This window comes from Poromitra crassiceps (genome assembly GCF_964638095.1).
Source record: "Poromitra crassiceps genome assembly, chromosome: 23".
Lineage (NCBI taxonomy): Eukaryota > Metazoa > Chordata > Actinopteri > Beryciformes > Melamphaidae > Poromitra > Poromitra crassiceps.
In genome coordinates this window covers 5,220,830-5,292,918 of record NC_139639.1, presented here as the reverse complement: position 1 = coordinate 5,292,918, position 72,089 = coordinate 5,220,830, and the positions used below count along the sequence as shown (strand labels likewise).

At 45.5% G+C, this 72,089-nt stretch overlaps 3 protein-coding genes and 1 pseudogene across 4 annotated transcripts in view; 2 read left to right on the top strand and 2 right to left on the bottom strand.

Moving 5' to 3' along the window:
- The window catches only part of LOC310797424 (tetratricopeptide repeat protein 39C-like), an 8,442-nt gene extending 2,231 nt beyond the window's left edge, over nucleotides 1-6,211 (top strand). The window contains exons 3-14 of the mRNA XM_083659793.1: nucleotides 1,023-1,151; nucleotides 1,762-1,876; nucleotides 2,100-2,499; nucleotides 3,284-3,452; nucleotides 3,545-3,638; nucleotides 3,721-3,828; nucleotides 3,926-4,035; nucleotides 4,648-4,771; nucleotides 4,925-5,022; nucleotides 5,149-5,253; nucleotides 5,343-5,381; nucleotides 5,511-6,211. Of these exons, the coding sequence (XP_083515919.1) occupies nucleotides 1,023-1,151; nucleotides 1,762-1,876; nucleotides 2,100-2,499; nucleotides 3,284-3,452; nucleotides 3,545-3,638; nucleotides 3,721-3,828; nucleotides 3,926-4,035; nucleotides 4,648-4,771; nucleotides 4,925-5,022; nucleotides 5,149-5,253; nucleotides 5,343-5,381; nucleotides 5,511-5,600 (1,581 nt within the window). The 3' untranslated portion in view covers nucleotides 5,601-6,211. The remainder of the gene's footprint in view (nucleotides 1-1,022; nucleotides 1,152-1,761; nucleotides 1,877-2,099; nucleotides 2,500-3,283; nucleotides 3,453-3,544; nucleotides 3,639-3,720; nucleotides 3,829-3,925; nucleotides 4,036-4,647; nucleotides 4,772-4,924; nucleotides 5,023-5,148; nucleotides 5,254-5,342; nucleotides 5,382-5,510) is intronic.
- A 13,379-nt stretch (nucleotides 6,212-19,590) lies between these two features.
- On the bottom strand, nucleotides 19,591-53,153 carry LOC310797389 (oxysterol-binding protein-related protein 1-like; the record flags this gene model as incomplete). The annotated part of the gene is made up of 27 exons (XM_083659757.1): nucleotides 19,591-19,693; nucleotides 20,233-20,323; nucleotides 21,379-21,502; nucleotides 22,282-22,398; nucleotides 22,511-22,637; nucleotides 23,700-23,789; nucleotides 25,530-25,637; nucleotides 25,746-25,928; nucleotides 26,445-26,542; nucleotides 26,962-27,096; nucleotides 28,040-28,115; nucleotides 32,901-33,093; nucleotides 34,686-34,854; nucleotides 46,140-46,246; nucleotides 46,853-46,931; nucleotides 47,086-47,211; nucleotides 47,321-47,422; nucleotides 49,823-49,886; nucleotides 50,446-50,519; nucleotides 50,623-50,667; nucleotides 50,793-50,860; nucleotides 51,071-51,215; nucleotides 51,980-52,065; nucleotides 52,174-52,285; nucleotides 52,689-52,763; nucleotides 52,865-52,950; nucleotides 53,027-53,153. The coding sequence occupies 27 exons, from the start codon at nucleotides 53,151-53,153 to the stop codon at nucleotides 19,591-19,593; spliced, it is 2,910 nt and encodes a 969-aa protein (XP_083515883.1).
- On the bottom strand, nucleotides 36,368-37,657 carry LOC310797316 (E3 ubiquitin-protein ligase TRIM21-like; the record flags this gene model as incomplete). The annotated part of the gene is made up of 1 exon (XM_083659686.1): nucleotides 36,368-37,657. The coding sequence occupies one exon, from the start codon at nucleotides 37,655-37,657 to the stop codon at nucleotides 36,368-36,370; it is 1,290 nt and encodes a 429-aa protein (XP_083515812.1).
- A 2,865-nt stretch (nucleotides 53,154-56,018) lies between the features above and the next one.
- Nucleotides 56,019-60,852, top strand: LOC310797388 (histamine H3 receptor pseudogene; annotated as a pseudogene). The gene is made up of 3 exons: nucleotides 56,019-56,022; nucleotides 60,290-60,486; nucleotides 60,533-60,852. The product of its transcript is annotated as a histamine H3 receptor pseudogene (transcript).
- Nucleotides 60,853-72,089: the final 11,237 nt, after the last annotated feature.

The window sequence follows — 72,089 nt, the reverse complement described above, 5'->3', positions numbered from 1 at the left end:
AAATCATCAAATCACATTACAACATGGTATCAGTGTACATCATCATCATGCATCATGGTGTGCATAATGTCTGCATTAAGGAGAGCCACCTGTTCAAAGGGCAGAGAAAAATAAAAGTGACAAAGAATAAGATGAAAAAGCTGGTAGGCAGCTTTCCTCGCAGCACCCGGATGCTGGTCAGGCCAATGTCTTCTTGCATGTTTTTCAGTGGGGGTTCATTGATTTTATATGGAGGAACCCCAGGTGATCATGAGGGAACCCCAGGTGACCATGGTGAGAGAACATGTAAATATGGAGGGAACCCCAGGTGACCATGAGGGAACCCCAGGTGACCATGGTGAGAGAACATGTAAATATGGAGGGAACCCCAGGTGACCATGAGGGAACCCCAGGTGACCATGGTGAGAGAACATGTAAATATGGAGGGAACCCCAGGTGACCATGAGGGAACCCCAGGTGATCATGGTGAGAGAACATGTAAATATGGAGGGAACCCCAGGTGACCATGGCGAGAGAACATGCAAACTCCATCCATAAAGAAAGGCCATTTTTCACGACATAGCCCACCTGGGCACTAGGCACCAGAAGGCACGGGGAGGCATTCCCCCAGTGCCAACAGCGTCCCAGGCGGGAATCGAACCCAGGACCTTCTTGCTGTGAGGGGACAGCGTTACCACTGCGCCACTGTGCCCCCAGGATGTATAGCTTGTGAGCAGGTGTTTTGCTCCACTTGTTTGTGTTGAACAGGTTTGTCTATCTGGCTGCCTTTTGCAGAATAGTTGAAGCCGTCGGTGTCGCGCACATCCAACAAAGTAATGCAGGTGCATCCAACAAAGTAATGCAGGTGCATCCAACAAAGTAATGCAGGTGCATCCAACAAAGTAATGCAGGTGCAGGGACCAAAAAAACAGTCTACAGGAAAAAATAAAGAATGTCCACACACTGAGCTCCCGTTTACCTTTTATTTAGCCATCCAGCTAATGCTAATGGCTTCTTTCTTTGTTCCAATATGCCTTTTGCAGAATGCCATGATGACGTTTGAAGAAGAGAAAATGCAGATGGCCTTCGAGGACCTGAAGGCCACAGAGAGACTGTGTGAGAGTGAGAACGCTGGAGTCATCGAGACAATCAAGAACAAGATCAAGAGGAGTGTGAGTTCGCATTAACCACTTCAAAACACACGGCATTATGGGTACTGTAGGCAAACATGACAAGACTTGACCCGTCTCCCTCTATCACACAACACACATTTACGCTGGTTAATGGATGAACATAAATTACCTGTAAAAACACTTGACACTGACAGTCTGCATGGAATGAATCAGTAGTAGTTTAGACCAGTGGTTTTCAAATGGGGGTCCGGGGACCCCCAGGGGTCCATGGCACTTTGCCAGGGGGTCCGCGAAAAGTTTTCACGAAAAAGAAAAGAAAAAAACTTTTTTTGTGTGCAAAAGCTTCATAGTTCAACGAAAATATGTTATGCTTTAAATCTAAAATGGTTCATGGATTACATTCTAATCTGACAAACCTATCAATTTATATGTCAAGCACGTTACCGTGGAAACAAGCTGAGCCCAAAATCACATATCAGAATGAGGGGGTCCCCGGTATATTTTCCTATCTTATAAGGGGTCCTTGGCTGAAAAGCATTTGAGAACCTCTGGTTTAGACTGTACAGAAATCCCCAGGTCTGCCATTTGTCAGATTGTCTTCCTGTCTGCCTGTCTGTCATCTTACTCTGTGGGGCCTTTGTGTGGGCAGATGGACTCGCAGAGGTCAGGGGTCGCTGCAGGTGACCGCCTGCAGAGGCAGATCCTCATTGCAGACTGCCAGGTTTACCTCGCAGTGCTGTCTTTCATCAAACAAGAGCTGTCAGGTAAGACTGCAGTCTGTGAGGGAAGTGAACCATTGACCACTTTTGACTTGATGTGGTGGAGTGAAATGAATGAGTTGTGCCAGTACGCTAATTTGAGTTCTAATATTAATAGATGTGTTTTTGTTCTTTATTTTATCGGAATACCAGCATGCCTTTGCAAAAGATACAGTAGTACCAGTTAGTAATTAATTAATTAAATGTCCAATCAATCCCTCTCTAACAGCGTACATCAAAGGAGGCTGGCTCCTCCGTAAAGCCTGGAAGATGTACAACAAGTGCCACAGTGATATCACGCAGCTGCAGGAGGGCAGCAAACGGAGGAGTTCTGAACAACCATCTCCATCTCTGTCGTCATCCTCTGACCAGTCCTCCAAGCACCACCACGCTGCTCCACCCGGTCCACGCCCCTCCCAGCGCCTGGACGGGATCAGCCCCGAGGCTCTGGACAGGCTGAAGGGTTCGGTCAGCTTCGGCTATGGCCTCTTCCACCTCTGTATCTCCATGGTGCCGCCGCACCTGTTGAAGATCGTCAACCTGCTGGGCTTCCCCGGCGACCGTCTCCAAGGCCTGTCCGCCCTCACCTGTGCCAGTGAAAGTAAGGACATGAAGGCCCCCTTAGCTACGTGAGTAGGTGTGCCACATGTTCCTGCAGAGGGCAGTCGGGGTATCATAACTTGCATCTTGTTGGTTCATCTATCTCGTTACTATTTGGGTTTGAACTGTGACTTTGGCTGTTATTGAAATATGATCTAACTCGTTCAGTTGTAAATGATGTCACAAAATAAGGGGAATATAAATGCTAAAGGATTCCCACAGGCCTTGGAAATCTGTGAAGGTTTGTGGATTTGAGAAAAATACAAGTACAGATCCTGTACAGGCCCGTGGCGCCTATACCAAGTTTGGTGTTGACAACATCAAAATCTAAAAAGTAGATGGCACATGAGTCATGACTGTTTCGGCTGTTACACTCACGAAAGTTGACAAAACTTCTTATTTTAACTAGTAGCCTACGGCCTCCCTAAACATGCGTACCAAATTTCATGCAATTTCATCATACAGTTTTTAGTCATTTGTAGCGCCCAGTATTTCTGGAGCTAGTGATGGTTACCAATCTGTCATTGGACTAAATTTGAGTCAAAGTCAATAGAAGAAACTTGGTCATATCAACTAAGTTTAGGGTTTGTTGGTTCATGATAACGCCATACAGTATATACATGGGGGGATGGGGGGATCTCAACCATACTAAAAAAAAAAATTAATATAGTGAAAAATATGCCAGGTAAAAGTGTTATCATTTGTCAGCCAAACACTTAAGATGTTTTGCACCAGCTGCTGTCATCTTTTTAAATGGTGGATATCTCATTTTGTGCATTCCCACTCATTCCGGTGTCGGTGCTTCCTATGCAGGCTGGCCCTCCTGTGGTACCACACGGTAGTGCAGCCCTTTTTTGCTCTGGACGGCGCAGACACACAGGCAGGGCTGATGGAGGCCAAGTCCATTCTTCAACAGAGGGAGGCTGTCTATCCCAACTCCTCCCTCTTCACCTTTTTTAAAGGCAGAGTACAGCGCCTAGAGGTGCGTACACGTTAAGAATATATCTTCAAATCTACTAAAAAGTACAATATTGTGTCAGTCTATACTTCACACCACAGAGTTCTCTTTTCCAGTGCCAGATCAGCAGTGCCTTGACGTCCTTCAATGATGCCTTAGAGCTGGCCACAGACCAGAGGGAGATTCAACATGTGTGTTTATATGAAATAGGTACCGTTTCCTCTCGGATTCCAAACCACCTGACTTGCACTCGTCTCTGCGCCGTAATAATCTCTGACGGCTGATCTTCTAGGTTGGTGCAGCATGATTGAGCTGAGCTTCAGAGATGCCTACAGGGCTTTTGAGCGACTGAAGACCGAGTCTCGCTGGTCCCAGTGCTACTACGCCTATTTAACTGGAGGTAGTAACTACATATGAAGAATGAAGTGTAGCTCTTGTGAGCCCGTCCTGTTTTGGTGCTAAAGCCTCCTTATATGTTGTGGTGCTGTGCTGTGCAGTGTGCCAAGGAGCCACAGGTGACCTGGAGGGAGCTGCAGCTGTCTTCAGGGACGTCCAGAGACTTTCCAAACGCAGGAATAATCAGATAGAGCTGTTCTCTATGCAGAGGGTGAGTATGTCCCCAGTTGATTCTCTACTGCAAATGTTTGCTGCAAAATAGAAGTGGGAGTCAATAGAATAGAATAGAATCTTTATAATCCCCATGGAGACATTTGGGTTGCAGTGTGGCACATGTGACTTGTTCACAGTAAGTATAAAAAACCTCCACAGAGATCATCCATCCATCCTGAACCACTTATCCGGGTTTGGGTCATGGAGGTCAGCGGTTCCAGCAGGGGACCCCAAACTTCCCTTTCCCTGGCCACATTAGCCAGCACTGACTGGGGGATAACCAAGGCGTTCCCAGGCCAGCGTGGAGATATAAATTCTCCACCTAGTCCTCGGTCTGCCCCGTGGTCTCCTCCCAGCTGGACGTGCCTGGAACACCTCCCTAGGGAGGCGACCAGGTGGCATCCTTACCTGATCAGACACACCTTTCTATGCAAAGGAGCAGCGGCTCTACACAAAGATGAACAATTAAAAAGTAGAATTATTATTGTTAATAATAATAAATAATAATAGTAGTAGCCCAACAAAACAAAATGAAAATGGACATTGTAAACATACAATACACTGCATTATGCAAGTATTATATTTTGCGTGTATATGCACATTTTGACAGGCTGAGAACCTACGGAGTCCCAGTCCGTCCAAGGAACTGTGCATCCTGGCTGTGATCGAGATTCTTTACCTGTGGAAAGCTCTGCCCAACTGCTCCACCTCCAAGCTGCAGACCATGACACAAGGTACTGCACTGTCAGATGTTACAAACACACCGGTGAAGGGTTATCGTTGCCGCCCCCGTCTGGCAGGCTCTCAAATCACTGCTTCAGAGTTTCTGTTGCCTTGTTTGGTCTTGTGTCCTTGGACGAGGCCACGGTCTTATGATCCTGTTTCAGTTCTGCAGGGAATTGAAGACGCCTCATGTGCCGGCCTGAAAAACCTGCTTCTCGGTGCCATAAACAAATGTCTTCAGAACGTCAAAGATGCCATTCAGGTGCACTCACGCCTCAGAACAACATGAACACATCACAACATCGTCACATCACAACATCGTCAATACTGTGGCGATTACGGTTGTTACTCGTTTTAAATCTAAGTGTCTGGTGATTGATTCTTACAGCATTTCCATCTGGCTGCAAGAGATGAGGTGGGCCGTCTGAGTAACTCCTACGTGCAGCCCTACTCCTGCTATGAACTGGGCTGTGTGTTACTGGACATCCCCGAGGTAAATCATCTGTGTGTGTGAGAAGCTGTCTGATCTGAGCTTTTTGGGGGAGGTCATGTGGTCTAAATGTTTCATTCTGTTGGTCTCAGTCTGCAGGGAAGGGTCAAATGCTACTGCTTCAGGCCAAGGTACAGTAGCTCTCTGTATTGGATTGCCTTTTTTGCATGCAGATTTCTAACCATTTATACATTATTGCAATTGCAATTCCATTTTGATTGAGAATTTGCATGATGATTTTCTTTTGATGGATTATCCAGGAGGACTATGCTGGCTATGACTTTGAGAACAGGCTCCATGTTCGTATCCATGCAGCTCTTGCCTCTGTGAGCGCCACAGCACAGCCTTGAGTGAGCTTCATAAAGACCAGGAAGACCAGGAAGAACATCTCTTTGGAAAAGCCACATCATCACAGCCTGGACCCGGCGATGTGTCACTGATGTTTTGCTTCAGTTGATTAGATTTTTTTTTTTTTTTTTTTACTTTTCAGAAAACCAAGCCAATGCATCATTTTAAAATGTGCACAGTGTATAGATGTTTTATGGAAGAACAGTTACAATAAGTGTTTTACAGTTGTGACTCATCGTCAAGCTTGGTCAGGTCGCCTATCAGGTTGTAACTGACAAAGCAATTAAATGACTCACACAGCCTATGACTTTGAGAGCCTGACAGTCTATCTCAGTGTTGATCAATGACTGAGATTTGTTAAGGCTTCACTAGTCTGTATGAGCAGCACGAGTAGTCTATCAACCACTGGAGGGTTTTTAACATGTTGAAGCCCTTGGTTTTCAAGCACATGTATTTATATAAGTGTAAATTCACCTTTCCACCAGGGATTTTTGAATAGATGTGGAAACATGTTGTCCTGTCACTTTTGAGTAGCCTACAGTAGTTGCACACAGTGCCAATTTGCTGTAAACTGGTTCTCCTTTTTTAAGATAATAAATATATTTAAACTGTGGAGCATTGCATTTTATCAGACACATTTGATTATGCACTGTCATGTACAGAGGTGCGATTTTGCATGATGTCCCACCAGAGTGGTGCTGTCTCCAGATTTACTGCAGTGTGACACTTGCTACTTCAATGTGCTTGACGGGTCCAGAGCAGATGTCTATGGTGGGGATTGTGTTCAGTTAACACAAAGACGTGTGGGGTCACAAACCAAGAAAACAATTATTGCAAGCCAAAACTAGACACATTGAGCAAAAACATGCAAGGTGAAGAAATCAGATCGATATCCAAAATCATAATCATTGCAATTTCTTTTTACTAATATCACCTTATCAATTGACCTGTTGTCTAACCTCCTTAACCAAACTGTATATTCCCACGAGTCAGTAGTGTTTATATATATATATATATATACACACACATTATTTATTTATATATTTATGTATATGTATATATTATGTTTTATATATAAAACATGATTTAGAGTGCAGTTTGCCATGGGTATTTATTCAATTTGTGTGACGTCACAATTTGTGTATTTTCTCGATTTTGAATGACGGCTGCCTTTTCTTTTGAAAAAGTCAGAAATTCCTGCTCACTTCACACTGGTGAGAGACCGCCTCCAACAGTCCATGATGCCTCCAATCCAACACGGACTGATAACATAAACATCATTTGAGCTTATTCAGGTAATAATGTAATGAACACGTGCCAACTTTGACGACGTGATGTTCAGTATTTTAAGAGAACAGCGTTTGTTTTTTCATTTCCTGAAAAGTTTTGGAGATAGGTGATTTTCATCGAATGTTTAGCTATGGTAGCCTACTGCTGGCGTGGAAAACAAGTCTGGAGAAAAGAGAGTTGTAGCTGCAAGGAGATTTATGGGTGTTGTAGGGGTTAAATGTCGGAGAAGTAGAGTTCAATGGGGAATGTGTAAATATATTTTTCTTTTCTTTTAATATTTTCTCGTGTCAATCTAACGTTCCACACTACAGTCCGGTAGGTGGCGGTAATGCACCTCTAAGATGGTTGCCAACCACCAATCAAATACATCGCACAGCTGGGGCTAGAGTGCTCAAAGCTGGCGCCATCGGGTCCCATTGCCGTTTCCCTCTGGAAACACGATTTGTTTATCAAAATGCTGCGCGGCTGATCCCTCGTATATCTTTGTTTATTCTGTTACTTTATATGAGTTGTGAGAGTTTACTGAGCTAGCCTACATATTATTTACCAGCCGTGTTGGGCAAGTTACTTTCAAAATGTAATATACTACATATTACTAGTTACTTTAATTTGAAAGTAATAACTTACTTTACAATATTACAGTCTGTGTAAGTTACTTATAACTACTTTTGCATTTCACCAAAATAACTGCAGTAGCAGAATGACATCGCCGCCCCGGAACCATCCCGAAAGATAATTTATACCATCTAACCCAGGGGTGGGCAACTATTTTTCATGGGGGGCCACATGAGAAATCCAGATTGTTGCCGGGGGCCGAACAAATATTGTCATGCCGTAATGGATGGGCAACTTTGATGATAGAGAGGGCCACAAAAAAAGTCCTCGCTACCAGATTTTGCTGAGGGCTGAACGGCGCCAGCGCGAAAAAATTGGGGCATTTGAAGCCAGGTTTAGAGGAATAACTAATTTTAAATTAACAGTTGTGATGTCATTATTCAGTCTTAACCACCAATATTTGATCATTTTCTCACTCACTCCTATGTCACCACACTCTCCCTGCAGGGCTTGAAATTAACTTTTTTCACCACCTGCCAATATGGCTGCTAGATTTTAAAGTTACCAGCCAATTAGAATTTCCACTATCCGAAATGTTTTTCTTGAAATAAACCAGAATACGAGTGGGTTAATTTAAGCATAAGTATCAGTAAGTGGCCGGGATTCTCAAAGCCTGTGTTGAGGGTCACACGAACATGCACTCTTGAAGCTAAATAAATCCAAAACCAACAAGTTAATTATTTAAATTTCTACCTCAATGTAGAACAGCCATTTCTTACACATGAGATTACTTTTGGCCTTTTAGTCATAAAGATTATTGAAAGATATTCCATATTCCAGACTGAAATGCTATAACAGAAGAATATTGGCCAGAATGACATGAACATTTGGACACTTATTCAGCGGGTATCTTGCATGTTGCGTTCAGGTGCACTGTAAAAAAATTAAAATAAAAACTTTTTTTGCAATTCCATCGCGGGCCACACAGGGGGCTGTATGTTGCCCATGTGTGCTTTATAGTAACGTTCAGTCAGAACTCATTTATAATTAAGCCCATAGTTAATGAACTAATCATGTACAAAACACACAGTCACATATTTTATATACTGTATATGTTGTAAGCCTAATTTTTGCCATCACAGCTGCTTTTTACATGTATGGGATAATACAGGCTAATATACAAGGTGTCCCAAGCTCTGAGTCATTATAAACTCAATTAGCTAATGTACAGAAGCTAATGTTCACATTCAGTCCTTGTATATTTCTCTCATGTGTTCATCATTCCTTTCCTCCTCTGTGTGTGTGTGATTGAGAAATGAGATGCAGGTGGTGTTCATCCTAATTGGCCTGGTCAGGTGTCAGATTGCTGCTGGCTGATTGGCTGGTGGAGAGCATTTAAGCCAGCTGATGCCATCCTGTCACCCCTTGCTCTCCTCATTCCCAACGATGATGGCTGCTGTGCTGACTGCTGTGTTCTGTCAGGTAGGAACTGTGTGTAGACCTACTTTAGTAGTTCTGCAGAACTTTATTAAGATGTGTCTTTATCTTGGTAGACCTGTGCAGTCTAAACTGTAAATAGTTACCTTCCAGATCTACACTTTTGTACACTGTAAATAACACTTACCCAAGTAGCAGAAAGTAGGGGGAGAAGCCCTTTAGTTTTTTTTAACATTTTCTCATGTTTATTTTGTAGGAGCTTATAGGTAAGAGCTGTGTCTCTTATTTAATCCATCATTTTCTTTTCTTAGGTAAAATTTAAGGTTGGGGATTAGTTTGATTGGTTAGTTGTGTTGGGGCCATGCTGTGCTCTGAAACTAAACCTGCTACTTGTGAACTTGTGATGGTGGTTTGGCTGATCATCCTTGGGAGTGGGAAGAGTGGGGGCACTTTTGTGTTGCGGTCCGGTTCCCCGAGGCCGGTTCCTAACATAATTGGGTGCTCGTCTGCTTTTCTCATTCGTCAGCACGTCGTCTGTGTGTGTGTATATATATATTTTATCTTTGTCTGGTGGGCAGTCTTTGTGCAGGTGGTAAATGGTGTTAGTCAAGGTGCCTTTGCATGGAGCTGAGGAAGCTCATGGTGGTAAAGCTGGTGGAGAGGTTTGTTGGAGGAGGAGCCGGTCAGAGGGGACCAGTAAGACTGAGGAGGGGCGTGACAAGGCAGGGCCGTCAGTAGCACCGTTTCTCCTCTTTCTGTGTAGACTGCTACCCTACAAGAGTCTCCGTACATAGACTTGCCTGTCACTCTGACTCCCAAGCCGTCTAAATCAGCGATACAGACGTATTTACAAGTGTCACAGAAACATTTCAAAGCCACATATTGAGAAGAAGAGTACATAGCTTCTCGACATTGGGGTTAGAAAGCTTGTCGCTGCTCATAAATGCCTCTTTTCATCTGAAGTCTGTGCTGGTGATATTTTTTACCGAGCTTTCGGCCAGAGTGGTGCTGTTGAGCACTCTGACGGCTGGGAGCTCTAACCTGGAAAAAATATCACCAGCACAGACTTTAGATGAAGAGGCAGAGCAGCGTCGAGCTTTCTAACCCCGACGTCGAGAAGCGATTAACCCTTCTCAATATGTGGCTTTGAAATGTTTCTGTGACACTTGTAAATACGTGTATCACTGATTTAGACGGCTTGGGAGTCAGAGTCACAGGCAAGTCTATGTACGGAGACGGGACTCTTGTAGGGTAGCATAGTCTACACAGAAAGAGGAGAAACTGTGCTACTGACGGCCCTGCCTTGTCACGCCCCTCCTCAGTCTTACTGGTCCCCTCTGACCGGCTCCTCCTCCAACAAACATCTCCACCAGCTTTACCACCATGAGCTTCCTCAGCTCCATGCACACCATTTACCACCTGCACAAAGACTGCCCACCAGACAAACATATAAAATATACTGTATATATACTCAGACGACGTGCTGACGAACGAGAAAAGCGGACGAGCCCCCAATTATGTTAGGAACCGGCCTCGGAACGGGACCGCAACACAAAAGTGCCCCCACTCTTCCCACTCCCAAGGATGATCAGCCAAACCACCATCACAAGTTCACAAGTAGCAGGTTTAGTTTCAGAGCACAGCATGGCCCCAACAACAAACTAATCCCCAACCTTAAACTTACATAAGAAAAGGATGGATTAAATAAAAGACAGCTCTCACCTATAAGCGCCTACAAAATAAACATGAGAAAATGTTACAAAAAACTAAAGGGCTTCTCCCTCCTACTTTCCTTGGGTAAGATGTTAGTGTACAAAAGTGTAGAGCTGGAAGTAGCTATTTACAGTTAAAACTGCACAGGTCCACCAATATAACACATCTTAAAGTTCTGAAGAGCTAAGTAGGCCTACACAGTTCCTACCTGACACAGCAAGGAGTCAACAGAGAGCCATCATAGTTGGGAGTACAATGAGTGGACTTATAGTTCAATTACACATTGAGCAAAGGAATGATGTGGACACAGACTCAAACGTTTGAATGCTATAGCAAATAAAGTTTTGAATGATAGCCCCAACTTCCTGTGTCTCCACTGTTAAATGGGTTTGGGGATGCCATCCCTTTCAGTCATTGCCACCGATGATGGCTGCTCTGCTGACTCTTTGTTCTGTCAGGTAGGCACTGTGTGTAGGCCTACTTTGGTAGTTCTTTAGAACTTAAAGATCTGTCCTTGTCGAGGTAGACTTGTGCAGTCCAAACTGTAAATAGCTACCTTCCAAATCTATACTTTTTTACACTAAATAACTCTTACCCAAGTAGTAGGAGGGAGAAGCCCTTTAGTTTTGTAACATTCTCATGTTTATTTTGTAGGAGCTTATAGGTGAGAGCTGTGTCTATTTATTTTTTAATCCATCCTTTTATTAGGTAAGTTTAAGGTTGGCGATTAGTTTGATTTGTTGATGTTGGGGCCATGCTGTGCTCTGAAACTAAACCTGCTACTTGTGAACTTGTGATGGTGGTTTGGCTGATCATCTTTGGGAGTGGGAAGAGTGGGGGCACTTTTGTGTTGCCGTCCCCTTCCCCGAGGCCGGTTCCTAACATAATTAGGGGGTCGCCCGCTTTTCTCGTTCCTCAGCACGTCGTCTGAGTATATATATATTTTATATATTTGTCTGGTGGGCAGTCTTTGTGCAGGTGGTAAATGGTGTTAGTCAAGGTGCCTTTGCATGGAGCTGAGGAAGCTCATGGTGGTAAAGCTGGTGGAGATGTTTGTTGGAGGAGGAGCCGGTCAGAGGGGACCAGTAAGACTGAGGAGGGGCGTGACAAGGCAGGGCCGTCAGTAGCACCGTTTCTCCTCTTTCTGTGTAGACTATGCTACCCTACAAGAGTCCCATCTCCGTACATAGACTTGCCTGTGACTCTGACTCCCAAGCCGTCTAAATCAGTGATACAGACGTATTTACAAGTGTCACAGAAACATTTCAAAGCCACATATTGAGAAGAAGGGTTCATCGCTTCTTGACGTCGGAGTTAGAAAGCTCGACGCTGCTCATAAATGCCTCTTTTCATCTGAAGTCTGTGCTGGTGATATTTTTTCCAGGTTAGAGCTCTCAGCCGTCACAGCGCCACTCTGGCCAAAGGCTCGGTAAAAAATATCACCAGCACAGACTTCAGATGAAAAGAGGCATTTATGAGCAGCGTCGAGCTTTCTAACCCCGACATCAAGAAGCTATGAACTCTTCTTCTCAATATGTGGCTTTGAAATGTTTCTGTGACACTTGTAAATACGTCTGTATCGCTGATTTAGACGGCTTGGGAGTCAGAGTGACAGGCAAGTCTATGTACGGAGACTCTTGTAGGGTAGCAGTCTACACAGAAAGAGGAGAAACGGTGCTACTGACGGCCCTGCCACGCCCCTCCTCAGTCTTACTGGTCCCCTCTGACCGGCTCCTCCTCCAACAAACATCTCCACCAGCTTTACCACCATGAGCTTCCTCAGCTCCATGCAAAGCCACCTTGACTAACACCATTTACCACCTGCACAAAGACTGCCCACCAGACAAACATAAAATATACACACACACTCACAGACGACGTGCTGACGAATGAGAAAAGCAGACGAGCACCCAATTATGTTAGGAACCGGCCTCGGGGAACGGGACCGCAACACAAAAGTGCCCCTACTCTTCCCACTCCCAAGGATGATCAGCCAAACCACCATCACAAGTTCACAAGTAGCAGGTTTAGTTTCAGAGCACAGCATGGCCCCAACACAACTAACCAATCAAACTAATCCCCAACCTTAAATTTACCTAAGAAAAGAAAATGATGGATTAAATAAGAGACACAGCTCTTACCTATAAGCTCCTACAAAATAAACATCAGAAAATGTTACAAAAAACTAAAGGGCTTCTCCCCCTACTTTCTGCTACTTGGGTAAGTGTTATTTACAGTGTACAAAAGTGTAGATCTGGAAGGTAACTATTTACAGTTTAGACTGCACAGGTCTACCAAGATAAAGACACATCTTAATAAAGTTCTGCAGAACTACTAAAGTAGGTCTACACACAGTTCCTACCTGACAGAACACAGCAGTCAGCACAGCAGCCATCATCGTTGGGAATGAGGAGAGCAAGGGGCGACAGGATGGCATCAGCTGGCTTAAATGCTCTCCACCAGCCAATCAGCCAGCAGCAATCTGACACCTGACCAGGCCAATTAGGATGAACACCACCTGCAATTCATTTCTCAATCACACAGAGAGGAGGAAAGGAATGATGAACACATGAGAGAAATATACAAGGACTGAATGTGAACATTAGCTTCTGTAGCTAATTGAGTTTATAATGACTCAGAGCTTGGGACACCTTGTATATTATAGCCTGTATTATCCCATACATGTAAAAAGCAGCTGTGATGGCAAAGATTAGGCTTACAACATATACAGTATATAGAATATGTGACTGTGTGTGTGTTTTGTACATGATTAGTTCATTAACTATGGGCTTAATTATAAATGAGTTCTGACTGAACGTTACTATAAAGCACACATGGGCAACATACCCTGTGTGGCGGGTATGTGTTAGAGGGTACACACAGGAAAATACTGTCACAGAGGACTAAGAGATGATTTACCATCTCTAACCCTAACCGTAAACCATCCAAAATTCTAAAATGTTATCCTTTTCCTTTGTTATTGTCATCTATAGTGGTTATTTGCATAAGAACACACAATGTGTTTAGGAAATGATTGTATCTTTATTTAAATATGTGCTTTGATTTAAAGAAAAGTAACTCAATTTGTAACTTGTGTTACTTGACAGAGTAACTGGTATAATATTACTGAAATCATATTGTAATGCGTTATATTACTGAGTTACTGCTAAAAGTAATATATTATGTAATTACTTTCGTAATGAGTTACCCCCAACACTGTTTACCAGTGAATGTTAACAGTAGAGTAGAGGGGAGTTATGTCTCAGGGAATACTGTGCATTGCTGCAAGTGTAAAGTGTATATATTTGATTCATTCCAGTAAATGCATGTGATGAGGAAACACACCACAGTATCACTGTGTCATCTAATCATTATCCCATTTTCAGGGACACAACCGACACGAACCAACATTAACCCATAAGCATGGCTCGAGGTTCTAGGAACGGACTGGACCTGTGGATAGAGAATATGATCCTGAGCTATGGCAGTGAGCAGGAGGGCAGCCCTGGCCCGCTGAGGGCTCATGTTATTGGGGTGGGTCAGATGTCTCAGGCCCAGGGCTCAGAGGGCCCCCCCGGCCTGCTCTTCCTGTCCGATGGGGTGGTCCAGATCCCTGCCGCCCTGACCGAATGCGCCTGGGAGCGTCTCCAACAGCAAGAGCACCGCGAGTGTTTCTCCAGCCTGGTCAACTCCACGGTGTGCATCCACGCCTACTGCCTGCAGTTCCACATGGCCCCGGAGGAGAACAGGTGCAGGTTCTACCTGTCGGTGAGCGAGCTGGCCACCATCTCAGCCGGGCCGCCCAACACCCCTTGCTGCACAACCCTCTCCTCCGTCCGCGCCAAGATGTCCAAAACCTGGAGGGCCCTGGTGGGTCGGGATCCGGCCGAGTCTCAGAAGAGCCAGTGCCGGTTCGACCCGTCGGAGATGCTGGGCGAGTGGCGTCCCAACGGCATGCAGGCCCTGCTGGATGACGTGCGGGACAGCCTGAGGATCAGGACGGTGAGAAGCCCGCAGTCCTCCGCCTCGGCTTGCGACCTGCCCCACGAAGACATGTGGACCTCCACAGGCTGGGATGTGGACAGGGTCAGGTATAAGGGAGCGGAGTGTTTCAGCGTCCCCGTTAGCCATCTTCTCATCCCGGAAGAAGCACTGTTGAATGAGGGAAGCGAGACCCTAAGCGGACTCCTTGTCACCTCTGAAGGCAGAAAGACAGATTCCCCACTCGCCCACCAAGACGCAGAGACTGTCGAGCCACCTGTGGACCACTTGGAATTGTCCTCAAGTCCTCAAACTCGCTCGCCTTTTCCCGAGCTGAGCATGGACCTGGTGGCAGGGATGATGGCCTGTGACCCCAGGCCTTTGTTTAACCCTTGGGACATTTTCCCTCCACCATGCGTGATGCTCAGCACCTCCTCGTGCTCCAATGCATCCATGACCCCAGACGTCCTGCCGCCGCCGCCACCGCCGCTACAGTCTCTGCTTGATCCCGTCCAATCCCTACTGCAGCCCGCCCCCATGGTAACCAGCACTCACGTCCCGGTGTGCGGGTCAGGCGATTCCCAAATGTCGGAGCAAAGCAAAGGCAAGCAGAGCTTCCTCCCTCCGTACTATAACCCACAACCCTTGGCCAGGCACGTCCCCGCCTCTGGTTCTTCGTCTTCTTCGTCGTGCATCGTGGAGAAGGACGTGGATATTCAGGAGGAGGTTGTTCAGAGGAAATGTAGGAAGAGGAAGAGGAAGAGGAGTGAGCTCATGCCAGATGCTTTAACCACCTTGGAGGAGGATTCTCAGACAGCCTGCAGCCCTCCATCTTGTCTCTCTGAAACTCAGGGGCTCTCCACGCTGGAAGTGGCGAGGATCTTCAAGAAGGACAAAGCGACAGAGAGCATCCCGAGGAATATCTCTACCCAACATAGCGACGGCTCCCAGTTTTCTTATTCATACAAAGCTTCCAGCCAAAACCTGCAGGACTTCAGCAGGTTTGAAGTTCCAGATGACTGGGTGCACTGGGCGGTGGCGTATCTCGCTCCAAAGCAGACAGACAGCCTTTAGTTCTTGGTGTGAATACGTAGATACTACTCCGTGGTAGCAGGGAATTTGAAGAGGGGGGGAAACGATTCCTCCTTTCCACTATAGCAAGCTGGAAACCCAGTCACTCGATGCTACAGGCTTCTAACGTTGGAACACAAAGGATTAAAGATGTCCTGTGAAAATCTGCTCTTAGACTTTAAAGTTCATAAGCTTCTTCATAAGCTTCGTTCATAACCCAGTAAACCCACACTGTTTACCTGCTGGTACTTTGAGTTGCATCGCCTCAAACGTCTGCAAGTTAAAAGCTTTAGGATTCTAGCCTAGAGGATTTTTTTTCAACAGATTCATCTTTCCCTTTCGTTTTGTTTTGGTCAGTTGCACAGCATCAGATGATAGTGCAGCCTCCCACAGGTACACAGCATCAGATGCAGCCTCCCACAGGTACAGTTACACAGCATCAGATGCTAGTGCAGCCTCCCACAGGTACACAGCATCAGATGATAGTGCAGCCTCCCACAGGTACACAGCATCAGATGCAGCCTCCCACAGGTATTCAGCAAAAAAGGAGTATATTCATGAGCAGAAAGGACCTGGTGAAGTTTGTTCGTTTGAAAATTTTCTTACAATGGAGGATTTTGGAATTCAGATAAAGAAAAAAATCCCATTTCATTTTTTACTCAAAATAGTTTTGTGTTCAGAGTTCTGTGTTTTGTTCAATTAAAACATTTAAGAATAGTAAAGAATTTAATCACCAAAAAAATTCCCGATATATTTTGTGCATGATCTTCAAACTTCAACTTTATTATGCCCCCGAAGGGCAATTAGTTTTGCAGTAAGAAACAATAGACTGTATGTCTATGTACGTACTAGTAGATTATAAAAAAAAGAAACGCATTATTACATTACTTTTGCATTACTTTCACCAAAATAACTGCAGTAGCAGAATGACATCCGGAGCCATGCCGAAAATTCAGTGGCGAAGGGTAGTCATGACGGGCCCCAGTGCAAGCAATTTTGACAGGGCCCCCTAGTAGGCTAGACTCGAGTTACGAACCACACACACACACACACACACAAAATTAGGCATAGGCATAGGCCAGTGATGCCCAACCAGTAGATCTATCGGGATCTACTGGTAGATCTCAGGGTCCTTACTGTGTTACTTACTGTTACTTGCTGTGTTACTGTACATGTCTGTATCGCAGTATCTCTATGTGAGACATAGGCTAACTTACTGTATTTTTGAAACTTTTAAAATGCAGTAAATAACTAAGCGAAATGATCGCTATAAACGGAGTCCACTGTAGAGCAAATGGCACCACTTTAGATCTAATGTGTGTTCTTATTTGAACACAGGTGCATTTCTGGGGTGGCAATTTGAGGCATTTGAAAGCAAGAGTACCTTGTTGGAGAGCATGTTCTCTCTACGGGCTCCTCTACCCCAGGGAACGCAGTGCAACCGCACTGCCTGCGCTGTATTTATTTTTGCCCCTGGTCAAATTGCATTAATTATGCTGGCAATTAACAGAGACTTATTCTCTAAAGGATAATCTCAAAGACTACATACACCCCCTTAATATTTGATTAATTAATTTACTTAAATTACATCAAATGACTAGGAGCTAGTTGCTACATATTGTCTAGAAATAGGCATACTTGTTCCATAGTTACCGTGTAGCGAGAGATGGGAAGTAACTAAGTACAAATACTTTGTTACTGTACATGAGTAGGATTTTCAGGTATCTGTACTTTACTGATATTTTTCTGACATCTTTTTACTTTTACTCCCTACAATTTAACACAAATATCTGTACTTCCTACTCCTTACATTTTCAAAACAGGCTAGTTACTTTTTACTTTTACTTGAGTAATTACGTTGAATCAGTACTTCTACTTTTCCCAGTCTTTTTTTTTTACACAATTCACTGTATTTCTACTTAAGTAAAGAAAGCGTGTACTTTTCCCATCTCTGGTTATAGCATAAAATACCTCAACTACACAAATTGAAGCCTGACCTGAGATTTCAGCAACAAGGACAGTCCCCATCAAAGGCGTAATTTGTTAAGAGGTGGTATTCATAATCAGAACTGGTCCAAATTGGAGTATCAGAATGTGTGCTGCTTCATCATCACTCGCAACAACTTAACTCAAATCTCTCAATAACGGCAATTAATGTCTGCAAAACTGTTTCGTTTTCATATGTGTGAGATGTGCAAAACAAATCAGTTCAGTTATGTTTATAGCCTCTTATCACAAGCATGTATCAAACAGCTTTACATAGCATCATCACAGTCATATGCTACAACCAATATCTACAGACATACATAAGTTACATACATCAGTTACATACATCATATACATACTAGAAATAAGCATTGTTTTTCAGTGAAGTGGCCCTTTAAGCAAACGAGTCAAGACAAAGTGTGTTGAATTAACAAGCTTTTATTTAGCAACAATAGAATTTGTCAATCTGAAATGACCAAGAGTGATAACAGATCAAACTGGACTTACAGCGGGCACTACTGCAGGTCATCATCATCACTCCAGTCATTTCAACAGAATCCACAGCAGCTACTCAAAGGGCGAGAAAGGAATGATTTCAATGTTTTGACTATACACTGAATAGAAGTTTCTTTTTCTCAAAAATACAGCTAATGCTTGCATAGTTAAAGTGATGCACATGCATTTGTTGCCACAGCTAGATTTCAATAGAATACATCAAATTAGAATATATCAAATTATTCCATATGGCAAAACCACAAAAATATATAGTGGTGTGACTGCTTCAGTCAAGCTATCCGAGGAACAAAGTGCTACTGCAGCTATTCAGTCAGGGTTTCTCTACACAGCGTAGGATTTAGAATGCTAAATTGTAGGGATGTCACAATATATCGTCCCACAATATATCGCGATATCAAAACGTGACAATATGTATCGTTGAGATGAAATCTCATATATCGCGAGAAAAAGAAGCTGAACACGGTGGCACTGATCTGCATCCGATTGCATGCTCGCTCTCCTTTTCATTGCTTTGTTTGAACAGACGAGGGACGTTACAGACACGGAGGATGAAAATGGTGAAATTACTCAAATTAGCGTGGAGGATGCCCCCTCAACTTACAAATCGATCGCAAAAAAATATTGTTAAAATATCGTATCGTAATCGTGAACCCAATATTGTGTATCGTGAACTGATCGTATTGTGACACCCCTACTAAATTGTATAGTGCCTCAGTTGAATAAATGTACAATGTACAAAACACAAGCGCCTGTCATGGTCATGGGTTTTAAAACACATTTGAGATGGAATGACGAGAGTGTTTCTCTACCATAACATGAGCTGTAGAACCAGGAGAGTTTTGTCATCCAGACAGGTGATGCTGTTGCTTCCCACGTTCAGTTAACCCATTGATACCTGATGCAGCATTTGTGTGTGTATCCCTTTAAGACCACGCACCATGTCACGCGGTTCGCGGTCTTAAAGGGATACACACACAAATGAGGGATATACACGCAAATGCTGCATCCGGTATCAATGGGTTAACAGCACAGGAAGAACTAGATTCACATTCAAGTCGAAGCACTCCATCTACCTAACGTGATCATTTTCAAATACAGCCTTTTTCAAAACACACCTACAAGCCACTGCCAACAAGCAAAATAGGCCTTTGTTTTTGTGCTTAAAGCGTTGACACAATCAGCTCTACAGTTAGAATTGAGGCCTTCACTGCCATTCAGCTACTTGGAGATGATGCCTTCAGTGCCGTTCAGCTACACAGAGATGCAGTTTAAAGCAGGTAAAAAATGTTTCCATATTAAGGCCCATTCTCTGCCTGTACCTCTACGTTGGAAAACCATGATATTGTTGCATTTCTTTCTGAAGCTTAAGTACAAACAGATACAGCAGAGAAAGTTTGAAAGATGTTCAAGTAGATATTTATATTTAGGGTATCGGTGTGCGTGTTAGTAGATGTCAGGCAGCTGCAGGTAGTTCCTGTCCCAGTAGCCTTTCGAGTAGAGCCAGTCCTGAGCTTTATTGTGGGGGTTGGCTCCCTGGTGAAACCACCTGTAACAATGAGAAGCTTCATTTAATATGAACGGAATGTTTGGCGATGATAAAAAAAAAATCACAATGAAATAAAATACATAAGAGGATAAAAAACTAAATCACAATGAAATAAAATACATAAAGAGGATAATTTTAGTTAAGCGATGCCACTGTGTACAAGCGGAACACAAAAAATGTCAGACATCAAATACCAATACCCGCATTAATCTGGAATTGTCCATATACCTGGTGTCAGGGTACTGGCAAACGCTTTATGAAATTATATTGCATACGATTGCAGTAATGCATTTTGTCCTGAGGAGGGTGGCGTAGTGCAGCACATAGGCCAGAGCAATGCAACAGCAACAAAGCACAGCACACCAGGATATTGAGAAGCAAGCAAACCTTGGGCCAAGTGCAGGGTTCCTTCTCAACGAGGGGATGGCATCGTGGACAACACAAGACAAATGGGCAGCCAATTAGCAAAGCAGAACTACAATCAGCAATGGCTGCAACACAGCTACAACAACGCAGTGCACGACTGTTCAACAACTAACCTGTTTTTCCATTCGTCGCTTGATTTGGTGCGATTTTTCCGAGCCATTCTTTGTTTTTCCTCCAGTCTCTTCTTTTCTGCACTTGCCGAATCTGTGAGGTGCAGACATCATTTAACACAGCTAGTGTGGCATCATGTACAGTCCGGTCCATATGTATTTGGACATTGGACACAGTCTTCATCATTTTGGCTCTGTACACACTGTACCACAATGGACTTGAAATGAAACAATCAATATGTGCTTTAACTGCAGACTTCCATCTTTAATTCGGGGATATTTACATCGAAATCAGGGGTGTAGGAATTACAATACATTTTAAGGGACCAAAATTACATTTTAATTAAGGGACCGAAATAGTTGGACAAACTAACATAATCATGCAATCGTCCAAATGGGCTTTGAAGCATTTGACTAAATATGAGAGATAATATTGTCCGAAACACATACGAATTTATTCTGCTGCTGTTGTCAGCAGTTGCATCATCAACAAATGTATTCTGCTGCTGTTGTCAGCAGTTGCATCATCAATAAATACAAGGGAACCAGTTTATACTGTATGGATATGTGTGTTGTATCTCTGTATTTTTTTATTTTTTTTATCTTATATCTGTTTGAGTAAGTCTTCTTTGTAGATCTTACTTTTTAGCTGGATGCTGATCCCAAACTCAGGTTTTAGTATTAGACTGTATATTCCTGTATATTTTGTACTTTGCACTTTGTACTTAGCTATGTAGAGCTCCAATCTCAGGTTCGCACTTTGCACTTTGCATTGTGTTTACATTTTAAATATGTTTTGTTGCACTAAGTTACTTTTCCCCCTATCAGGACTATTTCTCTGCATACTTGCACTTTGTATTGTGTTTACATTTTAAATATATTTTTGTTGCACTATGTTACTTTTTACCCCTATCAGGACTCTAAGCCTGTATCATCTGGCAGGGGGACTAACAATGGAAATCAGTCTTGTGACTGCAATTGTCGTGCATTTACATTTTTTTAAATGTTCATTAATGTACACCTGTCCCCTATCGAACAAATAAATTAATTGAATTGAAAGTTCCATTGACAGCTATACGTGCCCTGGAAATTTAACTCAGTCATTCATGTCCACACGTGGACTCAAAGGATCAGGGTCGTTCACTCTACCTATATCTCCATTCTCCATGGCGCGAATATCAGGCCTGAGCCGACAGTCCGTGGGGGGAAGGACTCCCTCCATGTCCTTGTCCACTTCATTCAGCTGCATGGCGAATGTGGAGAAGGCATAGAACTGCCACAGAGAGAAGATGGAGATGGCAAGGATGAGAGAGAGCGCAAAACACAAGTACAATCAGCTATAGAGAGGCAAAGTCACCGCCTACTTCCTGCTTCAGCACTGTACCAGAGATTTTTATCCGCCATTTATTTTCCCATAGACATTTCGTAAAATGCTTATAAAAATAGTTTTACTTGGTCAAACCAAACGGCTAGAATCGGGATAGACCATAGAACGTTTCACTCGGACCAAAAAAAATAAAAAAAAAATGTTATGTGGTCTCTCCTGTTTCTAAACATATCTGAACCGTTTGGTTTGACCAAGTAAAACTATTTTTATAAACATTTTACAAAATGTCTATGGGAAAATAAATGGCGGATATATATACGTCAATATATACGACATACGTATATATGTCAAATCATCTTATTTCCCACCTCCCCATACAACATGTGCAATACAATGCAATCCACGTGCAATACAATGCATATAACCTGTTAATATTCTGCTATTTCTCATTGTATATTGTGTATATTTTGTTAAATTTGTTAACTCTGGCCAACTTTGTACTTTTGCCAACTTTGTACCTGCCATTCTGCCACACTTGAGCTTACTGTTGTTGTTGTAAGTAACTTATGCAACGTGTGCACCAACCAGACCAAGTCCATCTCCTTGTTATGTGCAAACATACTTTGGCCGAATAAAAGAATTGTGATTTGGATGCGTTATCCTTGCGTTTGTTTTGAAACTCATCTCTCCTCCTCCTCCTTCTTACATCCTTCCTGTCCTCCTACCTTGGCCGAGTTGTCTGGTCGAGGCGCTATCCTCCAGATGAGCTCACTCCCTGGGATGACCTGGACCGTCTCAGCGTCAGGTGGAGGCATCTCTTCTGGCTCCTCATCCACAGTGCTCTGGAGCCACAGAGGTATAGACGCACGTGCACACACACATACTGTAAGTGCTAACTTTAAAGGGATGGAGACACGATACAAAACATTTGACAGCAATGACATAATATAATACCGGTTTGTTGGCTTTCTTTTCATCCGAGTTCTTCTTGTCAGCTTTTTTGTGGGCGTCGAAGGTAGCAGGGTCCACTGTGTATAAGCATTCGGTCCATTTGCCATAGATGGCACAAAGCTTCTTTTTGCTGAAAACACAACATGACAATAGACCTTATTCGATTGACGTCACTAACGTACTTGTCTCGGTTTCCAGACGTTTGGTGGCACGCCCACCGCCGCCATGTTCTCGACATAGCGCTGCAGCTCTTAAGTGACAGCCTATGTGAGAGCAGCGTTTATAGGGAGCTAGCCGCCGTTAGCGTGACCTGTATCGTTCCTGTTGTGTTCGGATGGTGACCTGCGTTACACACGGCTGTAGTAATGACAGCAATAAAGTCCCCTTGGTTTGTTTCTATCTCTACCGTCCACAGACGTGAAGGGAGCGAGACTGAGGATACGTCAGCACAGGAGAGGTGTGTGGATAGTTGGGAGAGACAGGTGAAACTTTCTGACAGCTCGTCACAGAAAAGTCTGTTCACCTCGTTTTTTCTTTTGTTTATTATTACAGGCATTAACGGCAGCATACAAACAACAACTCTGGGGTTTTTATTGCTGTCATCACTATCGCTATTTTGTAATGGAACAGAAACGACAATAAGGCCGTTACTATAGTTGTCAGCTGCAGGACGGTATGTCAACAATATGGCGCCGTCCGGGGTTAGCGAATAAGGTCTATAAAAGATATGATTCAAACTTGGCTATTTTCTTTTCTTGCACATTTTGAGCAGGGGGTTCTTATCTGGAGGAAACCTCGGGGAGCACGGGGAGAACATGCAAACTCCACACAGAAAGGCCCTTTTGATGAGATAGCCCACCTGGGCAGTGGGCACTGAGGACATGGGTAGGGGGACACAGCCACAGCGTCCCAGGCGGGAATCGAACCCAGGACCTTCTTACTGTCAGTGTGCAACACCGTGCCCCCGCAAAACTTCATCTCTAATATCTATATATGTATATACCATCACTGAGCATTATTGCTCTTATTCTAGGGATGCATAAACTCTGCCTATATATTTGCTGTGTTGTCACATTACGTGACATTTAGCTCTTTATACTCACAAGTACTTTATGACAAATCCACTTTTTAGCTTCAGACAATACAGAGTATCACAGATGAGGAACCACTGGTAATCAAAGGATAAACATACCTTTTATCTAGGATGTAGCCCTCCACTTTATGAAGCTCCTTGCCAAAGAGACCACAGGGCTTGAACGTCAGGCTGCATCTCTCCCCGGTCCTGTGACAGAATGACAGACTCACTTCACTATCCCCCAACTGTGACAGAATGACACACTGTCACTATCCCCCAGCTGTGACAGAATGACAGACTCTGTCACTATCCCCCAGCTGTGACAGAATGACACACTCTGTGTCACTATCCCCCAGCTGTGACAGAATGACACACTCTGTCACTATCCCCCAGCTGTGACAGAATGACACACTCTGTCACTATCCCCCAGCTGTGACAGAATGACACACTCTGTCACTATCCCCCAGCTGTGACAGAATGACAGACTCTCGGTCACTATCCCCCAGCTGTGACAGAATGACACACTCTCTGTCACTATCCCCCAGCTGTGACAGAATGACACACACTCTGTCACTATCCCCCAGCTGTGACAGAATTAATCTGTCACTATCCCCCAGCTGTGACAGAATGAATCTCTGTCACTATCCCCCAGCTGTGACAGAATGACACACTCTCTGTCACTATCCCCCAGCTGTGACAGAATGACACACACTCTGTCACTATCCCCCAGCTGTGACAATCTCTGTCACTATCCCCCAGCTGTGACATAATGACACACTCTGTCATTATCCCGCAGCTGTGACAGAATGACACTCTCTGTCACTATCCCCCAGCTGTGACAGAATGACACACACTCTGTCACTATCCCCCAGCTGTGAGACAAGGCTTTCAAACATGAACCCCCAACTGTCCCAGTTCTGTTCCCATGATCAATGAGAGTGCCTAAGTCACGCCCTCTTCCGGATTCGGCATGGGACCCAAGGGATTTAATTTCCCATTAATTTTTCCATACACGTTTCGTAAAATCCTTATAAAAGGAGGTTTCTTGGGCAAACCATTCACGATTCAGCTATATTCAGAATCACAAGAGACCATAGAACATTTCACCCCCTAAAAAAAAGAAGAAAAAAGCTTTATGTTGTTTTGGTCCAAGCTAAATGTTCTGTGGTCTCTTGTGATTCTGAGCTGAATCGCTTGGTTTGTCTGAGTAAAACTATTTTTATAAGCATTTCACCAAACATCAATGGAGACATTAATGGAGAATTGACGTCCTCAGGTCACATGGGCAGTGTTGCGATGGTGGGACTTGGCACTCTATCCACCTTATTTTTGAATGCCCCACTGTACAAATAATTGTGGGTACAAGTTCCGGTTTAACGTGACTTATTGTTGCAGCTTGCCATTTCCTTTGTTATACTCTGGCTGCAGAGCCGAATTATAAACCGGAAACTGGAGTACGTTATAAAAGTTATAGTCATGTTATAAACAACTAACCAATGCTGGGAGTCCGTATGGAAACAGTGTTACTCGAAATGGTTAAAAGTTAAATCAATTTGGTCATATAGTGGCGTTTTACTGGCATGTAACATAGCTAGCTAGCCGCTAAGATTAGCCACAGTAGGCTGCGCTTTTAAACGGATATTTATCGACGAGATTATTGCCAAGCTGGACCTGATTAGTGATTTGCTCCGTTCGCCCAGACGGGTGTCAAGCTGTCAGCAACAAGGCTGGGAGGATCACACCGGAAGAAAAACGCATAGGCATCATGGCCGCTAGAAATAAGGTGGACAAGCTAAATGTGAAAGTAGAACACATGACTGCAGAGTGCAGGTAGACAGACAAGACATCCATACACTCATGCGAGCCCCTGTGGTGCGTGTAAAGGCGTACAGTAGGTGTGCCACACACAGACATAAGAAACAGTACAAATATAATGGAGTTTGTTACTTGTGATTGATCACTTCCACGTTGCCGTACTGCTCAATCCAAAGCTGGCCAACGATGATGTTGTGGACACAACAGGTGGGGTTTGTCCAGGTGTACGCCTCATTGTGTCTGCAGAGACAGAGAAGAAGATGTCGAGACAGGAGTAAACGAGCACAGAGACGACATTACAGAACAGAACCAAAGCACAAAGCTGCCTGAGGAAGGACCTGCACTCACTTGGGCAGCTCCAGAGACATGACCCCTTTGGGCTCCGCTTCAACACTCTTCCCCCAAAACTTGAGTTTGGGGTAGATGGAGCCATGGAAGAGGAAGTCCTCCTTGAGGCCCTCAGCGTGGAAGGCACTGACTGGTGGGTGATGGCTCACTTGCTCCGACACCCACCTGAAACCCAAGTCGTCTCTGACGAAGAGTGACAAGGTTAGTATTGCAAACAATGCACTCAAAAATAATGCTGAATATTTTGTGTAAAATCAAATGTGTTTCATCAGTGTATACCCATACAGTTTTAACAAGCCCCCACTGAGTGTCTCACCTGATCAGCTCATAGGTCTCTCCCACTGAAGGTCTCACCTGATCAGCTCGTAGATCTCTCCCACTGAGTGTCTTACCTGATCAGCTCATACTGTAGGTCTCTCCCACTGATTGTCTCACCTGATCAGCTTGTAGGTCTCTCACTAAGGGTCTCACCTGATCAGCTCGTAGGTCTCTCCCACTGAGTGTCTCACCTGATCCGCTTGTAGGTCTCTCCCACTGATTGTCTCACCTGATCAGCTTGTAGGTCGCTCTCACTGATTGTCTCACCTGATCAGCTTGTAGGTCTCTCCCACCGATTGTCTCACCTGATCAGCTTGTAGGTCTCTCTCACTGAGTGTCTCACCTGATCAGCTCATAGGTCTCTCCCACTGATTGTCTCACCTGATCAGCTCGTAGGTCTCTCCCAGTAGTGGGTTGAAAGGCTTTCCAGTCCTCTCCCACTGTGATGCTACAGCTGACACGGCAAATGCTGCGACACACTACAGAACATTGACTTATGAGCAAATTATAATAATCATTGATTCACATAATAACTACTATGTTTCATAATAACATGCCACTGACATCATAACTTATGTCCCATAATAACATGCCACTGACATTCTAAAGAGACAACCACTATTTGGACACGCGTGAATTCGCAATAGCTGCGACAGCACATACACACACACGCCAAATTTCAACCTCCTAGGGCGAAAACTGTGGCCGCCAAACGGTGGGGATCGTTTTGTGGCGTGAACCGACAGAGCGACCTATAGAGCTGCTGGCACAGCTAAAAAGGAGCATGTACTGTCAAATAATGACAGCCCAAAATTATAACAAATGATGGTACTCTTGAAAAACAATTCTATGGATTTCAGCTAGTATTTTAAAAGCTAAACATGGGGACGTGTGCTACCTTCATCCTTTCCACAGAGTCTGTGGATGCGTTGGCCTGGTGGATGAGGTAGGTGTGTTCCATGTATTCTGTCAGCCGCTGCAGGAAACTCAGGGGCTCGTTAAAGATCACAGGCATGGCGATCTTTGACAACTCCTGAGAGAGCAGATGGAGAAGAAAGAAACTGTAAGGACAACCAGCACTGCACTGATTTTGAGCTTAATAATGCATTGCTCCTAATTTTATAGTTCATGGCAAGATGTGGCCTCTCATCTCTCTTATCGTAAGTCGAGCTGTTCATGTGCTTTGCCTAATTTTGTCCCGTGAAACTCCCGAGAATGACAAATGATTTTATTGGCACTGAACATTGTTTTGCGAGCGAAAAATAATAACGTCTGGGGGAGGGTCAATCATTTCTTCTCAATCACCTGGGGAGGGCCAAAGAAAAATAGATTTTGGTCAGAGGGAGGGCCACAGCTTATTTGTATTCTTATTATTTCTGAGCACTCTAAATCCCTCCAGTGACCCTCATTCTAAATAAGGAACAGTCCCTAAAGCAGGTGCCTACAAAAAATGCTTTAGTTTTACGATGGACGACATCCTGGATCATTTCCTGAACAGCTTCAGATCCTTCACAAAACTATAACGTGCAGGTCTGTGAGCACGCAGCTCGACTACAGCACTTCTATTCAGGTGTGATACAGTGCAGGTTTTATAGTCGACACAAAACGCTTGCCTGTAATGCACCCGTCTGCCCACTGAATCTGCTATATGTGAAACATTAGCCCCATTTAATTGGGGATTAGAAGATGAATGAGACGATAAAATGTAATTAAACCCAGGCAGGGGCTGGAGTGAGAATTGGGATCCTGCAGATCCCAGGAGACACTAATGACTGAATGCGTAACGCCACAACAGATTCATGAGGAAGTCTAAAACAAATTTATCATAATTATTACAAAACTTTGTACCCGAGTTTACTCATTATTCAACAAAACCAATGCAGCATTTTTCCCCCTCCAAACACAGCAAATACAATCATGACAAAAAAACTAATTGGGGATGTTGTATTGAGGTGGACTGTAAGGGCTGTTCTCACCATGCCAATGCATTTCTTCAGGATACTCCAGACACTGATGTCATTCCTGGAGAACATGGCCGCCGGTAGAGATGTTCTGTGGGATGGTAGTTTAGGCATTAGATAGATGGTAGTTTAGGCATTAGATAGAGACAAACATTGTCAACTCTATCAGAGAGGAATGTGTGTATTCATCTATGTACTCTACTGTAATAAAGGCAGGTGCGTCCGTCTGTCGGTATGTCTGTCCTTTGCGTATCTCGAGAACAGTTCGTCTGATCGACTTCAAACTTGGCGGGTGCGCTGCTGGGAACCCGAGAAAGTGCAGTGTCAAATTTCGTGCCATTTGACTTTGAACTGGGGAACGAGCACTGAACTAGTAACAAATTAATTCACGATCACGAATTCACGTGCGTTCAAAAATGCAATTTTTTTTAGCCTAACTACTGAAAGCTGGGGCCCACTATTAGTGTCATAATATCCATCAAGATTAAGTTAAAAGAAAAAACAAAGGGGAAAACATAGATTTTTCATTCTATGTGAAGTGTGCAGTTTCTAGCTGGCAAACTATCTGACTGCACTGAAGCATCTCGCCTCTCGATTTTCCTTTACTTCATGGATATAGCAGATACCCCCATTACCTGTGAACATTAGAGGAAGCCACACATAGAAAAATAACTGTGGGATCACCATCTAAAACTAGAGGAGGAGATACCACGGCTTGACCCTCACCATCTAAAACTACAGAGGAGATACCACGGCTTGACCCTCACCATCTAAAACTACAGAGGAGATACCACGACTTGACCCTCACCATCTAAAACTACAGAGGAGATACCACGACTTGACCCTCACCATCTAAAACTACAGAGGAGATACCACGGCTTGACCCTTCACCATCTAAAACTACAGAGGAGACACCACGGCTTGACCCTCACCATCTAAAACTACAGAGGACATACCACGGCTTGACCCTTCACCATCTAAAACTACAGAGGACATACCATGGCTTGACCCTTCACCATCTAAAACTACACAGGAGATACCACGGCTTGACCCTTCACCATCTAAAACTACAGAGGAGATACCAGGCTTGACCCTTCACCATCTAAAACTACAGAAGAGACACCACGGCTTGACCCTTCACCATCTAAAACTACAGAGGAGACACCAGGCTTGACCCTTCACCATCTAAAACTACAGAGGACATACCACGGCTTGCCCCTCACCATCTAAAACTACAGAGGAGATACCACGGCTTGACCCTCACCATCTAAATCTACAGAGGAGATACCACGGCTTGACCCTTCACCATCTAAAACTACAGAGGAGATACCACAGCTTGACCCTTCACCATCTAAAACTACAGAGGAGATACCACGGCTTGACCCTTCACCATCTAAACCTACAGAGGAGATACCACGGCTTGACCCTTCACCATCTAAACCTACAGAGGAGATACCAGGCTTGACCCTCACCATCTAAAACTACAGAGGAGGTACCACGGCTTGACCCTTCACCATCTAAAACTACAGAGGAGATACCACGGCTTGACCCTTCACCATCTAAAACTACAGAGGAGATACCACGGCTTGACCCTTCACCATCTAAAACTACAGAGGAGACACCAGGCTTGACCCTTCACCATCTAAAACTACAGAGGAGATACCATGGCTTGACCCTTCACCATCTAAAACTACAGAGGAGATACCACGGCTTGACCCTTCACCATCTAAAACTACAGAGGAGATACCACGACTTGACCCTCACCATCTAAAACTACAGAAGAGATACCACGGCTTGACCCTTCACCATCTAAAACTACAGAGGACATACCACGGCTTGACCCTTCACCATCTAAAACTACAGAGGACATACCACGGCTTGACCCTTCACCATCTAAACCTACAGAGGAGATACCACGGCTTGACCCTTCACCATCTAAAACTACAGAGGAGATACCACGGCTTGACCCTTCACCATCTAAAACTACAGAGGAGATACCACGGCTTGACCCTTCACCATCTAAAACTACAGAGGACATACCACGACTTGACCCTCACCATCTAAAACTACAGAAGAGACACCACGGCTTGACCCTTCACCATCTAAAACTACAGAGGAGATACCACGGCTTGACCCTTCACCATCTAAAACTACAGAGGAGATACCACGGCTTGACCCTTCACCATCTAAAACTACAGAGGAGATACCACGGCTTGACCCTTCACCATCTAAAACTACAGAGGAGATACCACGGCTTGACCCTCACCATCTAAAACTACAGAAGAGACACCACGGCTTGACCCTTCACCATCTAAAACTACAGAGGAGATACCACGGCTTGACCCTTCACCATCTAAAACTACAGAGGACATACCACGGCTTGACCCTTCACCATCTAAAACTACAGAGGAGATACCACGGCTTGACCCTTCACCATCTAAAACTACAGAGGAGATACCACGGCTTGACCCTTCACCATCTAAAACTACAGAGGAGATACCACGGCTTGACCCTCACCATCTAAAACTACAGAGGAGACACCACGACTTGACCCTCACCATCTAAAACTACAGAAGAGACACCACGGCTTGACCCTTCACCATCTAAAACTACAGAGGACATACCACGGCTTGACCCTCACCATCTAAAACTACAGAGGAGATACCACGGCTTGACCCTTCACCATCTAAAACTACAGAGGAGATACCACGGCTTGACCCTTCACCATCTAAAACTACAGAGGAGACACCACGGCTTGACCCTTCACCATCTAAAACTACAGAGGAGATACCAGGCTTGACCCTTCACCATCTAAAACTACAGAGGAGATACCACGGCTTGACCCTTCACCATCTAAAACTACAGAGGAGACACCACGGCTTGACCCTTCACCATCTAAAACTACAGAGGAGATACCACGGCTTGACCCGCCGTTTGGAAACAACGTTACCTGACACCTGTGTGCTAATGAGCTGCTATCCGCTACTCTGGTCATGCCTCATGCAATACCCATGAATGGATGGAAGACTGTATGTGTGTGTGTGTGTGTGTGTGTGTGTGTGTGTGTGTGTGTGTGTGTGTGTGTGTGTGTGTGGTAGTATTCAAGGCTGGTTACAAGATGCATGGCCTACTTTGCACTCTGTATATTAAATTATGATAATTTCGAGAGATTATATTTGCACGCCTTTTTCTTTTTTAATTGGTCTTAATTATGCACTCTGCTCTTGCTCTGATCTCCATCTCGACTGGGACTCGTACAGTACAACACCTCCTCCTCCATGCATTTGGGTCAGGGTTAAACAAACACAGAGAGATGTATGGACGAGGCGCTAAATCTGAGCCTATCTACAGTTAGGCCTATCTACATTTAGGCCTATCTACTAGGGGTGTCACGATATACTAATTTCACGATACGATACACGATATTGGGTTTCACGATAACGATACGATACGATATTTTAACAATATTTTTTTTAACAAAAGTAAATAATTTTTATGTATGCATTAATTTATCATTTATTTAACCATGTGAGTCCCGTTGAAATCGAAACCTCTTTTCAAGGGAGCCCTGGGAAAATACTGGAAAAATAGTCTTTCATTTGAAATACACAAAATACAAAACAAATGCTGTTTTTGGAAATTGTTATTATAATAACTAGAAAACAACATGGAAGATAATGCTTCTCTTGCAATAGAATGTGTCACACTGTCACAAACTAAATGTTTGTTGCATGGTGAAAGAAAAATAAAGTATACAATCTATTTCTTAAATAACTCATGCTCAATGGTCCCTAAACTTATGTAATCTTATGTACCCCTTGAGCTGTTTTGCCATACCATTTTACGATATTTTTTTCTGACGATATCGATATCGTGACGTTTCAATATCGCGATATATCGTGCGACGAAATATCGTGACACCCCTACTATCTACAGTTAGGCCTATCTACAGTTAGGCCTATCGAGGCAAGCAGGGCCAGACGTCCTTCTGAATGACAGGAGTAATACCATATAAACAGACACCTCATTCATCTTTAACGCACACCACAGACACTCTCAACACACACACGCACACAGACACAGACGGCCCTAAACACGCACGCACAGAGCGAGTCAGCCGGCCACTCCCCTTTCCTCGCTCCTCGCTCTCGGAGCCAGCGCACGCTAGTCTCCTCGCTCCTCGCTGTCGGAGCCAGCACACGCTCAATTATTCATGGATCACTTGTTGGATTAAGGGAGAGAGAGGGGCGAGCCAGAATCAGCGTCCCGCGGACATGAAAGAGATTCTGTCCAATTTTCAAAAACGACAACAACAACGCAGCAGACACAACAAGGCCACTGCTAGCTCGGCTCGGAGAGTTCCATTAGAGGCAAACAGAACGAGAGATGCTAGCTCAAACAAAAACCGATGAATACAAAAACACACAGGAGTGGAGAGGTGGTGTCCCATTACATCCACTGTGCCGTTTATATACAGGTAGCTACTATCCACGCTCCTGCTGACAGAGAGGTCTGTAGCCGGTCATCAGATAACGTCTACAAAGTGGACTGTCATCTGCATGATAATTATGCAAGGAAGTCAGAAATATCATATAAGTCAGCAATATCATATAATAATAATAATATATAATAGCTATGATCGCCAAAAGTCACGTATACTGTAGTGCAGAATCCCACTCGTTGGTGACAAATATCTTAAAGAAAGGCCCTGTGTGCATCGTCGACAATACTGAACAGGCTGTGTGTGCAGAGAGCACTCAATCAGACTCTCTAAATGGATGCCAAAAAGGATGGGGAGGGGTAAGCTGGTATGGGGAGGGGTGGGGAGGGGTAAGCTGGTAAACACGCATGACTTCATAACTGGAACACGTCCCACCTGTACTGCTTGACTCCATTGCATTGGGCTGGTGGGTTGCCATGGTTACCCTCCCCAGACATTCCGGCAGGCCCCCTGAGGGTGGTGATGCTGGGCTGGCGGAGGCTGCTGCTGAAAAGGGGGGCGTCGGCTCTCCCCTCGTCCTCGCTGGCCACGGAAAGGAAGTCGCTCACAGAGAGGTCCGACTCAGACTCTGTGTGAGATGAGAGGAGAGGAGAGCAGGAGGAGCCAGGTCACCACGGCCAGACACAAACACTCACCCAAACAAAAGCGCACGTAGCGTACTACAAGCGTGCGGCCCGCTCCCAAACCTGCCGGCGAAAATACGCACGACTACTGCTCGTATATCCCGTCTCCAACCTGCCCCCTCCCTGCCCTGCCCTGCTGCCAGCCAGCCAGCCAGCCCAGCCCCACCTGAGGATTGTGTTCCAATGAGAGGCCACACACAGGCTTCATTTCCTAACAACGTTGTGTTTGCTCTGGGCTGGATGCTGCTGCTCCCCCTCGACAGCACTGCTGCTCCCCCTCGACAGCACGCTGTCAGGCACAAGACAGGTAGTGCCACATACAAAAAGAGGGGAGGGCAGGTGTGTGTGGCATGCTGTACGATGGAAGACCAGACATGCGACTCTCTCAAGTTATCAGTACTTAATTTCAGCAGAGAAATTACAATTGAAGACATGACACTGGTATGCATCAGAGCAATTTAGAGAGAGAGTGTGTGGTGTCAGCGGAGGACCAAAATGCGTCGTCGACTCATTAGCCAATGAACAGCCAGGAAGGGGTCTCGCGCTACTTTTGAATGCTAAAATAAAGCTGATCATGTACAATTTGATTCTTTAAAAAAAAAATCAAAAAGTACAACACAAACTGTCCATTTTGCTGCAACTCCACAGTGCTGCTTAATCCAGGACCTTACTTCCTGGAACTCTCGAGAGTAAAAAACTGGTCCATTGGAGTGAATGGAGATGTCGTGACTCTTCTATATACACGGCTCTGGTATGTATAGGATGGTAGCACAAGCAGACCTGATAAACACCGCTTCATACACGTGAGGCACAAACTTGCCAGTGGGTTTTACGCACTTCCTCAAACATATTACGCTGAGAGGAAGTTAAGAGTCACATTGACAGTGTGTCTGTGATCAGTGGAGAACTCTGCTCTATGAATAATGCAATGATCCCTGAGAACCACAGAGCGCTCCATAATGCATACATCTACTGGACATTCCAACCGCTCAGGCCAGACTTGTGGTGAAACAGACAAAGCAAATTAAGGGTAGGATCCATTTGAGCACAAATACATTCGTGGTAAAAAATACTGTCAAATTCCATTTGAATTTCTCTTTAATATCATAATGAAAACAAGTGATTTTTGTCAGGCTAAGGAATCATCACTATTGTAGCTCGTTAACCTTGGATATAATTGAAGGGGACATTTGAAAAGTCTCTCTCAGCAACGTAGCAGCTGATGATCGGGGGAATCAGCCATGTCAGAAAAAATAATAAGCATCTTTAAGTAATGTGAGGATACATAGAAACTAATGCTTGAGAAGGGCGGGGGGGGGGGGGGGGGGGGGATTCAGTACTGATTTTAACTGATTTGAAGGCCTGGCCAAAGGGCCTGTGCTATATAAAAATCACGTTTCCTTGACAACAATACAGACCATCAAAACAGTACAATAGAAAGCAAGGCATTTGAACTGATGCACTGGTCTCATGTCACCGCGGTGAGAGATTTGCTTCCGGAGAACTTGACTCTCGGTGTAGGCAGGAGGGGGCTGACCTGACACAGCGTCATAGAAGTCATCTTCAGTGAGGGTGCAGAGGGTTGGGGACCTCCTGCCTTTCCACAGGGCCTGCTTGAGCTCGTGGTGGTCGCTCGCCAACGTCTGCAGGGCCTCCGCTAGAGCCTTGTTCTTCTCAACCTCCTGCTCCAACTTCTGGCTCCACACCTGGACAGACACACACACAGCTAACCCTCTTGAGACAGAGTACAGTCTATGAGGGGAAGAATATGCTCCCACCACAGTCATTCAGGAGGTCTGGTTAATGTGGGCAAACGAATAAGTGGTTGACTAATGGGTAGTTTTCTATGTGAGCCTGAGGTACTGATCTGTCTCGGTAGCTATCGCAGTGTGTGTGGGAGCGCCTGTTGTGGAGGCCGGGGTTCTGATGGCAGGTCACGGTTCTAATCCTGCATGCCCACAGATCCAGTTTCCTCCGGTCGGAACCAAACACCCCAGTCTCCGAGAGCTGCATAGCCCGGGATTGAGTGTCCGTTCAGGGCAACCTGAGCCGGGCTGCTGTGGGACAGACCGGATCAATGTTTCCCATTGTCTGACACTGATGAGGTGGGTCCCTTACCAACCCCATTAGACAGGCAACGGACCTGCCACAAAAGACACTGAATGCAGGACAATGGAATCATTTTTCTTGATACGAGACTGGTGGCGTGGCCCGTTCACCTGGCCCCTTTGGTCCCTATAGACACCCACCAAGTGTTAAGTAGATTGGACGAACGAGTTTGAGATATGCGAAAGGCACACATGCAAGCAGACACACACACACAGGCAGGCCGTTCAAAATGCGCCTGTTCTGAACGGACTGATTGCTTGGCCCGTATATGGCTTAAATCCCGATAGCAACTTCACCAGTGAGACTAATAAACAGCTTGAACTGCAGTTTACAGCCTTCCATTGGTTGATTCTGGTGCCAATCAAACGTGTCTGCACTGCTATTGGGCTAGTTTTACTGCCTCTGCCTCCGCCTCTCTTTTGTGTGCTCGTTCTTCGCTCTCAGACAATTTTAACTGAGCAGGGCGCATGTCTTTGTCCCTCTCAGCCAGTCAGAGCCCTCGAGCCCCGCCCCGCTGTGATGTGTCGGTGTTCATATCAAACAGCCCCGCTGCACTCTGACAGAGCTGATTGGCTCGCTAGTACTCCTAACCCTTATAGGCATTTTCAATACAAAACTGATAGCCTGGCTTGGCACGACATGGCGCGGCAGCCCAGGATGGACTGGATGTGTTTCCATACAACAGGGCTACCAGCTTGAAGGTGTGTCCTTAACATGATGACAGTTGTTCAACTGTGATGTCACTCTGGCAGTTGTGATGTCATGAGTGATGTCATTCGAGCACTTCTTGAATACTATAATTGTCGCAACTGTGATGTCAATTGAAGGGCTCGCGCAGTTGCTCATGGCGCACATTTACCCAACTGTGATGTCACTCGAGCAGTTGTGATGTCATCAGTGATGTCACTCGAGCAACTGTGATTGGAATGGCGCCCATTTGCTCAACTGTGATGTCACAGGCACTCTCCAGAGTATCCACCTTAGAAATTGAGACAGAAGAAACTCTGCAAAATCATTTGGTCCCAAACAAAATGTGCGACCCACTTGCGGGTCCTGACTCCGTCTTTGGCTGCGACCCACCTGCGGGTCCTGACTCAGTCTTTGGCTGCTTTAATGTGTGTGATTGACACGAGAGATTATTATTGGGATGATGATGAGTCCCAATGATGAGTTTTCATCATTGGGACCAAGGTATGGGTAGAGTTCCCCAGTGAAGTTGCAGCCAGTAAAGGAGTAGATAAGAGCTGCAGCATCTACGTCATAAAAGGAGACCAGACCCTCCTCATAATCCACAAACACGCCCACCTTCTGAGGCTTCGTCTTCAGAGAGAGGAGGACATTAGGGTGAGCAAGAGCTTCGTACTCATTTCCATTCATCATTATAGTCCAGAAGCCGTCCTCTGGGCTCAGTGAGATGTCTCCCTTCCTGTTGATCGACCCTCTGGCCACTCCTAAATCCCACTCAGTATTGCCTTTAACCTGCACCTGGTAGTAAAACCTTCCTGAAGAGAAGCTCTGCCTTCCTAAGACACAGGTACAATGATCAAATCTCTTTGGGTTGTCTGGGAGATCCATCCATACATTACCACCATCTTTTACTTGTTTCCCATCATCAGACAAGATGAGACCAAGATGTGCTGTATCATGATCCAGAGTCACATCCACTGCATACTGCTGGACCCTCTTCAGCGCAACATCAGCACACAGCTTCTCCATACTTCTACTGAGCTTCTCCACAGCTCTCCTCACAGTCCCATATGATGAGCGGACGACACTGACCTCTGTCCAGTGCTTGGTGTGTGGAGGAGTCTTCAGGGATGGGAACATTTGGAGGAGGTGGAGGTGGTCTTCAGTGCGTGAGAGCTGCTCCACCTCAGCGCTTAGCTTCATCAGCTCAGAGATCTCCTGTTCCAGCTCTTTGATGAAGCCGTCGGCCTCTTTCTCGGTCGTTTTCTGCTTCTCTTCGATCATCTCAACGAGCTCAGCCTGGCCTCTCTCCACAGACTGCCTCAGAGCGGTGAAGACCCGCACACTGTCTGCTATCTCTCGGTCTGCATCTTCCTTGCTGAACTCTACCGAGTGTTGGATCTCCTGAATCTTCAATTGTCTCTCCTGGATCATCTGCCGAATTTCAGCCTCTGTCTTACGCCTACTACTCACTGCTTTCCTGAACTGAGCAGCCATCTCAGATATGAAAGTATTGACCAGCAGCTTAGGTCTTCTGTCAAAACACCCATTACACATGGGACAACGGCATGGGGCATTGACATCCCAGTGATGTGCGATACAGGTTTTGCAGAAGTTGTGTCCACATGGTGTGGAGACCGGATCGGTGAACACATTCAGACAGATGGGACATCGGAACTGCTCTTCAGATATGAGCCAGCTGGCAGCAGACATATCTATACACAGAACAAGGTGTTTGAGATGTGTTTGGATTCTTACGAGTGGCAACGATCAATTCAGGGAAGAGTCCAGGAGTTCAGGAGCACAGGGTACTTCGACTGTCTGGAAGTTGACTCTTAGGTCATGGGATGACTTAGCTATGGAGAGATATGAGTGAACCAGTGCTTCTGGTTTATACTACTACTTCTGTGATTTGTAGCAAGGGAAGAGCTCTGGTTCCTACCATCTACTGGTCCTATTTATACCACCAGCTGTGTGATGTCACTGATGTTACTATTTGATTTATGACATCACCGATGATGACTACTATTAATAGTGCGGTGTTCCGCCAGCGAAAATCTCAGGAGAGACCATAACATTTCACTCAAACCAAAAAAATTGTTTTGCTTTTAAAGTTTTGGAATTATTATATTATTAGTAGAAATCGATTCCTAGGCTCACCCGCTGTGCGGGCAGGCTGCTGCAGCTCAATGTGAACACCAGACATGAACACCAATGTAATTAGATGTAATTACTGTGCAATTACATTACATTGGTGTTCATGTCTAATTACAAATAGTTCATACATTGTTAGGAACCTGTAAAATAAAGGGTTACCTTTTCCCCCCCATGGTTCTCAGATGAGACAAGGCCCAAAATGATCACTGTAAGCGGAGTATCGATTACTATAAACACATTATCTAAACAGCATGTGTATTGGAAATTCGGGACCAAGCTTTTTGATCAACATAAGCGGTTGATCACTATAACCGTGATCACTATAAGCGGATTCCACTGTATATATCATCTTGTCAGAAACAACATATATATAATCTTGTCAGAAACAACATCTCAACAGCACAGTTTATGCTTCAGCATGAACCTAGTCTAAAATGGTTTGTGCTGCCGTGACTACTGTCGCTGCCAATTTGGCTAAATATAACCTGTGCAATGCGCTTCCCATGGAGAGCAGCAGAAACACTTAAGACATTGGCCAATATTCATTCAACCATTCAATCAACTTGAAATGCACGTCCATAAAACGATTGTCCTCGCGAGGCCCCACTCAAACGGAGCCTCTCGTTTACGTGACTGTACTGCGTCAAGTCAATGAGCCTGCGTCAACACTCCCTATCCTGGGCACTTCAGAGCCCATCCAGGAATGGAACGCTTTGTTGTGTGACTCTCTTCCTCCCTCTCTGTCTCACTGCATCCTCTCGCTTGAGCACAAACGCAGCTATTTTAAGCCCTGCTGAGGCTGTGTGAGCTATAGTCTGAAGCCTGAGAGAGATGCTGAGGCTGTGTGTGAGCTATAGTCTGAAGCCTGAGAGAGATGCTGAGGCTGTGTGTGTGCTATAGTCTGAAGCCTGAGAGAGATGCTGAGGCTGTGTGTGAGCTATAGTCTGAAGCCTGAGAGAGATGCTGAGGCTGTGTGTGAGCTATAGTCTGAAGCCTGAGAGAGATGCTGAGGCTGTGTGTGAGCTATAGTCTGAAGCCTGAGAGAGATGCTGAGGCTGTGTGTGTGCTATAGTCTGAAGCCTGAGAGAGATGCTGAGGCTGTGTGTGTGCTATAGTCTGAAGCCTGAGAGAGATGCTGAGGCTGTGTGTGCTATAGTCTGAAGCCTGAGAGAGATGCTGAGGCTGTGTGTGAGCTATAGTCTGAAGCCTGAGAGAGATGCTGAGGCTGTGTGAGCTATAGTCTGAAGCCTGAGAGAGATGCTGAGGCTGTGTGTGCTATAGTCTGAAGCCTGAGAGAGATGCTGAGGCTGTGTGAGCTATAGTCTGAAGCCTGAGAGAGATGCTGAGGCTGTGTGTGTGCTATAGTCTGAAGCCTGAGAGAGATGCTGAGGCTGTGTGTGCTATAGTCTGAAGCCTGAGAGAGATGCTGAGGCTGTGTGTGTGCTATAGTCTGAAGCCTGAGAGAGATGCTGAGGCTGTGTGTGCTATAGTCTGAAGCCTGAGAGAGATGCTGAGGCTGTGTGTGCTATAGTCTGAAGCCTGAGAGAGATGCTGAGGCTGTGTGTGAGCTATAGTCTGAAGCCTGAGAGAGATGCTGAGGCTGTGTGTGTGCTATAGTCTGAAGCCTGAGAGAGATACTGAGGCTGTGTGTGCTATAGTCTGAAGCCTGAGAGAGATGCTGAGGCTGTGTGTGCTATAGTCTGAAGCCTGAGAGAGATGCTGAGGCTGTGTGTGTGCTATAGTCTGAAGCCTGAGAGAGATGCTGAGGCTGTGTAAGCTATAGTCTGAAGCCTGAGAGAGATGCTGAGGCTGTGTGTGCTATAGTCTGAAGCCTGAGAGAGATGCTGAGGCTGTGTGTGCTATAGTCTGAAGCCTGAGAGAGATGCTGAGGCTGTGTGTGTGCTATAGTCTGAAGCCTGAGAGAGATGCTGAGGCTGTGTGTGAGCTATAGTCTGAAGCCTGAGAGAGATCCTGAGGCTGTGTGTGTGCTATAGTCTGAAGCCTGAGAGAGATGCTGAGGCTGTGTGAGCTATAGTCTGAAGCCTGAGAGAGATGCTGAGGCTGTGTGTGTGCTATAGTCTGAAGCCTGAGAGAGATGCTGAGGCTGTGTGTGTGCTATAGTCTGAAGCCTGAGAGAGATGCTGAGGCTGTGTGTGTGCTATAGTCTGAAGCCTGAGAGAGATGCTGAGGCTGTGTGTGTGCTATAGTCTGAAGCCTGAGAGAGATGCTGAGGCTGTGTGTGCTATAGTCTGAAGCCTGAGAGAGATGCTGAGGCTGTGTGTGAGCTATAGTCTGAAGCCTGAGAGAGATGCTGAGGCTGTGTGAGCTATAGTCTGAAGCCTGAGAGAGATGCTGAGGCTGTGTGTGAGCTATAGTCTGAAGCCTGAGAGAGATGCTGAGGCTGTGTGTGAGCTATAGTCTGAAGCCTGAGAGAGATGCTGAGGCTGTGTGAGCTATAGTCTGAAGCCTGAGAGAGATGCTGAGGCTGTGTGTGAGCTATAGTCTGAAGCCTGAGAGAGATGCTGAGGCTGTGTGAGCTATAGTCTGAAGCCTGAGAGAGATGCTGAGGCTGTGTGTGCTATAGTCTGAAGCCTGAGAGAGATGCTGAGGCTGTGTGTGAGCTATAGTCTGAAGCCTGAGAGAGATGCTGAGGCTGTGTGTGCTATAGTCTGAAGCCTGAGAGATGCTGAGGCTGTGTGAGCTATAGTCTGAAGCCTGAGAGAGATGCTGAGGCTGTGTGTGCTATAGTCTGAAGCCTGAGAAAGATGCTGAGGCTGTGTGAGCTATAGTCTGAAGCCTGATAGAGATGCTGAGGCTGTGTGAGCTATAGTCTGAAGCCTGAGAGAGATGCTGAGGCTGTGTGAGCTATAGTCTGAAGCCTGAGAGAGATGCTGAGGCTGTGTGTGTGCTATAGTCTGAAGCCTGAGAGAGATGCTGAGGCTGTGTGAGCTATAGTCTGAAGCCTGAGAGAGATGCTGAGGCTGTGTGTGTGCTATAGTCTGAAGCCTGAGAGAGATGCTGAGGCTGTGTGAGCTATAGTCTGAAGCCTGAGAGAGATGCTGAGGCTGTGTGTGCGCTATAGTCTGAAGCCTGAGAGAGATGCTGAGGCTGTGTGTGTGCTATAGTCTGAAGCCTGAGAGAGATGCTGAGGCTGTGTGTGAGCTATAGTCTGAAGCCTGAGAGAGATGCTGAGGCTGTGTGTGCTATAGTCTGAAGCCTGAGAGAGATGCTGAGGCTGTGTGTGCTATAGTCTGAAGCCTGAGAGAGATGCTGAGGCTGTGTGTGCTATAGTCTGAAGCCTGAGAGAGATGCTGAGGCTGTGTGTGTGCTATAGTCTGAAGCCTGAGAGAGATGCTGAGGCTGTGTGTGTGCTATAGTCTGAAGCCTGAGAGAGATGCTGAGGCTGTGTGTGTGCTATAGTCTGAAGCCTGAGAGAGATGCTGAGGCTGTGTGTGTGCTATAGTCTGAAGCCTGAGAGAGATGCTGAGGCTGTGTGTGTGCTATAGTCTGAAGCCTGAGAGAGATGCTGAGGCTGTGTGTGTGCTATAGTCTGAAGCCTGAGAGAGATGCTGAGGCTGTGTGAGCTATAGTCTGAAGCCTGAGAGAGATGCTGAGGCTGTGTGTGCTATAGTCTGAAGCCTGAGAGAGATGCTGAGGCTGTGTGAGCTATAGTCTGAAGCCTGAGAGAGATGCTGCTCCTTGGCCCAGACCCCAAAGGGCTTAGCTTTTGACTCTTTTACTTCACCATTTGTTTCCCCTGCTGAATGGGAAGTTCATCTTGGAGGCAAACATGCTAGCTGACTATACAAAGCATTAAGCATTATACAACCTTTTCAAAGGACAACTGGTGTCTTTCTTTTGGTCCATAGTAAGAAGAACACACCCTTTGGGCATGTCGCCTCACAGCAAGAAGGTCCCGGGTTCGATTCCCGCCTGGGGAGATCTGGGGGCGTGTCCCCATTCCCATGTCCTCAGTGGTGCCTACAGCCCAGGTGGGCTTGTCAAAAAGCGCCTTTCTGTGTGGAGCTTGCATGTTCTCCCCGTGCTCCCCTGAGGTTTCCTCCACATAGGAACCCCCCGCAAAAAAAAAACATGCAAAAGAACACAGCCTTGGCTAAAAGGTCAGAATCCCCAAATATGGGGTAGAATGGGCCCTTCCTCAGGTCTCTGGCACAGAGTTGACCCCATAAGAGAAGGGGGGTCAGCGGGCGCCTGGGGGGGTGCAGCAGTCCATTCCCTCACCTACTGTACCAACATGAGGGCCACAGGTTTGCGCCCCCGTTGGTCGGGTGTCCCTACAGACACAATTGGCCGGCATGTGTGCGGGTGGGAAGCCGGACAAGGGTATAGGTTGTCTCGTCATAGACAGTCCGCATGTCTGGGAACGCCCATATATCTCAATGGGCTGACTCACCAAAAGACGGTGCTGTGGCTCTAAACTACAGGTTTGGGGCTTCTAGAGCAGAACACAAGACGTCTGCTCAGATGTGCGTTTACTGCGGTGGTTAAATCCCCGATCGTGTCTGCCTGGGCTGGGCTATCAGCTAAATTCTAACTTTGCTGAATGGATAGAACGGGGGAATTTACCCCACCCTGACCCCGCCCCCAGGCTAACCCAGTGTCTATTGTGGGCGTTCCTAGAGCCTGTATGGGCGTTCCCAGACATGCGGACTGTCTCTATGGGGTCTCTATGGGGTCCTCTTCTGTTCAGGGGGAGGGGAACTGGGGGGAATAACATGTTCTTCCGCACACGCTACGCAAGAACGCTGAAAAGAAGTGGCTGGCGACTCCACATGGAGGCATGCGAGAGGGTCCAAACCCTCCCCCCAAATCGGCAGAGGGGGTGGAGCAACGACAGGGGGGGGGGCTGCTTAGGCAGGGGACATTGGCTAAGTACATTTGGGGACTGGGAGAATGCAATGCAATGCAAAGTGACAGATCTGCTTAGCTGTATGTCACCACTTAAGTGCTTGCTCGCATGGTCTAAGCCTCCATCTCTTTTCTCGACAGGTGTGGGCCTACCTGATGAGAAACACCAAGAAGGTCAGAAGAACTGTCACACCCCCAACGAGGTTTCTGCCCAACATGGCCTATTTGCAGACGGACATCTCCACGTCAAAGACTTAGACAATGCAGTCAACAAGCAATCACACTCTCCTCGCATGCACAGTGTAGCCATGCAAAACCCTCCCCTGCTATGAGTCATGCTTCCCAATAGACCCTTCCCACGGAGGCCATTTTGTGTCGAAAAGGCAGGGTAAACACAGGTGCAAGCAAAACACTAATGAGGGTTTGCCAACTTCCATGATTCGAATTTGGAAACCCTCATTAGTGTGTTGCTTGCACCTGTGTTTATCCTGCCTTTTTGACACAAAATGGCCCCCGTGAAAAGGGTCTATTACGCACCGGCCCCAGCCAGTCATAGCACAATGCCATCACACGTAAACTGTGTAGAAAACGCACGTTGAAGCAGCAGAAACAGAGCAGTTAGCATCTGTGCTGTGCCAACTATCTGCCAGGACAGTGGGAAGGTGGGATTAGGCTAATACTGTCTATGGAGCAAATCTCAGCACTGTAGAGAATATAATCCAGTTAGTCAAGTGTGGTGTCTCCAGACTGCTATCATGCTTATCAAAGACATCTCCTCCTTATCATATAACCTGCTGCACCAGGCAGCAGCACCCTTAGGTGATCCTCATCTTAGGTGGTGTCAGCATTAGGATGTTCCTCATGACAGGACAGCAGCTGTTGCTAATCTATACTTGGTTATTGTGGTTTGAAGCAATGCACGCATCCATGTGTAAACGGGCTAAGGGGACATTGTTGGGCATAATAAGTTCATATGACTTTCAAAAACATGGTTAATCTGTATCAAATGTATTCTGAATTCAGTGTATTTTGTGTAGTAAGCACGGCCACGAGTTGTTTTTACCTTGACAAATTTTAGTTGCATCATAAAACGACATAATAATCCTAATCCCTGCCTTAATCAAAGTATAGTTTTCAATCTGATGGCTCTGGCTTCATAACAAGCAATCACTGGGCAGAATGTCAGCAATTGACAGACTTTCACTTTAAAAATACATTTGTAATGAGACAAAAATATGTATGAGTGACCATTCTGTTGTAGAAAGGTTAAACACAAACATTCCGTGTTACAACTCATGATACATTTTCTTAACTTCAATTATCACCATCTCAAAACATGTAGTATAATCTAATTACAGTGTACAGTATCGAGTGCCCGGCTGACAAAATCCATGACAGTAAAAGCGATATAAAATGATACATTAAGGAAAGGTTCAGTATCACTTCATGCATGCTGCTCAATTTCACACTGAAAATCAAGATTGTTAAAACTATAGGAATGACTTCAGCATATTGATGAATAGCTCATGCTAACAGACAACAACAAAATAAACAATACTGGAGCAAATCCACTCTAGTCTCAAGTGCAAAAAACCTTAAGCAACGCCTTCAGGGACAACCAGTCCGTTACAAACCCGGCCAGTTGTTCAAAATGACAATGAAAAAGCGATGAGAAGAGAGCAGAGAGCAGAGAATAGAATAGCAGATGAGAACAGCTGCTTGATTTTGTACCTGTGCAGATGCTGGCTGAGGACCTTCTCTCCTGTGCTCGGATGCTCTGCTGGCCCGTGGAACTCTGTGCCTTTGAGTGTGTGTATTTTTAACGTGTGAGACTCAACACATGCGTCGCTCCAGCTGAGCCTGTGAATATGCACGCGCTTCAGTTGCCTTGCTCAATGCACAGCCTTCCCCTAGAGCAGGAGAGAGTGTGTGTGTGTGTGTGTGTGTGTGTGTGTCTGCGCTGATCTGCAAGCTGAGTGCAGACCTAAGCATAAAAGCGGATCTTGCCTGTGTCCTTCCTACAGACATGCCAGTGATGACCACACTAGTCTACTCCGCCCCCAAGGGCACAGCACAGCCACTATAGGACAGGTGGAGAGTGGTGGAGGGGGGATACACACACACACACACACACACACACACAATCCCATCTGCTTCTCCACACAGCCGGTGTACGGTAAGAAGGGGCTATCGTAAGGGGGAGGGACTAGAGGATTTTTATAAACCATTCAATATAAATGAATTGGCCAATAGGAAAGCAGCACGTGGGTGGGGGCGTGTATGAATGAAGATGTATTTATTTATACAGTACATGCTCACTCATGCATGTCTGTAAAATGACTTGTTTATTAAGCACAGCGGGGTAGGAAAGGTTCTATGTTATGAGTGTAATGTATATATCAGACAAAAGCGTCACAAAGGCTCCTTGGCTCTTAAGCTGCGTTCACACCGACCTATTAAAGTTTTTCGCTGGCATCGAGTTTACATACAAAGTCAATGCAAACGAGTGATTGAGCGTATATTCGCCCGGGAGAAAAATCGCTGGGCGTCCGAGCGACAGAGACAGAGCGATAGGGCGAAAATACGCTCGTCGCCCGAGATGAAATATCCCAACTCGAGCGAAATTACGCTGGCATCAGTCGCTCGCTGTTCAACGCTGATTGGCTGCCGTGTGAGAGTGAGTCAAGGATCACACTGGCTTGGAACAAACCGCTGGTTTATTGTGTGGCAACAAACCGCATTGACAGGAGCACGCTGATAGGCTTAGCTTGTAAACAACTACGGTGGCTTGTAGTGGACAAACATCATGACATTGCGTAACGTTATAGCCCCCATATGTCCGTCAATTCGTGTGCCTGTTGACGAGCGATTTAAACAGCGACAGAGCGATTCCAAAGGGTTGAATCGAGCGACAGAGCGAAAAATAAATATCTTGGTGTGAACACAGCTTTACAGTATGTGTGCAGAATGCTATGAAGATCCGGTGGGTGGATTAGTGGACTGAGGAACCTCACATGTAATCGCAAGGTCCTTAATTGGAATCCGGCCGAAGACCTTTGTCACATGTGATTGGTCTCTCTCCCGATTGTTCCCGTCTCTCTTTGCTTACATGATCTAATAAAAGAGACACCAAAAAGCAACAACAACAAGTGTGAAGATGTGACTCTACCTCCTCTTGTTTGGACAGCAGTCCCAGGCACAGCTGGAGACCAGCACATGTTTCACCGGAGAGCTCACTGGTCTCCTTAGCTTTCAGGAGAAGAGGGGCAGCCAACGCTAAGAAAGACAACAACAACAGAAATCTGTCATCAGGGCAGATATACACTACCACAAAATTCCAACTGACAAGATTTGCAATAGTTCTGAAAGAATGGAAGTCCCCCTCTTCACCTTCTCTCCAACTGTGGTTGACGGACATGATCTCTGTTGTAAGGATGGAGAGGCTCAGATCGTTGAGAACCAACTCACTTAAGAAAGTCGAGAACTATTTGGGACCCGTTTCTAGCCTACCTCCACGAGGTTAGGGGCGGTGGGTGACTTCTGTTGGACGCCGTGGGACCCCATGCGCGACATCTCTTACAAGTATGAGCACCTTATATGGATGGTAGTGCTATACATTATGATAACTGTTGATATATATACATGTATTTTTTTTGTTTTTTGTTTTCCATTACCATGTCTGAGCTTGTTCATTTTTGTTGATATATATTGTTAAAATTGAAAATAAAATATTAAAAAAAAAAAGATTTGCAATAGTAAAAAAGAAGCCACCCAAAAAAGGTCAAACAAAAAACTCTGGGACATTGTGAATTAGCGACAGTAGGACGGGGATGATATGACTTTCATCAAGTGAAAAGATGGTTGATAAAGTCCAAGACTCACCATAATTCTCCTCATTCTTCACCATGGAGAGAAATATACACACTTCACCCTCCAATTTCTGCTGACAGGCATCAGCTTCCTGGAAGAGTAAAGGCAGACATTCAGTGCAAAGCAGCTCAACAGACCACAGAAATGACTTCTATAAAATAGAAAAAAGGCACAACTGACATGCGAGATGTGAATGTGACTCCATTGCACTATGCTTTTTCCTAAGCTCTGGAGCTCAGGTTTACCTGGAGAGCTTGTGTCAGGTTCCCCATCGCCATAGTCCCATCGCCCTCTTCATGATCCATCATCTGCTCCTGGGTACAGTGGCGGGTGCTATAGGCTGAATGCTCTTCCAAAGCATCCAGCCATCTCTAAATGGACAGACACCACTCACGTCAACATCAGTGTGTCCCACCCACCCAGAGACACCCACACAAATCAGTCAACTTATACGGGGGTATGAGGTGAATCTCAACTCACTTTTCTTGTTGCCACTGAATTCGTCTTTGAGGAGACCTTAAAATACTGGACAGTGTCATCAAAGCACCTGAGCGTGAAGAAGCAATTATCCCATGGTTTGACCTGGAAGTACACAGACAAAATGACTTATAGACCGTCGTTATGGCTACAGCACTAGATGTCAAAAACTATTTAAGCAATATCACACGAGAGGGAGTGCATTGTTGGCTAATATTGGCACTGCTGTGATTCGGTCGCAGGCACGAGGCCGCAGGCCGAGTGCCGTAGATAATCACAGCAGTGCCAATATTAGACAACAATGCACGACCTCGAGTGTGATATTGCTTTTATACAACAGTTCTATTAACACATTGAGTGCCAGCGACGCCATATGGCGTCATTAGAAATTTACCGTAGAGTGCCAGCGACGCCAAATGGCGTCAATAACTCGAAATTGTTTTTTTGACAGGGGGGGGTCGATCTCAGCTTCTTACATCGCCTCTTACAATATGAGAGCTATTGAATGTGTCTAACCTATTTTACAGAACCCTTAGGTGGCGACAGCGCACTCCAGATGAGAGAAAGTATAGTTAAACACACAGAAGAAGTCGTTGTGGAAAAGGAAATCGCATCGCATCCGTCCGTATGCAGCTGCTTCATTGAAGCATAACGTAGCTGTGCCCCTGCAGCAGCCAATCTGCTGTCACAATTGAGCACCTCGTGTCCGCTGCAACAGCCCATTCGCATGATCAGCCGTGGAGTTCTCAACTGGAAGCTGGTGACATACACGCGGCTGTAAAAAAGCTGCATCTAGCGGACTTTTCACTGCTGAGCACACGCAGAGCAAACGCACTCACAGCAGAGCAGAGCAGAGCAGAGAGCTACTCCTCCCACAACGGGGGGGGGGGGGGGGGGGGGGGGGGGGGGAGGTGGGGCACGCAGGACACTACAGCATACAACAGACCCAGGCAGCTGCAGCATTACATCAGAAAATATTAGCAATAAGTCAATGATGTGCTTGAAATGCTTCCTTTCACAAAAGGGTCATTATCTCAGCTCGTAGAAAAAAAGGGCTGTTTTTGGTCTAATCAAGCTATCTTCTCCGGCTCATAACTAAAGAACGGAAAATGGGATCAATAAACTTTTTTTTGCAGGTGATAGAAGAGAGTCTCATCGTTATTTGTGCGTGTTCAGTGTTTACATAGTAATTATTAAAGAAATTATATGACTGTTTTAAAATGCATTTGCGTTATATGTGGCACAGTACAGCACCTTTTGCCCAAGGGCCGTGGCACTCAAAGTGTTAAACAAAGCTGATTAAAAAAATGACAAAAAGCTGAGAAAATAGATGATTTCTGTATTTATTCCTCCGCCAACAAAAATAGTCCCCCCAGCTTTCCCTTTGCAGAAAATGTAGCCTAATCAGCCTAATTAACTGCAGGCTGTCTACTTTACTACTGTCTACTCTACAGCTGTGAAGCATTTTGTTGATTAGAGCAGCTGTGAAGCGGAGTGATCTACACACAGTGAAGCGCCAGTGCATTATCATGAAATATAGGCACTCGTAGGATCCCTCTTGTCCAATCAAATTGCTCGGCCGGAACTACCTGTTGTATAAGTAAGGGATAATGTATACTGAGCCGGTGATTACTGTGGAAATAATGACCGACAGGTGAATGATTTAGCCCGACGCGCAGCGGAGGGCTTAATATTCACCTGAAGGTCATTATTTCCAGTAATCACCGGCTCAGTATACATTATCCCGCTTAGAACACGGCCTACAACTAAATCATTCAATAATCTGACAAAAATAATTATTCAAATAGATTTTTTAATAGCGTTTTCAACACAAAGCGGTTTCATTCGTAATTGGCACACAAGACACCACAGCTGCAACTGGTTGGCCTAATTAGTAGCGTCTGCGGACAAAATGCTCTTATCAACTGATTAATCCAGGTGTGGCAGAGCAGCGGTCGGTTGTCGAGAAATAATGACCGGTGAATATTGTTGATTGACCAATCAGAATCGAGTATTCGAGAGAGCCGTGTTCTAACGTGTTATAGAGAGGCAAAGTGAACGTCACTTCCTGCTTCAGCACTGTACCAGAGATTTTCTTCTGCAATTCATTTTCCCATAGACATTTCGTAAAATGCTTATAAAAATAGGTTTACTTGGTCAAACCAAACGGTTCAGCTATGTTTAGAATCGGGAGAGACCATAGAACATTTCACTCAGACCAAAACTTAAATATTTTCTTTAAACCGGCATTTTTTTTTAACATTTTGGTCCGAGTGAAATGTTACGCGATCTCTCCCGTTTCTAAATATATCTGTACCGTTTGGTTTGAACAAGTAAAACTATTTTTATAAGCATTTTACGAAATGTCTATGGGAAAATAAATGGCGGATGAAAATCTCTGAAGCAGGAAGTGACGTTCCCCTTTGGCTCTCTATAGAATGTGATCACGACTCCCAGCGTTTGAAGACCGGACATCCTTGTAGGGTAGTTCAAAGGTCAACGTACCAAACAGTAGGCTTGTGTGAGAGTCTTGCTGCCCTGCTTTCTGACACCTGCCAGCGCATCAGCTCTGGAAAAACAGATGAAAAAGCACTAAAACAGGCATACAGACATATTTTAACGTAACACCAGAGCCCAGATACATCCTGTACAAAACAAGGCACTAGTGCAGTCATCTACCCGCGGAGGTAGCCATTGTTCAAGTTCCACTTTTGTTATCTCTCGCTTGTCGAACTGTGGCTGCACTGTGGCTCTATCTCTATGGCTGCACTGTGGCTCTATCTCTGTGGCTCTATCTCTGTGGCTGCACTGTGGCTCTATCTCTGTGGCTGCACTGTGGCTCTATCTCTATGGCTGCACTGTGGCTCTATCTCTATGGCTGCACTGTGGCTCTATCTCCGAGAAGAATTGTTTGGAGAAACCGAGAGTTGTTGAAGGTTACAGGGAATAGTCTGGAAGTTCCTTTGATGAGAGAACAAGTTACTACTTAAAGAAAGAGCTATGCACAGCAAGAACGCAGGGGATACACAAATAACTTCTACATCGACTTCCACTTTGCATATGTACAGTATGCTCATACTAAGCATTTATTTGGTTTACTTTAAGTAAGTTTAGTAAAGATATCTCACTGTCTGTGGTACCAGGATATATTTCCATCCTCGATGACCACCCAGTGGGACCGCCATCCAAGAAAGCGTGAGCTCTGTCAGAGGAAGATGGAGTCAACAACACATATTTGTAAAAAAGAAGAAGCTGTCAGTTGAATATATTGTAACCAGTGTAGTACATTAATATATCACATGTACCTTCCAAAGAAGGCCTTCAAACCTCTGCACCCCATTGCTCAAATCCTTTTGGGAAAAACACCATAGTTGTCAGACTTCTCCAACACTTCTCACACAGTCCCCCCTCCATGATTTGACAATGTGTGATTTAGCACCCCCGTCCCTCAAAGATGGAACAACCCGCCCCTCACCTTGTCACGATAGGCTGCCAGAATCTGTCTCAGCTCATCACTACGGGCGAGGTCAAACGCCGTCTGGTCTGCAACAGAACCAGCCGCACAATAACTCATCATCCGCTAACCAGACAAATAAGATAACATAACAGAGGATGTGTACTGTACCACGTGCAGGTTCACATAACTGCTTTGAAAACAATGATCCTACACATGAGCTGCACTAATGTAGACAAAGCATCATCAGGCGTAATAATCAAGAGGTGGATGACATCTGATAAAAGCTGGAAAGTTACCGTTCATGTTCTTGATGCTGGGACTGGCTCCAGACTTGAGCAGCTTCAGCACGCACCGCTTCTGCCCCCTGTAGGCTGCACAGTGTAAGGGCGTATTCCCCACCAAATCCCTGCAGTGGATATCTGGAGGCTCGGTTTTGCTGAGCTGAATAATTGAAAATCAGAGTCGACAAGTTAGCGAGGCAGAAGAGCTCGACATTTACTGATGTTTCACATCTACAGATGGACCTGGAGAACATATCGATATTAAATTGATATTGTGACATGAGACTAGATATCACCTTACATTTTTATTGTAATATGGCATAAGTGCTGTCTTTTCCTGGTTTTAAAGGCATTTTCTGAACTTACCAGGATGTTCTAGCTGTTCTATTATTTGCCTTTACCCACTTAGTCATTATATCCACATGACTGATTTGAGTATTTATCAGAAATGTCATTGTGTAAATATTTTGTGAAAGCACCAAGTCAGGAAGGAAACCCTGTCTTTACATTTTATTTTATTAAAACAAAGTCTTGTTTTAATAATAAAAAAAAAAAGTGCTTGGAGGGGAAATTGGGTACAGCTGAACATTTAGCCCACTTTGTAGAAAACACCAATATCGTGTATCGCCATTCAGACTAAAAATAGTGAGATATGATTTTTGGTCCATATTGCCCAGCCATATTTACAGGAAACACATCTGGCAAACATCCAAACTGACACCATTTAGAAGATTGAGAGCGTGTCCTCAGATGCCTGGAACTACTAGGTGACATCTTCAGCAAGCAGGGGAAACAGGAGAAAGTGTTGATGTGAGGTTCTGCTGTACTGTACAGTATGTGCTCAATGGAGAATATTCCCATCTTAATGAAAGGCAGCGTCTATATTTTACCACCAAGCGGTTGAACAGAGGGTCAGATGCTCACCAGCTTAGACAGGATGGACAAGTCTCCCTCTCTGGCTGCTTCCAGAAGCTTCTCCTCACGCCTCCGCTCCTCTCTTCTCTCTGCAGCTGCACAAACCAAGCAGTGTTTTAAGAACCAGGCCAGCTCACCTACGGTAATGAGAGACCATCAGTCATTGCTTTTTTTAGCCCCCCTTCATCATCATCATTTCATACCCTCCAGCATGGTGATGATTTCGTCATCCTCCGTGACGTCTTTGGGGATTTGGGCCGTTCCGTTGATGATGTTGGCACAGGCATCGTACCGCAGCAGCAGCAGAACCACCTCCTATAGAGTCCAATGTCAATAAGTTGATTGTTTACTGAAAAGGACGAGAAGCTGTCCATCACACCTCCGCCAGAGTGATTCTCAAACTTTTTTCACATCAAAATGACAAGTTAAAACCAAGGACCCGCATTTGATAAGATCTTGTCCCAAGGTCCCCCGTGCGGTGAGATTGCTTTAGATGTTTTATTACAGAAGGTGTATAAAGCCCATGAGCAAAAGAGTCATACAACATTATAGTGAATAGCCCCCATAGACCCCCCTGGGGGTCCTTGGGGGCCCCACTTTTGAGAACCTCCGACTTGTTCATTTTTGGCATCTCTCAAAAGCCTCAATAGGAATAGTGACAATGCAGACTGCACCTCTCATTACAATAGCTACAGAAGCTGACAGGGATGTTCCTCACCTTTCTTCCAGTGTAGGCCGCTTTGTGCAGAGGCGTGTCACCCATGGTATTCTGCAAATTCACATCTGCTCCAGCCTGTAAATACATTGACAAAACATGACTTCCAGCACAACATACATTATGCACCAGTTCAATACAGAGTCAATTCAGATGTATACAATCTGTCATCTTCTCACCTTGAGTAGTTCCTCCACAACATCCTTGTGTCCAAAATAACAGGCCAGGTGGAGGGGCGTCCATCCTGTACTGGCTTTGCTCCTAGCTACAGTGACAGCAGGGTGACGTCATGCTAGCCAGGTAAATAGCACTGGTTTATTTTTGGGGTTAATTTCACTTACATCTGCAGTTGATGTTGAAGCGAAAGTTGCTTTCGTCGACCCTGTGCTCCAGCAGCTTCTGAATATGGCAAGATTTGCCTTCTTTGGCATAGAGGAGTAGCTGCTCCTCAAGTTTGCCTGGATCCATCACCACTTTTAACGTGATCCTACTGTGCGCCCATTCAACTCCTTAATGAGGGTCAAGTGGACGTTAAAGTTAGCGTAAACTAACTACACAGCGCGACAAATAACATTATGCAGATGGTAAAATAGTGGGCGGGGGCATTGGAAAGCAGAGTATAATCGCTGCTTCGCGGCCACATGGAGCAAAATTATACATTATGCTACCGGTACATTACCATTAGGCGAATGCATTTTACTATATGGGGGCTAATAATCTCGTCAATACAAATGAAACGGACGTACAGTTAGTTAGGCATTTTGAAATAAACTCACAACTTGTGTTGGCTGAGTTGTTATGGCACAACAGTCTCAGAGACTCCACACGTGAAATCTGATCATGTCAATCAGCTGACAGCTGCTTGGGTGATCATGTGACCTGTCTGTTATCACAGTGGGCCTCCTCCTTGGGTGTTGGACGGATCCACGGGAGGTCGCTCAGAAGGGGCGGAGCTTCAGCACAGAGGGGGCGGAGCATTCTGATTTTAAAATTCACAACGGCAAAATTAAATATCTGATTATCCTATCGTCCTAATTTGCCAGTTTCAGCACCAATGGACACGTCACACGCGCTATGTGCAACGATTGATGAGGTTCAGCACCACGGGGGATAGATAGCATATCAGCTGAAACCACCACACCAACCAACACAGCAATACAGCACCGTGGACAGTGTCAGTGACAGTGCGTTTTTGCCAGAGCTTCAGCCTTCTTCTTCTTCTTCTTCTTCTTCTTCTTCTAATGGAGCCCGCAGTCCTTGGTCTTGTCTCAGACTCAGCATGTGTCTCAGACGGCCTACCAGATCACTTGAGCAACCATTTCACTCTCAGCGGTTTCCACTGGCATTAACCCAGTATGACCTGACCCTTTATAAGACAAAAAAGGGGGGTGGAGGAAAAATGAAATTAAAAAAGCAATAGACCAGCTGAATTTTCTACTGGAAATATAATGTGGAGCCAACTATAGGCCTATCCAGTTGGATTTCCCTACTGGTCTTCACCAGTTGTGAACCCCTGACCTAACTCGCTGCAGTCCAATTCCTCTCCTGTCCACTAGATGGAAGTGTTTGCTGCCCGCTGCTGAGTGCTGTCTGCACATGCAGGCTAGAGCAGCAACTGTTTGAATTGTCCAGGCTTCTATACTAGGACTGACAGTGACAACTGACAATATTTGGTTGGATTTATTTATTTATTTTGGAGAATGAAGATCATCTCTCACGTAGCATTATCCTGTGTGTGTGGCTATGAAGGGCTGAAGAAGTACCACAAGCAATTAGCTCCCCTGAGATATGTGACCTTCTCACAAAGAGGTTGACGAGAGGTCATCCATGATGGAGGAGCAGTGACAGAGAAATCCACGGCTTCCAAGTCACTTTAGGCGCCTGTGAGAAAAGTCCAGGAACATTCATCACAGGTGACCAGTTCTCTCACCTCTTTAGATGACAAGACCAGTGCTCATATGGATCCATATGCTATCCAGATACAGACAAAACAAACCCCATAACAAATAGTATAGCTACAAATAAACAGCATGTGCAAATAAAATAGAAGTTGTAAAGCCACGTTATCATTACATATTACAACAGCAGCGATACCCTGTTGCAAAAAAGAAAAGAAAAAATCGTTGTTGATATATAGAAGCATCACCACCCATAGGAAAAACTCCTTCCATCAAGAGAGAAATGCATCATGGGATGAAGATGTTCTTCCAAAGTCATAATTTGCTTCACACTCTGATTATTGTATTGATTTCATTCCAGTAAAATGCTCCCTACGCCACTCCAGAACCTCAAGAAACCTTCTCTGTATTATTTGTGAACATATAAAATCAGTCATCATGATCAGTGTCACACAACATATGAATCAGTCATCATGATCAGTGTCACACAACATATGAATCAGTCATCATGATCAGTGTCACACAACAGTTGGGAAGTGATAGAAACACCAACGCTGCAGACATGAATCAAAAGCATATTCATCAAATCAGGTCTGGCGAGGGAAAGAAGCGCACACTGCACTAGTTCCTGCTAATTAGCACGGCAATTATTGTAAGCTGTCACAGTTCTTAAGCGACAGGGTGGACTGTGTGCGCTCCAGAGCGTAATCCCCCACAAATGACAAGATAATGGAGGCAAAGAGAGGCCACTGCTTCAAAGGGAGCCAGGAGATAGAATCCCCAACAGGGACATTTTAGGGACAGGCAGAGAGAGGAGAGAGAGACAGCGAGAGAGGGAAAGGTAGGGGAAGAAGTATCATGTATTCCCTTTATAGAGCAGTCTGAATAGGAGAGGCTTCTTGGGCTATAGGTGATTGGAGGAACAAGGTTTGTAAAGTTGTTCTGCACTTAATACCACAAGATGTTTTGCTTAGATGTATAAAACTATTTTGAAGACAACACCTGTCCCCCCCTCCACCTCTGAACAACAAATCCCACTCACTGTAAGATTGAACTTTATGTATTTTGTGATGCTGGTACAGTATGAGCTCCATGATGCTTCACATAGTAGACCTGCATAGATGTTGCAGAGCCACACGCCTGTCTGTCTCCTGCTCTCATCCCTGTTCTTCTCACCCTGAACCCATGTGTGGTGGCCTACAAACCACACTGTAAAAGCCTGTTGTGAATATGAGTCACATCAGGCTGTACTGCTTCTTCCTAGTATCTTAGTTCTTGAAAATTCGTGATTCATGATTCATGATTGCTGAATGCCTCACCCTGGCTAAAATTGAATTTGGGGGCATGAAGCTTGAGGATAATTGGCAGACAGCACTGTGTAAAAAAACAGTCTGTTGACACTATATTGAATTGTGCTGCGAATACATTTGGCATTATGGGTTAGTCAAGTCAAGTCAAGTTTATTTGTATAGCCCTAATTCACAAGCATGTGGTAGTGTTGACAGTTATGTTGTGTCCTGTCCTTGTACGTTGTTGTATGTATTCAGTATTTAATTGAAATTAACTTAAGTAATTTGCACTCTCATCCGCAATTATTGGCACACTTGAGGAAGTTGGGGAAAAAGAAGAAAAACATCAAACATAAAATAAATCTGTAAATGAATACTGTAACACAAATAATGAGTTGTTGTCTTTGCTCTGAAAATTTGTATTTTCTAACTTCTAACAATATTTGTTTTAGTCTTTTTTTTTAATAGATGGTAACTTCTATTGTGAAAATAATTGCCAAAATGATCACAGCAATTTGTTACAAAAATTATTAAAGTTAATCATCTATATTATAGATTATTATAGATTCTATAATTAAAGTCATAAGCTATCTCAGTAAACTCGTAGTTTATTTCTTGAAAATGTTCTTTACTGTCATAACTGTAATCTGGAATAATCAATTTCAATGTATTCTGTCTGGTGCATTGTGAATAGCATTGTTAAGTCCTGAAACAGTAAAACACCAGCCTGAAACCCCTGCTTTAATACTGCCTTGATGCTGGAAGATATGAGACTGTTTTGATATGATAACGATTTTCTCTGGTTATTCTTCTATTGACCTTTAGGGAGGAAACTGTAGGTAACAATCTCACTTTAACATAATGCCATAACCATTTTAGGCAGACTGGAGGCACGGTAAAAAAACACACACACACACACACACACACACACACACACACACACACACGCACGCACGCACGCACGCACGCACGCACGCATACACACACACACACACACACACACAGGGGTTTTTCAGGGGTGGGTATCCCAGGTCATTGCTAGGGGCAGTGCCATCACATTGTCTGTCTGCTAGGGGCGGTGCCATCTCACTGTCTGTCTGCTAGGGGCAGTGCCATCTAATTGTCTGTCTGCTAGGGGCAGTGCCATCTCATTGTCTGTCTGCTAGGGGCAGTGCCATCTCACTGTCTGTCTGCTAGGGGCAGTGCCATCTCATTGTCTGTCTGCTAGGGGCGGTACCATCTCATTGTATGTCTGCTAGGGGTGGTGCCATATCATTGTCTGTCTGCTGGGGGCAGTGCCAACGCATTGTCTGTCTGCTAGGGGCAGTGCCATATCATTGTCTGTCTGCTAGGGGCGGTGCCATCTCATTGTCTGTCTGCTAGGGGTGGTGCCATATCATTGTCTGTCTGCTGGGGGCAGTGCCATCGCATTGTCTGTCTGCTAGGGGCAGTGCCATATCATTGTCTGTCTGCTAGGGGCGGTGCCATCTCATTGTCTGTCTGCTAGGGGCAGTGCCATATCATTGTCTGTCTGCTAGGGGCAGTGCCATCTCATTGTCTGCCTGCTAGGGGCAGTGCCATCTCATTGTCTGCCTGCTAGGGGCAGTGCCATCTCATTGTCTGTCTGCTAGGGGCAGTGCCATCTCATTGTCCCAAACGTGCCCATCTGCAGAGGTTAATCAGTCCTGACCCATTCAGGCCCAGTGCCACCCCTAATTATAGCCTTCCCCCATGACCAAGACAGAAAAGTCACATTTCAACTTCAGGACAGACTGACCGAGTGCTGCTTTCCCAGTTGCTTTAATAGCATCCTCATTTTAAATGCCAAAGTCAGATATAATGCAAAGGGACAATTAATAGTCTAGAACACCTAATAACAACATTTTGTGATGCAGTTTCACTCTCTCTCTCTCTCTCTCTCTCTCTTTCTCTCTCTCTGATTTCCCCCGTTTTCTCCCAAATTGTACTTGGCCTATTCCCCCTGTTGTCCTGGTCGTTGCTCCACCCCCTCTGCCGATCTAGGGAGAGCTGTAGACTAGCACCTGCTTCTTCCAATACACATGTGCAGTTGCCAGCTACTTCTTTTCACCTGACAGCAAAGGAGTTTCCCTGACAAGACATACCGCGTGGGAGGATCATGCTATCCCCCCCCCCCAGTTCCCCTCCCCCGCCCCGAGCAGGTGTCCCATCTGACCAGAGGAGGCACTAGTGCAGCGACAAGGCCTCACACCCCCACCTGCTTCTCACCCGCGCAGACACAGCCAATTGTATCTCTAGGAACGTCTGACCAAGCCGGAAGTACCGCTGCCGGGAATTGAACCCGTGGGTCTCTGTGGTGGTAGGCGAGTTGCTTTCACTTCTACACCCAGAGGTCCTATAACATGACATTGCCAGATGGGGGCGGTATTGTTTGTTTTACAGTTTCACTCTTAATTACCAGTTCAACAGAATCGCATAATCCCAACAATTAGGCCTGCAGCCTGAATTACGTCAACCATAGAGCATCAGCATACTGCTTAACAAGTGTGCCGAAATCTGCAGTGTCAGTTTGATCAGCTCTGCCTGTGTTAGCTTAGCGCTCATCTACAAGCTAACAAAGATTTCCAACCTCTGCAGCTGCTCGCCTCACTGAACCTTCTTCTGTTGGTGTTTGTTGTTCAAAAGCCAGGTCACAGTGTCCTTATGTGTGTTAACTCCAAGGTGAGACGAGTCTCGGCATAGAGTGTTCTGTTTTTCTTCACAAGCAAACACTTAACATCAGAGCAATGGATACAAATAACATGAGAGAGAGAGAGAGAGAGAGAGAGAGAGAGAGAGACACACACACACACACACACACACACACACACACACACACACACACACACACACACACACACACACACACACACACACACACACACACACACACACAGAGACAGAGAGAGAGAGAGAGAGAGAGAGAGAGAGACATAGAGAGAGAGAGACATAGAGAGAGAGAGAGAGAGAGAGAGAGAGAGAGAGAGAGACATATATATATATATACATGTATATATATATAGAGAGAGAGAGAGAGAGGCATAGAGAGAGAGAGAGAGAGAGAGAGACATAGAGAGAGAGAGAGAGAGAGAGAGAGAGAGAGAGAGATAGAGAGAGAGAGAGAGAGAGAGAGAGAGAGAGAGAGATACATATATATATATAGAGAGAGAGAGAGAGCGAGAGAGAGAGAGAGAGAGAGAGAGAGAGAGAGAGAGAGAGAGAGAGAGAGACTTCTTTAATTAGGTAGCTTTGATGGTAGAGATCCTCCTCCGTGCCGTGGTGGTCCCTCCAACCTGGAGAGATCAATCATAGCCTGAACAGGCCACCGGCAGCCAAGTAGCATTTAGCTAAAAGCATTTCTCTCTGAACACTGAAAGAGAAGCGCGGCCAACAGTCTGAGAAGACAGCTCATCTTTGGAAATAGAAGAATGGATGAGATTAGGTGCATATTATTGGCAGTAAAACGGGACGACAGCACATAACAAAGCTAACTACACAGTGTTAGAAGAGAAGGCTTCAGATCATTGCATTAGGTTTGATTTTAAGGATGTGCTGATTCTCAACCTATGTCTGCGAATGACATAGGCCTACATGATCAACTCACATGATGAGGAGAAACCTAACCAACAGACTTTCTATGTACTGAACTGAACTGTATTTTATAGTATTAATAAAGAAATGTAAATTCAGATTGGCTTAATCTACAATATAAGGACAACTGCTCTGTTTTTATTGCCTGGTACCTCATTAAGCCTCTGTCATTCAGCCAAAGTCTTTCTTGTTTGTTTTAGCCTGAGCATACATTTTTCTTTTGTGTGTGAGTACATTGAGAGTTAAGCCAACCGGAGCCAATTTCCTTGTACATACTTGGCCAATAACGCTGATTGTGATTCTTCAGAACAGAGGCATATATACTGTATCCAGGTTTGAACTAAGCTGCCTGCTGGACAGTGTTGTGGACAGTCAGGTACTTCATTGACTTCCCACTCAATAGCACCCTTAACTGCACTTCAATAGCACACTGTTAGCGTTTCCGAGACACAGGGGGTTCACAAATTCAGAGATTTTGCAAACATATGATGACATATCTAGTGTGCATAGAAGAATATTATATAGGCTATTTTGAAATGGTTTATAATGCTAATAATTTGATGGTATCACTGTTCTCATTCCCAAGTATTCGAATTCTTGGACAGCACTTGGGCAGCATTTGACTACTTGGGAATGAGAAACCTGTTTTCTCCCCAATTCTACTTGGCCAATTCTCGGTCGTTACTCCACCCCCTCTGGTAGACTAGCACATGCTTCCTCCGATACATGTGCAGTCAGCAGCCGATTCTGTTCACCTGGCAGGACGTGGTGCATGGGAGGATCACGCAGCCTCGTGCCAAAGGTTGAGTGCTTCACACTTGGTATTTCCTGTTGGGTGCCTCCATGCTGGAGTTCTTCTATCCTTTCATCTCCTTGGCTTTCTTCAACGTCAGCATAGGCAGGAGGAGACTCCAGCAGGGAGGCCCAACCCCGTGCACCTTCAAACTGCGCCTCTGCCCAGGGCCCAGGGGAAAGGCAGCGCAGCCCCCTTTCCCACCACTGGGGGTCGGGGATGAAGCTGGCTGAAAAAAGGCTATATCCACTCCCCCAGGCCTCCTCTTCCTGTCTGGGCAAACTAGATGCCTCCTCAACCAACTGGGCTGCTCAGCCTAGCCGTCTGTCCAGGGATGAGAAATGTGCAAAGTCCCTGGCCATCATAGTGTGTGTTTTTGCCATCTGCTGGGCGCCATACACCCTACTGATGATCATCCGCACTGCCTGCAGAGGGCGGTGCGTCCAGCACCACTGGTACGAGGTCACCTTCTGGCTCCTGTGGCTCAACTCGGCTATTAACCCCTTCCTGTATCGTCATTGCCACAGTATAGCTTCCGCAGGGCCTTTAGCAGCATGCTGTGCCCCAAGCGACATTAGCTCCGCAGCTGACTTTCATGCTGGCCAGTGACAAGCTGGTGACCGTGGGAGGGGATATAGACAATTTGCAAAGACTATCATGGATGGAATTGTTCATAATTTAATGCTCCACAGTCATCAGCTGGAGCTAGACTGTGCACTACAGTTTGTCATATTCCATAATTAGTATATCAATTGTGCATTTGAATGTTTGGATGTATCAGGTACTGTGTAAAGTCATTTAATTCCAAGTGTCCACATGTGACGTGTGTGCTAAACGGTCATCATCAGAAAGGATAATTAAAGCATGTCCAAAATAATAATAAATCAATAAATAAACAAACAAATAAATAAATATATCCAGCTAACATCTTAATATTGTAGTCTTCTCTCTCTCTCTCTCTCTCTCTCTCTCTCTCTCTCTCTCTCTCTCTCTCTCTCTCTCTCTCTCTCTCTCTCTTTTTACAATAGGAGCTTCACAGATATTATGTAGGTCACATACTGTATGAACTGGACAGCTTTACCAGAGCTGTGCCAGGTGTCTGGTGGGAGGGAAAAAAAGGTCAGAGAACAATCTCTTCAGGCCCATGGATAAGTACCATGCAGACACTGCAATAATTATGCCTGTCAGCAGGCCATATGTAGAAACATGGTCCAGATATGTAATTTCACTGTCAATCAGTTAGCTTAGCTATGCTGTAGGGCTACTGTAGAAAAGCAAACAAAACGAGCATTCATCTTTTTCTTGAATAAATGCCACGCAGGCTACACATCCATTAACTGGTCATGTTGTGTCGTACCTTTTGTGAAGCAGCTATTATGTTAAAAGACATAAACTGACATCCTGCTCTACAGCTACAGTAAAAATAGATCACTATCACACTCTGCTGTCAGAAGGTTTTACAGTTTCAAACATACATTATGTAAAGTCCTGAAATGTGTGTTATCAAAGCCCATCTATGAATTTGCAACTATACTTACTAGTGCAGTGCCTGTTCCCCTCCCTCCCCTCCCCCCCATTCACACAGCATGCTCTCCCCCTCTTCACCCCATCCTCCCCCTGCTTGCACTGCTCCCCGCCAATTGGTCAAATTGCATGAAATTGGACACTGCACTTCCTCGGGTCCCCATCAGCGCACCCGCTAAGTTTGAAGGCGATCAGATGGTTCTCGAGATAAACCACTTTTTGTGTTGCCAGTAGATGGCGCTATAACTATGTGCATGTCTGAATTGCATGCAATTTGACACCACACTCTGTCGGGTTCCCAGCAGCGCACCTGCCAAGTTTAAAGTCGATCGGACAAACGGCTCTCAAAATAAATCGCTTTTTGTGTTGCCAGTAGGTGGCGCTATGCCATGCACGTGTCAGAAATGTGGCACTGCACTCCGTCATGGTCCCAGCAGTGCATTCCGCAAGTTTGAAGACGATTGGATGGAAAGTTCTCGTCATAAAGCGCTTTTTGTGTTGTCAGTAGGTGGCGTTATGACTATGCAGCGCGTGCACTTCATCATGTCCCCGTAAGCGCACTCCCTGAGTTTGAAGTCGAGCCGACGAACGGTTCTTGAGATATGACAGACATACTGTACATGCATACATATATAACATACGGTACATACATACATACATACATACAGACAGACAGACAGACATACAGACAGACAGACAGACAGACAGACAGACAGACAGACAGACAGACAGACACACAGACAGACAGACAGACAGACAGACAGACAGACAGAATGACCTTTATTTGATAGATGCAATACTTTCTGTTGTATTGTTTTTGTTTTAATTTTGGACACATTTTGGAAAAACAATTTGCTTTATGTAAGAGAGCAGTAACCTGTTCACAAACAATGCCAAACTCTCTCTCTCTCTCTCTCTCTCTCTCTCTCTCTCTCTCTCTCTCTCTCTCTCTCTCTCTCTCTCTCTGTCTCTCTCTCTCTCCCTCTCTTTAATTTTGATCAATCAGCTGCATGTATGTTTACTTGCCACTAGATGTCACCATTCACCTTGATAGCTTTCTGTGTTCACAGTGCTTTGAGCATGCAGCGAGTATTGGGTGAAGTCACTCCTCGAAATTGGCCTTGGTTTGCAGTAAATGTTGCCTGCATTGTTTGTATTGGGATTATCAATCCTATTCAAGCGATACAGTCATACAGCATACACGCTGCACCAAGAGCCTGACTGATCTGAGTCATAATAGATAACAAATATAGCCTCAGAATCATCAGCAGGCCTTGGATGCTGCTTTCTAGTGTCTTTTCACTGTTACAGTTTGTCACTTTTAATGGACAAAAATGTAAACAGTTATGTACTATGTTTTAGCCAGTACTTAAGTGCAGAACATAACAATATTCTGTAACTGTGAAACTGAAACTGAATTTGTCTATAGTGGCCCAGAAGAGAGGTATGATTGTGTTCTATATAAGTGAATAGAATTTAGCATTATCATTTTCGGAAAAAAATGAATGGATTTCCCTAAAGACCTGAGGACCTATGCACAATAAAATAAATAAATAAATCATATGTAATATATAATTCAGCTCTCGACTGCAAATGACAGCAATTTGCCCTGTAGTTATTGTTTACCTGATGACTAATTGGGTCACCGATTTGGAAAACGCTTCTGGATCAAGTGGTACTTACGCCTTTTGCACATTTTGCACGATGTGCAGAGGAAATACTGCGATCGTGCAACTCCATTTTCACAGCGTGCCGATCCACAGCCTAGCTAGCTAGCTAGCTTTGTTTTGATAGATTAAACGAGTTCTTTCCAGATGCAGACTTATTAGACCTGTAATTATGCCTTCATGCTAGATAGTGGGGCTACATTTTTGCAGGTGCCTGGGGTCCCACAGGGGACTTACATTGCTCAAATTGTTGCCGCTGCCCGTGTGTGCACATCTGGGCCCCTGGTCAGGTGTTGGGAATAAGGGCACAGCTGCGGGGGGAACAGGCCTGTGCTCTCCCCATCCCTCCCCCCCCCCCCCCCCCCCCCCCCCCCCCCCACCCCTCTCCTCTCCCCGGCCCTGTGGCTTGGTGAGCGGGGACAGAAGCCCCCCATTCCCCACCACCACCACCACCCACCCCTCTCCTCTCCCCGGCCCTGTGGCTTGGTGAGCGGGGACAGAAGACCCCCATTCCCCACCACCACCACCCACCCACCCCTCCTCTCCCCGGCCCTGTGGCTTGGTGAGCAGGGACAGAAGCCCCCCATTCCCCACCACCACCACCACCCACCCCTCTCCTCTCCCCGGCCCTGTGGCCTGGTGAGCGGGGACAGAAGCACACTTCTTCTGACCAGAGGGATGCAGACACATTTCCCTCGGGAGAGCTAGAGAACTGCATCCATCAGCAGAATGGCATGCCTGTGTTTACTCCCTGTGTCTCTAAATGCAACAGCAAAGGGCCCATCTCCACTGTAACGAACGCCTGCTCTGTCTGCACTTATATCAGGAGGAGCAGCAGCAGCAGCAGCTATCGATTCTGCTGATAGATTGAAACGTCGTGGCACGTGTGCCAAGCCAATATGGCTGCTGAATGCATTGGGACTCACGCCAGCTTAAATTGGCCTAGGAGGAGGGGTAGGTAGTAGCTGCACTATGGAAATAGAGATGAAATACCAGTGAGAGGTTATATTTGATGTACATAAAGTGTCTGTGTGTGTCTGTCTGTGTGTGTGCATGTCTCAAAGCGTTCTGTCTGTGTATGTGAATGTGTTTACGGGGGCGGGGTTTGGTTTGGATGTCTGTGACCTCAAGCAATGTGTCTGAAAGCTGTGACCTCAAATGAAGTGCACCTGTGCCCCTTAAGTTTATAGACCCCCATTAGCAGAGGCTCCACCAGTGATGAGAGGGGAGCGGGCCTATATAAACTTCCCCAGGAGAATCTTGCAATAGTTAAACTCTTAGAGGTTCCCCTTCAGCACTCAGCCCACAATGACCTCATGCTCAAATCTTCCAGTGGATAACACCTCCGGGTTGCACACAATGAGAGGCCTGGCTGGCAACACCAGTGGAATGTTTAGCCGGTGTCGTCTGTCTGTCTTTGGCATGAGAGGAATCACGCCTAAGTTCAAACACCAGGAACACCTTATGAGTGAAAACCAAACACACCCATCGTGGCATCCGAGAGGATAAATGCAAAAGTGAAAGAGCAAAGCACTCCGCTGTGCAAAAAGGGTGACCTCTTTTTAAGTTGTAGCATCACTTGCTGTAGCGTGCGTTTTTACCCCCCTGCCTGGGCTGTTCACTTTCTCAGCCGGGCTAAATGTAAACCACAGTTAATATTTAATGAGGGACATATTCAAAAAGGAAAACAAGGCTATTTTCTGCTTGATTTTTTTTTTTTTTTTGCCTTTTCCCTTCTTCCGTTTTCCCTGCGCCTTTTTTCCTGCAGTGTACTACTTCCTGACTGGAGATTAAATAATTCCATTGGAATCCTCTTAGATGGGGTTCCCAGCACTTGGCAATTAAACAATTACATTTAATCAGCATGGGGCGACGCTTCAAGTCACCCTCATTTCAGACGTTGATTAAAAGCAATTCTGCAGTGGTTATTGCCGTCGACTTTCGAAACTGCGGTTCACTTAAGTTTACCGCATCTGTGCGGGGTCAGGTTGGATAGCATTATGGCAGGTTCAGCGCTGATGGTGGAGAGCTGTAGCCTATCCGCCTCTGGTGGGCCGAGCAGTAACGACAGAACTCACGGCAGACCTTCTATTGTCCCCGCAGTCGCAGCTAGTTAGATTACTGCGAGACATTTTGACCCCACAGCAAAGAAGACTCGACGAACAATGGAAAGGGAGAGGGCCATTAAGTTATGCACGTGGGAGCCACACATGCTGTGCGTAGCGCGCGCGTACGTGTGTGTGCCTTTTGTGTGTGTACATTGCGCGCGTTTGCAGTGTACACAGACGTCTCTTTTTTGCATCTGCGTATAAGTGTATTTGGCTTGAATGAAATGCACCTTGACATACAATTTCATCATGCCATGCAATAACATCTCCCTGCATAATGGAAAACAAGCGGGGGGAGAGAGGGGTGAGGGAGGGGTGAGGGAGGGGTGAGGGAGGGGTGGGGGGAGGAGAGAGGCATGGGGGGGGGGGGAGGTGGCTCTTGTGTGAACCGTGTTTGACGTTCTGCTTGAGTGAACGAGTGCTACGTGGTCGTGGCGTCGAGCGAGAGGAGAGCGCTCCACTGTCTGTCTCCCCTCTGCAGCACAGACGTAGAGCGAGAGGAGAGCGCTCCACTGTCTGTCTCCCCTCTGCAGCACAGACGTAGAGCGCTCCACTGTCTGTCTCCCCTCTGCAGCACAGACGTAGAGCGAGAGGAGAGCGCTCCACTGTCTGTCTCCCCTCTGCAGCACAGACGTAGAGCGAGAGGAGAGCGCTCCACTGTCTGTCTCCCCTCTGCAGCACAGACGTAGAGCGAGAGGAGAGCGCTCCACTGTCTGTCTCCCCTCTGCAGCACAGAGAGCGCTCCACTGTCTGTCTCCCCTCTGCAGCACAGACGTAGAGTGAGAGGAGAGCGCTCCACTGTCTGTCTCCCCTCTGCAGCACAGACGTAGAGCGAGAGGAGAGCGCTCCACTGTCTGTCTCCCCTCTGCAGCACAGAGAGCGCTCCACTGTCTGTCTCCCCTCTGCAGCACAGACGTAGAGTGAGAGGAGAGCGCTCCACTGTCTGTCTCCCCTCTGCAGCACAGACGTAGAGCAGTCCACTATCTGTCTCCCCTCTGCAGCACAGACGTAGAGCGGTCCACTGTCTGTCTCCCCTCTGCAGCACAGACGTAGAGTGAGAGGAGAGCGCTCCACTGTTTGTCTCCGCTCTGCAGCACAGACGTAGAGTGAGAGGAGAGCGCTCCACTGTCTGTCTCCCCTCTGCAGCACAGACGTAGAGCGAGAGGAGAGCGCTCCACTGTCTGTCTCCCCTCTGCAGCACAGATGAGTTGTGATGGAGAACGGCCCCCTCCAGTGAAACCCAGGTGCCCCCGTTTCATAGGGCACCCCACTGATTCTGCAGCCCTCTTAATTAGCCGCTTCCGTCAGCTGGCACCCAGGCCTTCAAGCACTCCAGTCTCTGGCCTGGGTGTTGTTGAAGGAATTCAGTTCACTCCACATCATCAGCTTCTCTAAAAGCATGGGTAGCCTAGACACGGGCAAGGCTGAGCGAGGAGGAGGCATCTCGGTTTTTTAATGACGTAATGTAATGTAATAATGCCATTTCCTGGCATCTAGATCTGATTGGCAAAGACTGGCAAGATGAGAAAACACAGAGTTCTTGTCAGAATTCCTTAGTAGGGCTGCACAGTAATATGGTTTCAGCATCGTCATCGCAACGTGCTCGCGTATGCACAATTAGTCGCAGGATGTGTCGTGCCACCAGGGGGCGTAGAGGAGGAGGGTAAATGCAAGTAAACGCAAAGTCCATCCTCACCTCCTCCATCATCACCGTCGTCTGGTATGCTGCTGCGGCCCCGCAAGGACATCTCCGGATTGCAGCGCATCAGCATCCACCGAGCTGAAAAGGTGGTCGGGTATAGCCTGCCATCCATTCAGGACCTACACACTGCCAGGATGCTAAAGCGGCTATCAGCCTCTGCAATGAGATCCGAAAGCCCCCCAAAATCAGGACTTTTACTCTGATTTAAAGGTTTGTTAAAAGTAGCGTAATATGTTACCGTTACAGCTTTTGCTGCTGCGAACCGTCGTTGGGAAGCCTCTGGTGTTGTGCTAGTCTATTTGAGCTTAGCCTGGCTCGTAGCTAACAAGCTTTTACTAAGAGTCCAGATCAGCTCTGCAGTGGAGAACCAGCACTTTATTTTGGTACAGCGGTGAACATGATGCACAGCCTCTGTGACGTTCTAAGCTCTTTTCCCGCTAACTATGGTAACTTTACTCACTTAGCGCATCCTGCAACTCACTCTGGCTACGGCTAAAAACACACTCACTTCCTACTACTGTACGTCACCCACGCAGGTTACCCAACAGGCCGCCTTCTTAAAGGGGCAAGGCTCGATAGATCCATTCAAGTAATTTGGGTGAAAATGTCTGTATTTTTCATATCGCAATATAGAAACAAAATATATTGCAATGTCAGTCCCCCCCTACCCCAATATCGTGGCGCAGTCCTATTCCGTAGTTTTAATGAAGATGGCCAAGTACACAGAATTGGCCATGAGATTTAGGCAGAGGCTCAGCTGTACACACACTGTAACACGATGTAACAAGATGTAACACTGTAACAAGACATTGATGATTTTTTACACGATAAAGTCAAATATAGATAAAAGGTTTCACCAGGCCGGGAATGTAGCCTTTTTCTCAGTGCCGCGTATCATAGCAGCGCGGTAACAATAGTCTCTTCTAATGACATTCCCCCAGTAACTTCTCGCCTCTACGAGTCTCAGGGGGGAAGCGCTACAAAAAGTGATAATTACATGAAATATACATAGAGAATAAAGGGAGCATGTTTACATAACCAGGCCCATAAATATCTGACTGAGAAAACATTGTTCTCAGACTCCTTTTAAGCCCATCTCCCAGGGATGCCATTTTAATGACATGATGGTTTAAAGAGATGCTGCTCCATCTCGTTCCATATTTAATTAACTTTGGCTTTTCTGACGCAGAGGAAAAAAACAGAATAAAGAAACGCGTGATAGAGACAAACACGCGATAGCGAGGAGACAATAACAAATAGCTGGGAGAACAGAGAGGGAGGCAGGGGGAACATGAGCAGAGACCTTGTCATGCTTTTGTGAGCTGTTTACAATGCCAGAGATGCAAGGAGGAGAGGGCGGGGGGAGACAGACAGAAAGACATGAGGGAGGATGATGGTAAGGGGTGAGGAAAGAGAGAGAGAGAGACTGAACGGGAAGCACAGAATGTAAAGATAGAGGGATGAAATGAAGGAAAGGATGGGAGGAGGAGAGGAGATGATGATGAGAGAGAGAGAGAGAGAGAGAGAGAGAGAGTGTGTGGGGGGTAGTTGGAGAATGAGGCCCTCTATCTCCCGTGGGACTCCATTATGGAGCGTTTCCTAGTTCATCACCGATAAGCAAAAAGAGAGGAAAATAAATGACAAACTGGAATTAGGAGGAGACAGGGTGTTTAACTCACCCCCCCCTCCCACCAAAAAACAACAACAACAACAACAACAACAACAAAACAAAACAGAGCTTAAAAAAGGGGCCTGCCTACCAACATGAGGGTTGCAGGTTCGAGCCCCCGTGTTACCTGCAGCTTGGTCGGGCGTCCACAGGCACAATTGGCCGTGTCTGCGGCGGGTTGGGAAGCGTATTAAGGGTACGTGTCCTGGTCCCTGGTTGGTCGGGGCGCCTGTTCGGGGGGAGGGGAATTGGGGGATCCTCCCACATCCTGCCAGTGAAACGCCTCGCTGTCAGGTGAAAAGAAGCGGCTGGCGACTGCACGTGTATCAGAGGAGGTATGTGCTACTCTCCCCAGATTGGCAGAGGGGGCGGAGCAACACGCGACCGGGACAGCAGGGGGAATTGGCCAAGTATATTGTAGAGAAAACGTTACTTACATCGCTACTGATTTCCCGATTCGATATGATTCCGATACATCCGATACATACAAGGTCCTGATTCGATTTGATTTATATGATGCGATTTGATATCGATATTTCAGTTACAATTGCCTATAGCAATTTTGCTTGGATATTAAAAAGATTCTCAAATAACTAATGCTGCAAATTGTACGAGGAACCCTCCAACCTGGTGCATTATTAAAAATAATAATGTTTACAGATGTCTACCAGATCTATTTGCATTAAGAACCAAACCGATATCGATATCAATAATATATTGATTCAATTAGCGTTCGAGTTTCTGCATAGATGTAGCAGCACACACAGCAGAGCAGGGAGTATTGAAACACGGAAACTGGTTTCAGCAGTTACAACTCAAATCAATATCATATTTAAGCAACAAATTGACGTGTTGCCACTAAAGCAAGCAACTTATAGGGCAGAATTCACCCTCCTCTCACGCTGTGTATTTTTCCATTTTTACAGTTAGCTAGCTGTATATATTCTACATTATTGATACTTTCTCTCTCTCTCTCTCTCTCTCTCTGTCAGACTCTTCCCTTGTCCTCCACCTCATCACACTGGACGGAGCCTGGAGAGTTGCAGCAGGCTTGACCCCACATGGTCTATATTTTATTGCTTGGTGTTTAATTCATTTTTGAGAATACAAAAAAAAAAACAATCCAGTGCCTTATGTATTTCAAGTGTCTGTCTTGGCGAGGCTGAGGGAGAGGGCTGGAGGGGGATACTCACCTTCAGCTCTCCCAGTTCAGGAGGCAGGGGGGTTCATTAGCCATCAGGGCTGCAGGACGGGGCTACAGAGGAGGGGAGAGCGCTCGCCCTCGCATGGCCTCCGGGTGGGGGTGCTGCAGTGCCAAGTACAGTAAGGAAATCAACAGCTTCACTATATGACAGACGCAATAACTGGGATGATGAAATGTGTTTGCAGTTAGGTGTCTTGGAGCTGTTAACAATTTGTCAGTGAGGTGAATTAAGTGCTAGATGGTACTTATTAATAACCTAAAAATACAGGCTGACTCCAATGGTGGAAATGGCCAGGTTTTTACTCTGGTAAACGTTACTTTGAATTTGTCCCCCCGCTTTTTCCCCATCCTGGCTCGTCCTCCTCCATGGGCTGGCCAGGAGTGGTGGGCAGCTGCAGTAAAGCGCCTGGGGACATAGTAGATACTGTATTTTAATATATAAATAATATATATATCTTTTTTTTTACATTTGAATATACATGCATGTTGTAGTTTGTATTCAGGTAGTTTGTAGTGCAGGATGAAGGTGAGAATTTTCAGAAACTCCAGACTTGAAGGTGATATTCACAGCTCACGATTCCCTTTTCTAATTATCACCTGTGAGCTTTCTTTACCATCCACACATTTGGAGTCCACAAATCTGAGGAAGTTGCTTTAAAATAATATTTTGCTCAGAGGAAGACTATGCATGCAAGCTTTCCAAACTGGTTCTCCATCATCTTAAATGTGTGTGATATGCATTTATGTCATTTCATGCCACAGCAGGTATCACTAAGTATTATTTAATATGTTACATTATAATAAAAATCTTAAGAGAAAGAGAAACAAGGGGTTACACAGGAAATGCTCGGTCCATACTCACTGTGGCAGGGCTATAGAGTGAGCTTGAGGCGTCCATTTTGCTGACACAGTTCTGAAGTGAAGAGATGGCTCTCTGGATGTGGAGCGCCGGTGTGAGCGATTGGGTTACCCCAGATACTCCCAGTGGATCTCCCGGCCAAATGGATCTGGATCTCACGCTTGGGCGCTCATATTGAATGCCATAAGAGGTCTCTGAGGTCTCCTTCAGTGGGAGGAACGCTCAGCCTAACAATGTGGAGTTTTCACCAAACCAAATTCTCCACCAAACAAGAACGGCAGCAAGGACACGAGGACTGAGTGCGTACTACTATTTATGCCTTTGTTGCTCCTGCTGGATGAAATGGCACATTTCCCCCGCGCTGGAGATCATAATGATCTCACACAAAACTGTAATCAGTTTTGAGGACAATTCCTTTAGTTTGACAGTTATTGAGAATTGATTTGAGTAAAGTTGTGGACCAGTGATGTCATTTGTGCATGAATGACATCACTGGTCCACAACTTAACTCAAATCCATTCTCAATAACTGTCAAACTAAATGAATGTCTGCATTTTTTTTCTTTTTTGCAGTTTTCGGATATGTGTCAGATCCAGTGTTGGGGGTAACTCATTACAAAAGTAACATATTACATGTAATATATTACTTTTAGCAGTAACTCAGTAATATAACTTATTACTTATAGGATTTCAGTAATATTATACCAGTTACTTTGTCAAGTAACTCAAGTTACAAATTGAGTTCAAAATAAATAAATAAAAGCACATATTTAAAAAAGATACAATAATTTCCTAATCAAATTGTGTGTTTTCATGCAAATAACCACTATAGATGACAATAACAAAGGAAAAGAATAACATTTAGAATTTTGGATTGTTTACACTGACTTCAAGGTGGTTGAAATTATTTGTCGGGATGGTTCCGGGGCGGCGATGTCATTCTGCTGCTGCTGTTGTTTTGGTAAAAGTAATGCAAAAGTAGTGTAATAAGTAACGAGTTACTCTACACAGACAGTAATATTGTAAAGTAACTTATTACTTTCAAATGAAAGTAACTAGTAATATGTAGTATATTACATTTTG